General features: G+C 53.2%; 4 long non-coding RNA genes across 12 annotated transcripts; 3 read left to right on the top strand and 1 right to left on the bottom strand.

Annotated features, from left to right (window-relative positions):
* Positions 1-10,781: 10,781 nt before the first annotated feature.
* Positions 10,782-24,493, top strand: LOC309633874. Of its 5 annotated transcripts, none has more exons than XR_014247735.1 (4): positions 10,782-15,088; positions 16,073-16,220; positions 17,741-17,796; positions 18,109-24,493. It is a non-coding gene; the product is annotated as an uncharacterized lncRNA (long non-coding RNA). The 5 variants fall into 5 exon arrangements; XR_014247736.1 differs by having other exon boundaries at positions 17,741-21,749; positions 23,879-24,493; XR_014247734.1 differs by having other exon boundaries at positions 16,073-16,189; positions 17,741-24,493.
* A 635-nt stretch (positions 24,494-25,128) lies between these two features.
* Positions 25,129-37,436, top strand: LOC309633873. 4 transcript variants are annotated; one of them, XR_014247732.1, is made up of 6 exons: positions 25,129-29,323; positions 30,982-31,087; positions 32,740-32,891; positions 33,771-34,039; positions 34,957-35,365; positions 36,099-37,436. It is a non-coding gene; the product is annotated as an uncharacterized lncRNA (long non-coding RNA). The 4 variants fall into 4 exon arrangements; XR_014247733.1 differs by having other exon boundaries at positions 32,740-34,039; XR_014247730.1 differs by lacking the exons at positions 32,740-32,891; positions 33,771-34,039 and having other exon boundaries at positions 30,982-31,054.
* A 7,830-nt stretch (positions 37,437-45,266) lies between these two features.
* LOC309633876 lies at positions 45,267-60,351 on the bottom strand. Of its 2 annotated transcripts, none has more exons than XR_014247740.1 (3): positions 60,331-60,351; positions 46,511-47,183; positions 45,267-46,223 (listed from the first exon to the last, which is right to left on the bottom strand). It is a non-coding gene; the product is annotated as an uncharacterized lncRNA (long non-coding RNA). The 2 variants fall into 2 exon arrangements; XR_014247741.1 differs by lacking the exon at positions 60,331-60,351 and adding an exon at positions 48,016-49,477.
* Positions 50,420-52,894, top strand: LOC309633875. Its single transcript, XR_014247739.1, has 2 exons — positions 50,420-52,028; positions 52,667-52,894. It is a non-coding gene; the product is annotated as an uncharacterized lncRNA (long non-coding RNA).
* Positions 60,352-68,822: the final 8,471 nt, after the last annotated feature.

Here is a 68,822-nt window from a genome sequence, read left to right as displayed (position 1 = left end):
CTGGGTTGAGTAGCCGGCCTGTGCCAGGTGGCACCCCAGTGTTTGGTCAGGTCACAGGAAGGATGGGCCAAGGTTAGGGTCTGGCTCCTTGGAGAAAACCCGCTAGTTATATAACCAGGGCCTGAGCCCAGACCCAGCTAAGCTTTGACATCCCGCTTAGTTTAACACTCAGAATGTCCTGGAGAGGGAGAGACCCATGCTGTCCCCGTGGGTCAGATTGACTCATTCATTCACCAACATCTACTGAGCACCTTCTCTGGGCTGCCCTGTGCTGGGTGCTGGGGAGATCAAGGCAGGAAAGTGCCTGCCCCACGTGGACAAAGACGTTCTTGGACCTGTGAGCGTGCAAGTAAGGAAGAGAGAAATCAGCGGGGTAGGGGTTGGGAGAGGGCAGTCATGAGGGCCTCTCCCAGGAGATGACATGAACCTAAAACCCGAGTGGTGAGGAACCACCAAAACTCCGAGGCGTGTTCCCCAAGAGGGAAACTGAGGCAGCAAGACCGGCAGCAGCACGACAAGATTCAAACCCAGGCCCAGCGGACACCAATCCCAGCAGGTACCCGGGGCTCTCCTGCGGCTCCTGGGCCAGGGTTAGCAAGGGCTGGGTGGATGGAGGAGGCAGGGAGGCCGAGGGACCCCGGGGCCCAGGAGCTGTGGGAGTGAGAGCCACCCCTCCTTGGTTCCTTAGCAGCATGGGGGCCCGCAGTCCCAGCGCATTGCAACCTGCCGCCTGCAGGGCCATCCCCGTGGCAGTGGGCAGATGTGCCAGCATCTTGGACAGACAGTCAGGCCATGCAGGGCCCGGTGACACTGGGAAAAGCACGTCACATCTCTGAGAAGCAAGGCCTCTTTTCTCTCATTCCCCCGTCTTTTTCATTCTGAGCCAGGAAGCGGCCACGGCCTTGTGGGGGCAGGATAGCCAGGTGGGCTGGGGGCAGATTGAGGTCCTGAGAGCCCCAAGCTGTTCTCCCTGGCCTTGAGAACCTAGGCCCATCCCTTAACCTCTGTGCCTCAGTCTCCTAATCTCTAAAATGGGGCCCCGGTGAGGTCTTGGTGGGATGCCTGGTGCCCAGCCCAGAGCAAACACAGTCAGTGAGCCCCAGCTCAAAAGCCTCCTCCCCAGAGAGGGCCTCCTTGACCACCCTTTCCTGCAGCCTTGTTTCTCCACAGCAGAGACAATCCAGTGAGAGGCCGCTGCTTACACTCCAGCTGCGACGTTTACAAGCAGGGAGCCCTGGGCAGTGACTTAACTGTCTGTGCCTCTATTTCCCCACGCTGTAACGGGGATGGCAGCTGCCTCCGGAGGCTGTTGTATGAGGGGTCAGAAGTAACGCTGCCAGCTGTTGGTACCACGCCCGGCAACAGGGACTCTCCAGCAGGCCTTGGCCCGCGGCCCCCTCTGTCTCTGCAGCTGCCTCGTTCCCTCTGCGTCTCCCGCCCTGGACGGCAAGTCATCTGGAGCAGGGCCTGTCTGACCCGTGCACAGCGCCCCAGGTGCCTGGCCCACGCCAGCTCCTGCTAAGTGCTACGGCTGAAGAAGCTGAGTAAATGGTGACTTCTGGAGCTCCTCCCACTGCTGAGGAATGCCTCTCTTGTTTTTCTTCACATTCTCTTCGCTGACAGAGTACATGGTTCAATACTACACACCAGGGTCAAATAGAAGCATGCCGAGCTCCTCCCTGCCCGTCTTCCTGCCCCTTTCCCATCCGTCGCCCCCTCCTCTGCCACCACATCCCTACCTGAGCACCATGATGCCCTTCCTGGGGGTGGCCTCCCTCTCTCTCGGACCACCCTGGTCCCCACGGGGGACACAGCCTGCAGCTGGGCGCCCTCATGTGCAAAACACAGAGCAGGGGTGTCACCCAAAGAGGGACACAAAGGAGGAGGAGAAGGAGGATTAGAGTGACCTGGAAATGAATCCCAGGAGAATCGGACACTGGACTTTATTTATACGTATCTGGCCTTTCCTTGTATTTCCTTATATTTTTATCCTACAGTCTTGCTAACCATGAATGCAGCCCTTGCTTCATAGGGTTTTCCCACCTTCCCCGTCCCCTTGGCTATCTGGCTCCCTCCCGTAGTTCCTGGTGTGTGGGTATGCGCACGTGTGTGTTTGTGTGTGTGTGTTTACGTGTGTACGTGTGTGTGTGTCTCTAGGGCTGGGGAGTCCAGGGAGCAGGAGTTTCCTCTGGGGCCTCAGAGGGAAATAGGCGTTTTCACTCCAGCTGAGCCGGGCAGGACAAGTGCCTGCAACCTCAGCATCCCGGGCCCAGCCAGATTTTGCCAAAGGTGGCGCAGGCTGGCAGGGCCGTGTGCCTGTTTGTTTGATTAACCCCTACTTCCAAACTAGTTGAAATTACACACCAAGCATCGATTTAATTAAGTTTTCCGGTGTGCGGCATAATTAGTAAGACACGTGACTGGAACAGGGTGGGCGGTCCCATCCCTGCTCTTGCCTGTTAGAATTCTCAGCCCTCGGGCCACAAAATATGGCGAGTTGTGAGATGGGGGATGGAGGAGACGGGGTGGCGGGGGAGCCAGCGGAGCTGCCACCTCACCCCGTGGGCTTCTGTCTCCACGTGATGGGAGATGGGCAGGTGGCCTCGCTTCGCAGGGAATCTACCACACACCTGGTGCCAGACACTGAACCCGGGTGAAGCTCAGGGAGCCCGTCACCCTCACGCGGATGTCGGAACCGGCAGTATGGAGTTAGAGAGGGGTCTCACCGTCTCTGTAGAATCAGTGGTTTATCTATAAGGGCATGTTTCCAGGACAGGGTCACCCGGGGCCTATTTGCCACAGGGTCTTGCCCAGCCTCTGGGCCATGATCTAATCACAGATGGACAGTTCCACAGACACAGAGCCCTGTCGAAGCAGCAGGATGCTCTCCTCCTGTAGATCCTTCCCTAATACTTCCATCTCTCTCACACGTGCGGTCTGGACCTCGGGAGTGCAGGCCTGTGGTCTGGCTGGTGCTTCTCCATCCCTGTCAGGAGGGGCTGTTTCACGTAGTGGTGAGGCTTGTGGGCTACGGCCACATGCGCTGGGATTCAAGCCCCAGCTAGTGCATTTAGGAGGGGCCGGCCACCATGGCCAGCTCGCTCCCAAGGAGGAGCGAGAGGTCCGTGCTACCATCCACCTGGATGAGGCTCAGACTGTCCCCAAATCTGGAAGCACCTTTAGGAATCTTCCAGCCCACGTACACCTGGGGAAACTGAGGTCCAGAGGCGGGGGTGGGCCGGGTCCTGGATACTGACTGAGCGAGGCAGAGACAGCTGGAGTAGCACCCCCCGTTGAAAAGCACCTTGTCTGGCTCCACCTCGTCCAGCCTGCCTCTTCCCTGCGTGAACCACAATCGCCGTCCTCGCCCCTGCTTCTGGCTTCCCTCCCGCCCTGCACTGGCACCTCCAGAGCCAGGCCCTCTTCTCTTTCACCTGAACACTGCCAACGCCCTGACCCTGTCCTGAGACCCCAGGGACACAGATCCCATAACCCTGACCCCTCTCCTCCCCCCTTCCCCTCCTTCTCTCTCCACCCCAAGGGGCCCTGCATCAGGATTGATCACCTCGCCCCCGATGGACTCGAGCCCCCGAGGGCAGCCCCAGCATTTCTTTACTCACCACCACGTCCCCAAGGCTGAGTTCGGGATTCGGGGATGAAATGATAGCGTGAACATTTATTAAGCACTTCCTGTGTGCTTTACATGCATGAGCCCCCAGGTTACTGCTTCTTCCACTGATGCTGCATCCACCCTCCCATCTGGAACACTGAGGCTCAGAGAGATTATGAAAACTTGCCCAAGGTGACAGCACTACTAAATGGACGAGCTGGGGTCTGAATCCCAGCGCGTGTGGCCGTAGCCCACAAGCCTCACCGCTGTGTGAAACAGCCTCCCACCTGCCCTTCCATCCTTCCTCCTGCCCATCATCTATCCAGCTTATCCATCTTCCCAACCATGTCCCATCCAGCTTCCTATCCAACCTCCCATCAGCCTCCCATCCATCTCCGATTCATCCCCATCTAGTCCGCTGTCCAGCCCCCCATCCATTTTCCATCCGTCCTCCCGATAACCTGTGCCCTGAGCCTTCACTGAGGCTTTGTCGCGCACCTCCAAGCCTGTATTTGGCTTTCTTTCCTTCGTTGGCTCGGCCATTCACACCTGTCTGGAGTTTTCCGTCATCCTCTCATGCCCTCTCTCCCTCGGCACCCCACCCTGCCCCTGCAGTGCCAACTCCTCTGCCCTTGGGAGGGCACCTCAGTGCCCACCACCAAGCCAGCCCCAATTAGGAGCCCAGGGGGCATTGCTGGTCTGCTGTTTCTTTGGGCCCTGCCCTCGAGAGCTTGATCTCCGCAGCGGAGGGAGTGGTACCACCTCAGGGGCACACATGGTGGGATGTGCCTTGGGAGACGCAACTAATTTTGACAACAGCCTTAGGAAAAAGACACATTTGTCCCTTTTTTCCCTCCTTGGGGGGGGAAAAGGTGTGTGTGTGCACGCCTGTGTATCTGCACGTGTGATTCAGATCATCGAACGTCAGGAAGCCGTGACTCGGGTGTCGCCCGGCCACATCGGCAGCAGCCCCGCATGCTGACTCCTGGAGCCCAGGGCCCCACGTTTGCTCAGAAACCCAAACTCTTGGCAATGTCCTCACCTGCCTGCCTTGGTGCCCAGCAGCATCTCAGTGACCTCTGACCCCCCATCGGGAGGCAGCTGAGCAGAGAGGCGAGAGCAGAGCCTAGTCGTGACAAGCCGGGCACCCTCGGACCAGCTAATGACCCCTGTGGCCCTCAGCCGCCTCCCCTGACAAGTGGGGAGGTGGACAGGCTGCCAAAAGGAGGAGGCCAGACAAGGCTCGAAAAGCACGGGGCCCACTGCTGGTGCTCTGGGCCTGTGTGTCCCCTCCTCTCCAGAGACAGGCTGACTCGCCCAGTCCAGACCGGCTGACGGGCCAGATAAATGAGGGCGTGCGGCCCAATTCAGTCTCCGTGGACCTACCTTGGGGTTCAGGGCCCTTGCGGGAGTATGAAGCATTTGGAGACTCTTCCCTGTCCCCCCACCATCCTTTTCCCTTCCAAGGCAGGATCCGGCCTCTTGAAATTCTGCACACTAATAAAATTGTAACTAATTTACATCCGAGATGGGGAGTGAGTGGCAGCAGTTGTCATGGAGACCATCTCCAGGGCCCGGGCTGCCTCCGCCTCTTGGTGCAGCCAAGAGATCAAGAGATTCTCGCTCCAGCTCTGCAGCTGGGGCCAGTCCTCATGCCGCCCGGGCACGCTGTCTTCCCCCCGACACTGGGCAGGACCCTAGGAGATGGGATGGGGGCCGGCACCCTGGAACCACACCAGACTACACAGCTGTTCTCCTAAGCTGGGGCTGAGCGTCCGCCCCCATCCCTGCTTCTCTCACCCCATGGGCCCTGCTGGCTTTTCTCACTTCCAATGAATGTCCCTAGAGGGACACGAGGCCCTTTCCCTAAGCACGGTCAAAGATGGCACTCAAAGTGGGGACAGTTTCCAGGGACAGGGCAGAACAGCAGAGCCCTGAGCTACCCAGCAACTTGTCCTCCTGGGGTCTACTCTGGGAGAAGTCCCATCCTGGACTCTCAAGGGTCCAAAGATGAGGAGATGAACCCCCTGGTCTCACAGAACTTGCCCGACATCAGGAAAGACGTCAAAATAACGAAGCAGTAATTCTGTGCCATGCACCGTGCCAAGCCCCACACAAGTGTGATCTTATTTAAACATCAAAGCAACACAATGCAGAGGGTAATATTTTAATCCCCATTTTATCAGTAATGAAAAGGTCTCAGAGAGGTGGGTAGACAACATCCAAGTTCAGAGCCCTGGTAAGTGTCAGGGCCAGAGGCAAAACCAAGTCTCCCAAATCTAAAACCATTATGGCAAAGATGATAAACTGCCTCCAGGAAAGGAACCGAACAAAATAGTTATAGCAAAGCAGGGTATGTGCAACCAGAGAAGGGGGTGAGGGCACAGAGGGGCCCTCAGGAATCATGGAATCTAAATTGGGTTTTGAGGGATGAATAGGAGTTCTCCAATGGGACAAGTGGGAGAAGAGCGTTCCAGACAGTGGGACCATGTACAAAGGCACAGAGGTGATAAGCTGCCTGGTGCTTTCAAAGACCATAAGCTAGATGCTGGAGGGTAATGTGGAGAAGGGAGGGGGTCAGAGCTGAGCCAAGCTGAGCCCCCTGGAGCTTATCCTGCAGATGAGGCAATAAAGAGCTGAGAGCCAAGCAGAACTACTCCTCAAATTTGTGGGACCCAAGGCCAAATGGAGGTCCATGTACCAACTGTCTAGACATTGACAAGTTAGTAACCTGGCTAGAAAACTGCTCTGTGCAAACCTGTTCTAGCCGCCTTCCTTGAAGACACACCTTCACAGTGCTCCGGAAGGCCAGGTTCACATTTATATCCTTGTGGCCTCAGGGTTTTGAGCCAGAATGTGAGAGTATGAGTAGAGCCATGCCCTGGGCTCCTGTCCCCAGCCCTAGAGGGGGACTTGTGAAATGCAGGTTCCTGGGCCCTGCTCCAGACCCAGGAAGTCATACTCTTGGGGGATGGGTCCCAATACCTCTACATTTTAACAGGATCACCAGGTGATAATTGTGAATAAAAAGATGGAGAGGCCCCTGTTGAAGGGAGTGGGAGTCTGGGGGTGGGGGGAGGGGGGAGGGGGGAGGGGAACATGATCTGATTTGCGTTCTAGAAAGATATCCCCAGCATTGACCAAGAGTGGGCGAGACAGGAGAGGCGGCAGGAGCAGCGCCCAGGTGGGAGAGGTCGGAGGCCAGGGACAGTGGCAGGTTGCCAGCAGGAGCTGTGTTTGAGATGCAGGGCCTGGAGTGGACAAGGCCGGGTGCTGATGAGGTTTGGAGGTGAGCAAGGATCCAGGGTGCCTCCTTCAGGATCATAAAATCTAATTAGGCTGCAGGAGGTCTGGCCTCTGGGCAGACTTCATTAGGCAAGAGGCTGCTCCCCTCTGCCTGACCCCAGCCTCCCTGGGGCCCCTTCAGTGTCACTCCGAGGGTCAACTCCAGGCTATGAAGGGGGAAAAGAATTAAAAGCTGGTCCCTCTCCCCGCCCCCACCCTGCCCCTAGGAGCCTGCAGCCCTGGCTGGAGGGAGCTGCGTGGAGCCCGCAGGGTGTGGTGGGCTTGTTCCAGGCCGGGGTTCGGGGGTGGGGCTGGGGAGGAGGGAAGGTTTCCTGCTGCAGTAGGACTTTGCTTCCCTCCGAGAGCAGCGGACCCTCTCACCGTCCATACCTGGCTACACCACCGCTCCAGGAGGCATCCTGGGAATAAAAATAACAGCCCCCAAAGCAACAGCAGCAACTCTTCCCGTCAATGGAGCGTTTATGGCATGCCAGACACTGAGTCACACAGCAAGGAGGTGGCAGAGATGGGTCTGATGGACCCTGAGCCATGGGCTGGGAGCCAGTCTCCTCTGGGCCCAGCAGAGGGGATTAAGACTCAGCCCCCAGGGAGTTCCCCGGTGGTCTAGTGGTTAGGATTCCGGGCTTTCACTGCCGTGTGGCCTGGCTTCAATCCCTGGTCGGGGAACTGAGATCCCACAAGCTGCGTGGCATGGCCAAAAAAAAAAAAAAAAGACTCAGTCCCTGCCCTCACAATCTATTTGGGGCTGAGACTGCTCCTAGATGCATCTCTAGGTGCATCTAGAAGGCTCTAGAGAGGCCCATGCATCTCTAGAAGGCTATGTTGCCAAATGCCAGCTTTTCAGACCATATGGGACTAGACTGTATTTATCAGCAGCAGGAAGAGGGAGAGCTCGGAAGAGCTGCTGGGGAAGGCATCACTTGAGCTGAATGCTGAAACAGCAGTCATGTTTAAACAAGTGAGAAGAAGTGGAGCGGGCCCCCTAAGTAGGGGGTTACAGGCTGGGCAAGGGGTGGGGGTGGGGATGCACTAGGAACGAGGGAAAGGCCGATGGGCTGGAATGACCAGTCACAGGAGGCAGGGAGCCCTAGCGCAGGGAAGAAGATGCTATCAGCCCAGGACTGGCATATGCCGTCACGCGAATGCGCTGCCTGGAGGCATCTGCCATCATCAGGCCTGCAACGGTTCCGTCTGTTGGGGATGGGTTTGGTGAGTGCCCCCAAACAAAAGCCATCCAGGAGGAGGCATCAGCATGAAGGGGACTCAGCTAAGGCTCTCCAGAGAATGGGGGCCTCTAATCTCCCCAGAATCCTGGGAGAAAAGCATACCTGCCCCCCGCACCCACCCCAACCAAGGCTCCATAACCACGTGATAGATCAGCAATGTAACTCTACATTAGCCTGGCCCAACTGTGCCCTGCCTGCCTCTAGCAGAGGTGGACACCTGGGTTAAAACCTGGCTCCCCCATTTACTTTGTGACTTTAGGCAAGTTTCTTAACCTCTCTGAGCTCAATTTCCTTATCCATAGAGTGGGCACAAAAACACCAACCTCTAAACGTTTATTGATTTGTTTTAGGATTAAATGAGAGGATGCAAAGAAAGCATTCAGTGGAACACTTGGTGCAGGGTTCACGTTTGATAAATGTTGGTTCTCTCAAACCCTGGACAGGTCAGGGGTGGCCATAGAAGGTTCTCACTTGACTTACCCTATATGCTCGTATAATTCTCACCACTCCTATGTCATCTGACAGCAGAGCTGGGCTGGGAATCTCCTACGACATAAATGGGTTTGCTGGAGTCCTTTACCTTTTACATTTAAATCTATGATCCACGGAGAGTCGTTTTTTTGTATAAGGTATGAGGTTTAGGTTGAGGTTCATTTTTTTTAAAAAAATGAATGTCCAATGGTTTTAACATCATTTGCTGAAAAAAAATCCTTTATCCATTGACTAGTACACAATCTTGATCTCCCCCATTTTGCTAGCCTTGCTACCTGATCCTTTGTGCCTTTCATTCATTAATTTAATAAATACTGTGGGGCACATGCAAAAAAAAAAAAAAAAGGAATCTTGACCCTTACCTCACCCCATATTAAAAAAAAAAAAAGAAAAAAATCAACTCACAATGGATCATAGACCTAAATCTCTAACATAAAACTTTCAAAACATAGGAGGAAAATCTCTGGGACTTGGGATTAGGCAGAGTTCTCAGACATAATAATAAAATACAATCCACAAAAGAAAAAAATGGATAAATCATCAAAATTTAACACTTTTGTTTTGTAAAAGAAACTGTTAAGGGAATGAAAAGACAAGCCACAGATTGTGAGAAAATATTTGCAAATCACATATTTGACAAAGGACTTGTATCCAGAATATATAAAGAACCATCAAAACTCAATAGTTTCACAATAGTCCAATTGAAAAATAGGCAAAAGACTTGTATAGACACTTCATCAGAGATCTACCAGATGACAAATAAATGCATGAAAAAATACTCAATACTGTTAACCATCAGGGACACATGAAAATTAAAAGTGTAATGCGGTACTGCTTCACACCCACTGGGATGGCTAAAATAAAAAAACTGACAATATCAAGTGCTGACGAGTCCAGAGCAACTGGAACTCTCATACATTATAGATACAGATGCACAAAGGTGTAGACACTCTGGAAAACAGTCTGGCAGGTTCTTAAAAAGTTAATCATATTCTTGCCCTATGATGCAGCTGTACTACTCCTAGACATTTATCCCAGAGAAGTGAAAACTTAGGTCCATGCAGAGACAGGCATGTTCATAGTCACAGAGGCATGGATGTTCATAGCAGCTTTATTTGTAAAAGCCCCAAAGTGGAAACAACCCAAATTCCTTTGGTGGGTGAATGGATAAAATGGTACATCCCAACCATGGACTATTATTCAGCAATGAAAAGGAACAAACTATTGATACACGCATCACCTTGCATGGATCTCAAGGCCACTATGCTGAGCGCAAAAGGCCAATCTCAAAATATCACATACTGCACGATTCCATTCTCTAAGAGACGAATGATGGAGAACAGATCTGTGGTTGCCAGGGATTAGGAGCCAGGGATTAGGAGCAAGGGGAGGACGTGACTACGAAAGGAGAGCACAAGGGAGTTTTTTGGGGTGATAGAACTGTTTTGTATCCTACTTGTGATGGTGGTTATACAAAGTCATACACATGATAAAATTCATAGAACTGTACTCTAAAAAGATGTCCCTAAAAATGCAATTTAAAAAAAAGACTACATAAGGCCTCAAGTTCTCAGATAGCTTCTTTCTGCAGCCCACGCAGGCCACGGCTCTCCCCTAAGGCTCCTTTGAACGGATTAGAAAAGGGCACCACCTCCTGTGTGGAATGCAGCCTGAGCCAGGTCCCACAGCCTGGGAAGCGGAGGGCTGGCTGAATTGCAGCTCCACTTGCCCCCTGAGCAGCACCTTTGTGCAGTGAACAACCTACACAAATGTCCACGTGGGCCCTAGAAGCCCCATGTTTTCTTCTCAGCCTCTGTTCTCCCCTCCAAGGATGGAGCTTTAACAGGCAACCCCCAGGGAGCGGAGGCAAGGGGTGGGCTGAGGATTCGCCCTGACTGGCCAGGCTGGGGCCTCTTGCTAATGGCTGCGAATACACTTAATGCTGAGACTGCAGGCCAGTGCTTTCGGGGCCTGGTGCTTAATGGCTCACCTGCCAGGGAGAGACACACAGCCGGTCAACCAGACACATAGCCAGGCTCTGACGGATAGAGGGAGTGGGGCAACCCCTCCCAGCCCAGAAACCCCCCTAAGACTGGTGTGGGCGGGTTGTGAGCAGGTGTAGGAAGGAACTTGCTGGAGAGACCGGCTCCCCATGAGCTTGGGCCCGGGCTGGGCCTGTCCCACCACTCACCTTCTTAGCTCCTTGACGGTGATGGTGTCACTCTGCTGGGCAAGTGGGCTTTGGGTGGGCCCAGCCACATCTGCTCTGCCCCAGGGAGCTGGGGATAATGATCAGGGTCCCAGCTATTATTTCCTGGGCACCTGCTGGGTACCTGGCACTGTGCTAAGGAGCCTCTATCAAAGTGGCCATAATAACAAAGGCACCAATAACAACAATATGAATAGCAAGTCATGTTTCCTGAGTGCATATGAGGGATGGGCCTTAACCCTCCTAATAACCCCGAAGGCTGGTCTGTTGCTGCCTTCATTTCACAGTGAGTAAGCAAGCTGAGGTTCAGGGAGATGAGGCCGGCTTGCCTGAGGCCACACAACCTGAGGCTCCGGCCCAGATCTGTCTGCAAAATGGGAGCTTGACCTGTTGACCTGCTTCATGCGGTCCCTCTGGACCACTTCAGCCTCTTCAGTCCCACGACTTAACTTTTCTGAGCCTCAAGTTTCAATAGAGGTGAAAGGGCACTTTGCTTTCTCATACATAAAAGGGGTCCCAACTCTCCTGACAGATGGTTCTTCAACATGAGTTCAGGCCCCACCTCCTCCAGGAAGTCTCCTTTAACCCCCCTCCAGGCTGGGTCAGAACACCTTTGAGAAACAGGATTCCTCACTCTTACTTGGGAACCAAGAATGAGCTGGTCTTGCCTCCTCTGATGGTGCAGTGTGAGTATAACATCTGGGACCCCAGCAGCCACTTCTACCACCCTAACTGGACCAGCTGACACCATGAGGAGGGCAGAGGGAAAAGAACTGCAGAGAAGTCAAGCCAGAGCCTCAATAACATCATGAACCTCTGGATCAAACCATGCCTGAAACCCACAGCCACCTCTGCATTGTTCTATTACATGGACCCGTAATTCCTATTTTGATTGGATTTTCTGCCTGTTATAACTGAGAGAGTCTAAACAGATACCAGAATTCACCAAATGTGGGCAGTAGCTATTTTTGGAGGGCAAATAATGAGGGAACTTCCATTCTTCAATGTACGTGTTTTATATCGTTTGCAGTTTTACAATGAATATGCAGCAAAATCAATGCTGGTGTTTCCATCTGGAGCAAACAAGTTGGCCATGGGCGTGTGGCTTGAAGAATCGGTGGCGATTCCCAGCATGTGATGATCTCAGTAATAAAGGAGGAGTGAACCGGGGGGGAAAGATGGCAGTTTTAACCCGGGGCACGGGAGGCTTCTATGGAACCCACGTGGGGACTTCCAGGGGCTGGCACTTAGGAGGAAGAAACTGAGGCAAAGGAGAGTCAAGGTGGGGGCCAAGTGGCAGGGCTGAGGAAGGTCACGGACCCTAGCCCATGGTCAAGGCCTTACTCATCAGCGAAGTACATGATGCTTCTCCCCGCAGTATACTCCCTTCGGGGGCTGTTACAGTGCCTCAAGCACCCCCATTGTTGGAACTGATGACTAAGGCCAGCTGTGAGTGGCAGAACCCATCAATCTGTACATTTCTTGGAAGCGGCCTTCCAGCCACCTTCCATTAGCACAGGTGGCAGGGACCCCTCAGATCCAGCTGCCAAGTTGATTCCTCAAGGCTGAGCTGATGCACTGAGGATGGGTATAAATTACAGCAGCAACATGCTTCCATCTGAGGCTTTTCGCTTCTTGGAATGACATCCCACCCACAGCCTACTTTGTCTACCAAGGGTCCTGAGATGTAGGCCAGGCAGCCTTCTGCCTCAGTTTCACACAGAAATTTAGGCACAGAGATGCCAAGCAACTTGCTCACAATCACACAGTGAGGCAGAATTTGCTAGAATTTGAACCCAGTTCTCCTGCCTCCTGACCTGGTCCCCTTTCTATTGCCTCCTGCTGGTCCTCACAGCAGGAGTTGGGGCAGAGGGAATTGTTTTGGGTGAAGGTCAGCCAGTGAGGCCTTGAGAAGACCTGGCAGGGACTGGGGAGATGGGTGGTAAAGAGGTTCCCTGAAGGAGTGAGGGGAGGTATCCCAGCCAAGGGACTGGGCTTCTGCCCGATCCCCACATCTGCCCTGGGCCCACCAAATGTCCTTCCCTGTGCCCTAACTGCTCAGTCCTTGGTCATCACTTTGAACCTTCAAACATCCTATTATGAGCCCATTTTACAGGCAAGGAAATGAAGGTTCAGAGAGGTTAGGTCATTTGCCTAAAGTCACACAGCTAGTGAGGAATGGAGGTCTCTGGCCCGTTGGAGCCCAGAGCCTGTGCAAAGGCCCTGAGGTGGGACACCCCCCCCTCCCCCGCACAAGATGCACTAAAAGAACAGTAAGGAGGCCAGCAGGCTGGGCCCAGAAAGGAAGCCGAAGAGGCCCTTCTCAGCCCCATCCAAATCCTACTTTCTCAAGCAAAAGGCTCTGGCCTCCACAGGATGCGGCTTCCTGCTCAGTTAAGCAAGGCTGCATCCATCCTGGCCTTGGTTTCCTGTTTGGAGTGGAGAGGCCCGGAGAGATGCCTCTGGAGTCGGGAGAAGTAGCAGCAGCTTCAGGGGCGAACTGTTACTGTTTTTTAAAGACCCAGAAAGTGAGAGAAGTCGGTGAGGGCAGAGGGGGGACGCAGCGATGAGGCCAGGCCTTTTCTCTGGCCTGCTCCACCTGGGACCCCCATCTTCCAGGGCAGCGCAGGGTGGTTAGGCCTTTGGGGGCTGTCGGAACCGGTTCTCACGCTCCCGTAGGGGGCTAGGCGGCTGGGCCACGTCGCGCCTGACGCCAGGCGGCGGGAACCCGGCGATCCCCGAGCGCCCTGCCCGCGGACGGGGTGAGCGTCCGCTGGGAGCGCGCGGACAGGCGCGCGCGCGCCCCCCACACACGCACACGCGCTCACGGAGCTGGCGGAGGAGCGGAAAGGAAGCAAGAAGTGAAAGTGAGCAACCTCTAGTGAAAGAAAAAGACATGCACAGACATCTCGGGAATTGATGCCGGTGGCGGCGAGGTGGGCGCACGCACGCGGCGCGTTCCCGGCAGCTGGGCGCGTGCTTGGCGGCCCCGCGGAGGAATCGCCACTCTGGGTCAGGCGGTCGCTGGGATCGCTCGCGTCCCCGAGGCCCAGCGGCGGCCAGGCCCCCTCCCCTTTCCCTGGTTCGGGCCGCCTCCGCCTCTTCTCGCCCCGGCCGGCACAGTGCTGGGCAGGCACCCAGCGGTGCTCGGATGCGTGCCGGCCGAACCCCGCGGCCCCGGGCGCTGGCCAAGTCCTGCTGCTAGGCCCGGGCTTTAGCCCAGAGCCCGAAGGACCCTTAGCGTTTGAGCCCTTTCGCCCCCTCCCCTTCCCCACCATCTGCACGGACTGCCCTTCCCGGCGGCTCCCTGGAACGCCAAAGACCCAGCAGTGGTCGTTGCTCAGGTGGCCTTGGCCAGAGCCCGTCTCCCAGAGAGAGAACCTCCAAGTGACCGTCCTGGGAGGCCAAGGGCCACTTGACTGGTGAGAACAGCTCCCAGACAGCGGCCCTGGGGCCTCGGAAGCCCCCTTCCCCCATTCTTCCCTTCCAGAACCAGCTTTTCCAGCTCGGCAGCAGCGGAGTCAGGTTTCTGGCGAGTGTGGATTGTTTTCCACCCCTGGGGCTTGGGTGGGAAGAGTGAAGACAGGGAAGCTGGTTGCCCACGTAGTGTTCTGCCATTCCCGCACCGCCTCCTGCAGAGGCGCCCCAGGGACCCTCGCAGCTGAAACAAACTCAGAAACCAGGCCCCGTCTCAACAAAAAAGGCACAGATGCTGGGGTGCTCATCGAGTCGGGCCTTTTGGACAGACATCAGGTAGAAGCTGTGAATAGTATTGCAAGGGCTGCAAAGTCTGGAGCTCTTGGTGGGCAGTAAATAGCACCAATGTTTCTAAAGACACAGAGAAGGGCGTGGCTTCTGCCCAGGGGTGAGCAAATTGGTGGCAGAGTTGGATGACCCATCCCAGACCTTGTCTCAGCTGGGTAAGTTTCCGGGGTCCTGCAGGGCGTCCCCTTCTGAGCTAGGATGCTGAAAGAAAACACCTGTCCCAGGCCTCCCAGAACTCATAGCCTAATGGGAGCCAGAGAAGTAAACAATCAAAATACGGTGTGCTGAGACCTCCGGAGAGGCCTGAGGCAGGGCGGCATCCCAGAGGAGGTGAAGTCGGACTGAAAAGGTGATCCCTGCAAAGACAGAGTTGCGGGAGAGCAGGGCAGGCTCAGGAGGCTGCGGACCCCAGAGGCCTCACATTCCCAGGCTCTGCAGACTGCCAGGTTGCAGAGAGCTGGAGACACCATCAAAATGGAGGTGAGCATCCCTCAAGAGACGTGGGGCTGCCTTTCACTCTAAAGATGGAGAAACTGAGGCCTGAGAAGTAGGGCAGGCTGCCCCGGGTCACCCAGCTGGCTAGACTTTGGGCTGCACCCTGGCGCATAGTAAGTGCCAAATAAATGGAACTATGAGGATTGGATCCCGGGAGCCAGGCCCCTCCCTCTCTCCCTCCCTACAAATCTTTGTTGAGTACCTTCCAGGTGGTGATTAAGACATAAACAATAGCCTGATAAATGAACGTTTTAAGAGAATGTTAGCTGTTGATAAGTGGTGTGATGGTGCGTGACTGGGGGTACTGAGGAGGGGGCCTCCGAGCTGAAGGATGAGCGGGGGCCAGCCCTAAGACCATGTGGAGACCCGGTACACCAGACAGAGGGAATGGCAGATGCAAAGGCCCTGAGGCAGGAACATGTGTAAGAAGAGCAGAAAGACAGTTGTGTGGCTGGAGCACAGGGAAGGAGGGGCATGCAGGCCACGAAGAGGAGCTGGGGTTTGAGTTCAAGTACATACCTCACGTGTGATTGGTGTGGAGCCAGCCGGAAGAGCCGCTGTGGGAGAACCCACGCGCCCTGACCGCAGCGGGCCAGGGAAGCAGCTCCGGGATGAGCACTTGGGCTGCACATCTGCTCTTCATTCTCCTGATTCCTTCCACCGCAGCATTTTCTGGGAGCCCATGGCCAGGAGGGCGGGATGTAGTCATCCGCCCCGGACAGGGCGCTGCTTTGGCTTACCTTCCCCGCGTCTTCTGGATCACCCTGGTTTACAGCCACCAGAGGAAGGTCACCACCACCATCACCGTCAGAAGCAACGTGGTGGGAAACATGTGTCGAACGCTCACTATATACCAGGTCCTGGGCCATGCCTTTTACGCGTGTCTGTGAGCTTGGTGTCCACTTTACAGATGAGAAGACGAAAGAGGCAAAGGCATCCAGCCGAGATTACATTCTTGTTGTGTCCCAGGGAACGTCTGGGACTTGAGTGCTGGAATGGGCTGGAATGTTAGAGCTGAAGCCCCGCTGGAGCCAGAGTCTTTGCTGGGGCTGGGATTGGAGGCTGCAAAGAGCAAAAAGCAGCAAGGTCGGCTGCAGGTCATGGAGAGAGAACAAACGTGAGAGAAGGATGACTACGTTCCTCCAACCTTGAGCAAGAAGTAGCATAAACAGACACAGGTGTAAACACACACCTGCACACGCTGGCATATAGAAACGCGTGGACCCCAGTACATGCACACACATGCATGACACACACACGCAAGAACTGGGTGCCTTGTGCACACGTGCACGCCCCCATGCCTGCACACATACTTGTGCACGTGTACGCGAATGCACCGTACCCACACGTGAGCACACCTCAGCGCACGTGCACGCGGACACAAACCCAATCCATGCTCACAGAACTTCATAATAGACCATCTGCATGCTTCTTTTCTTAGCAATTATCATGGTTCATTCATTCATGCAACAAACATATGTTGAGCCATTTTCGGTGCCTGGTCAGGGGGTGGGCACAGCACACCCAGCCAAGAGGACCCACAGTTTCAGCCTGACTTTCTCGGAGCTCACAGTCTAGGCTGGGAGAAGACAGACGGGAAACAGTGGACTAAAATCTTCAAGGATGTTTGTCACCGGGGCCCTGGAGGAGGAGTACAGGGAGCTGCGGGGCTGGGGGTGGTCTATGGGGACTTCCGAGAGGAGGTGTGTTTGCATGAGTGAGGGGACCGGGCTCTGGTCAAGTGACAAGTCAGGAGAGGGTTTGACCAGAAGGAAGAGGCTAGCATGATGGTTGGGAGAAGCTCGGACAGGCCTGAAGAGCATGGCGGCGGCGGGGTGGGGAGGGGGGTCTGCTGTCTCATACTGGCCAGCTCTGGCCCAAGAGTGCTCACATACCGACTCCCTCCCCTCACTGGGAACCCCCAAGGGCGGGGCCAAGGCGGGTGTCTCCTGTCTGTGCCCCCACTCCCAGCACCCAACACAGGTGAGTGCTGGTGCCTTAAACAGGAGTCTGGTCGGCAGTCTGGGAGCTGCCACAAGTGAGACCCTCTCTCTCCCCTCTCCCTCCCCCTTTCCCTGTCTCTGCCTCCCCTCCCTGTCTCTCCCTCCCCTCCCTGTCTCTCCTTTTCTCACCACACACAGCCCTCAGTTTCTCTACCTGGGCAGTGAGTGGCTACCAGCACCTTCCTCACTGAGCCGTGAGGGTGAGTTGATGGGAGCCTGCCAGAGGGGGCTTGGGCCGCTCCCCATTTCTCTAGGCAAAGATCAGCCCTGGCAGCTGGCAGGGGGCAAAACCACACCCCACCCTACCCCGGACCCTACTGTACCCCCATCTCATACACACACACACACACACACACACACACAACTCCCCCGCATACAGCCCCACACCCCATTACACATCTCACACATCCCCCCGCCACCATGCCTATCCTACACGCGCGCGCGCACACACACAGTGCGCTCACGGGGCCACTGGAGAAGCCCAGCCAGGCTCACTCTCCCCCACCAGCCAACCTCCCCCTTGAGTCCTGGGCAGGGCAGTGACAGACAGCCCGCAGACCACCCCGACACACCACCCGACCCTGGCTGCAGGGCTCTGCTCATTGATCCAGAGATGCTCTTTCCTTTTCCTGAGGCGCTTCTCTGAAGGATGGAAAAATCGATGCCCACGGAAGAGCAGATGCAGGGAAGGTGTGGACAGCAGCGGAGGGGAGAAGACCAAGGGCGGGGGGAGTCAGGTTTCTGGGGTCCCTCCGCTGCAGCACTGGCTGTTCCCCATCTCCCAGAGCAAAGTCAGAGGCCAGTGTGGTCAGCACAGGCCCGGTGGTGTGGTTTTGGTTTTTCATTATTTTGTTCTGATTACCAAAGCTGTGCATGTTCGTATAGAAAATCAAAATCACCAAATCCATCCCCAGAGGTAACCTCCCCGTTAACGTGCATAGTAAATCCTTCCAGCCTTTTTTCTCTGCACATTGAATGCACTTTTTATTCTTGCAAAAATAGGACGTGCTCAACTGCTGTTTTTCATCTGACATTCTGCCACCAAGATCCTTCTGTGCCGTTACCTGGTGATCTGATGGCTGCACCATGAGTCATCTTGTTGCATGGTGGACATGTGCACAGTACAGGGCTTGGGGTCAGGAACTTGGCCCCTTGGCTACGTTACGTCGGGCAGGTGGCCACCACCCTCTGACCTTGCCATCCTCCTCTGTGTGGTGGGGCTACTGCTGACTGCCTTACAGCCTTGTGGTGAGAATTACATGAGGCAAGAGGCAGAAAGTACTCATTCCTTGCAGAGCACATCAAAAATATTCCATCCACTGCGGGTATTATTATTTTTTATCCTTATAGTTATACGGCTAAACCATCATTTACTTAGCCAACCTTCTGTCATTGAACATTTAGGCTGTTTATTCAAATTCCCTTAAGAAGGCTTTAGTGAATATCCTTGCCGAGAAATCTTTAACAAATGCTCAATTATTAATTTTGAGTGATTTCTAGGAGAAAAGTTTTCCATGTTAGGAAAGGTATGCACATTTTAGGACCAGTCTGTCTGCATACTGCCACATTGCCCTCCTGAAAATGTTCTGATGACACTGTGTGAGTGTCCTAGGACTGCCATGACAAATTATCACAAATTTGGTGGCTTAAAATAACAGAAATTTATTCCCTCACAGTTCTGGAGGCTAGAAGTCCAAAATCAAGGTGTCAGGTTTGGTTTTGTTTTGTCTTTTTGGGGTTTTTTTTTGTTTTTTTGTGTGGGGGGGGGGCCCGCACCGCGTGGCTTGTGGGATCTTAGTTTAGTTCTAGGGATCGAACCCACACCCTTGGCAGTGAAAGTGTGGAGTCCTAACCACTGGACCGCCAGGGAATTCCCTCTCTTAGCTTCTGTCAGTTGACTCGTAGCCCCCTCACCCCAGTCTCTGCCTCTGTGGTCACATCACCTCTTCCTCTGTCTATTTTTTCCCCATATGCCTCTTACAAGGACATTGTCCTATAATCCAGGATGATCTCTTCATCTCAAGATCCTTAATTTAATTATATCGGCGAAGACCCTTTTTTTCAAATGAGGTAACATTCATGGGTTGTGGGGTTAGGACATGCTCATGGCTTCAGGGGGCTACCATTCAACCCACACACACTCCTACCAAGGAAAGAGCGTCATGTAAAATTCCTTTTTCCCCTCACCACACAGGATATTCTAATCTTTTTGAAATGTTTGGCCAATTTGATAAGGTAAAAAGGATCTCTTGCTTCAAAGTGCATTCTGTTCTTTTCTTTTCTTTTCTTTTACTATCAGTGAAGAGAAACGTATTTTCATCTGCTCGCTGGTCATTTGTTTTTCTTATTTTGCAATTCTTATTTCACATGCTTGTTGGTCATTTTTCTTATTGTTTTACTGATTCATGTCCTTTGCTCAATTCCTTATTACGTATTAATTTTCTTCTTCTGCATGTGTGAGAGCTCTTTGTACATTAAGGATATTGAACCTTTATTGTATCTTGTAAATATCTTCCTAATTGGTCACTTGCTTTGGGGATTTTTTCATGGTTCTTCAACGTACATAACTTTTAAATTTTTTTGTAGTCAAAGCTTCAAGAGCATTTTACCATCAGGCTTTTCCCACTGACATTATTTTCATCTAGGGCTTTTACAGTTTCACTTTTATATTTAATTTTTTGTTATCTCTGCAATTTATTTTAGCGATGGTGTATGTTAAGGTGAATTGCTTTCCCCCCTCATTATTGAACAGTTGTCTTAATACCACTTAATAAATAGTTCATATTTTCCCTATTGATTTTAAATGATACCTTTATAATATATTCAATTTGACTTCTGGTTCCAGTGACCTAACAGACTGAGCTAATGGTGACACTCCCCTCACTCCTTATGCTAAGGAACATCAACGAAATTTAGCACAGCAACAGAAATAATTAATCTTGAAAAAAAGAATGGGAAACTCCCAGGTCCTGGAAGTTGGGAGGGGAAAACCAGAGCCAGGAACTATTCCGTAACATACAACCCCAAAAAGGGGCAAGATCCTCAGTGAAGAGGTGCTGACAGCTAAAAATAGAAACAACAGGATGAAATGATCTACCACATAGGAGAATTAGCACAGTGTGAAACTGAGATCATAGCACAGCCTGAAAGAGACTATAAACCAAGTGTGCGTTAAATTATTAAAAGAAAAAAAGACAAGAAAATAGAAAGATACCTTTAAAAAGAGGCAGATTTGAAGGAAAACAAATATCTAAGAATGAAAAACAGCCACTGAAACTAAAATTTCAATGGCTGTGTTAAATAGCAGATTAGACACAGCTGAACAAATGTTCATGAACTTAAAGATAGAACTGAGAAAATTACGCAGAATGCAGCCTACAAAGATAAAAAGATAGAAAGACCAAAAATAGAAGCAAATAGGATAGCGTGAGGAGGTCTGACATATGTCTTAGAGAAGACCTAGAAGAAGGGAGATTATGAGGAGAGTGGAGGAGAGATCGTATTCAACATGATAGTGTCTGAGAATATTCCAATAGTGATGAAAGACACAACTCCTCAGATTTAAGAGGTGTATTAATTCCAAGAAGGATAAATAACAGTTAATCTACACCTAGATATAGATACTAAATATGTAATACTAAAGACAAAGAAAATTACTTAAAGCAACCAGAAGGAAAAAAAGTGCTCTTAGCACTTTGCACATTAGCTCTTTAAGTCTTCAAAATAACACTCTTAAACCTTTTAAGGATGGAAAATTGAGGCACAGAAAGTTTAGCTAATCTTTATTACTTCATGTTACTTTAGTAATTTTTGTTACAATAATGGCCCCTGAAGAATCACACTTCCCCTTGACAGTACCCTTTTGTGATGTGACTTTGCTGCTCCTGCCTTCAAGAGGACACACTTGTCACGAGGGAGAATGTTAGTCTATTTCCCCACCCTTGAGCCTGGTCTGGCCTTGAGACTTGCTTTGACCAATAGAATGCAGCCAAGATGATGTTGTGTGATTTCCAAAACCAGACCTTAAGGAGCCTTGTAGCTTTTACTTTTGCTGTCTTAGATTGCTTCTGCCATCTTGTCAAGAAACCCAGTGTAGAATACTGGTGGAAGAGAAAGGACGTGACCTACCTGACAGCCAGCACCAACTGCCAGGCTTTTGAGTGAGGCCATCTGAACCCTTTACCCCATTCAAGCCCCAGATGAGAACAGCCACATGAGTGACTCTAGGGAAGATTAGCAGAAGAACTTCCCAACTGATCCCAGCCCAAATAGCAGAATTGTGAGCAGTAGATACCTGGGCACAAAATTACACAATTATTAATGGCAGGGCCAGGATGTGGACCTAGGCAGCCCAGAACTCCAGGTCATACGCTTTGACCACAATCCCACACAGCCTGCAAAGAAACAACAAAAAATATCAACAACAATAAAGGCCAAAAGAAAATGCAGTAATAATATATCCAAGATGATGAAAGAAAATATTTGTCAACTGAAAATGTCTTTCAGCTAAACTATCTTTAAAGAGTGAAAGTAAAATAAAGACATTTTGGACAAAGACTGAGAAACTTTACCACTCACAGAGCTTTGCTGAAAGAACTAATAACGGATTATCTAAGGAGGAAGGAGATCAAACCCTGTATCAGGTATGTGATGAGCAATGAGCAAAGATATTAAAATGTAGGTAAAAGCTAAAGAAGAGTTGGCTGTAAAAATTCATAATAATAATAATAATAACAAATGTAGGCTCAAAACAAGATGGAACCAAAATACTAGGAAATCATACATGGTGATTGGAAGCTATAATTGGAGTTAAATCACTATAAGACTTTGTACTATCTAGGAGGAGGGTGGAGAATTTTGATTTAGATTATATTAAGTCAATTATGCCTGATAAAAATTTAAAGATAACGTCTAAAATGCAGAAATGGAATGTATAACTTTTATACTGACAGAGTGAAAAGGGAAGTAAAGAAAACACAATCAGTCCAATAGAGAGCAAAAAAGAGGAGGGAGGGAAGAAAGCTACTGATTTTTTGTACGCTTATTTTACAACTGACTACTTTCATAGAACTCTCCTAATATCTACTACGTTTTCACTTGCTTCCTTTGGGCTTTCAAGTAGACAATCATCCACAAAAAAGAATAATTTTGTCTTCTTTTTAGTGGTTGTCCTTTTGTATATGTTTCTCATCTTATTGCATTGTCTAGAACTTTCAGAGCCATGTAAAATTATAGAGGCATTATTAAGCATCCTTGCCTTATTCTGGACATGGCTCAGAATGCTTCCAGTATTTTACCATTAAATATGATATTGGCTTTTGGCTTGAGATAGATATTCTTTGTCATTGAATTAGTCAGGATAAGTAGATTATGCTGCAGTAACAAATAATGTCAAAATATCATGGCTTGAGAGAAGTTTATTTCTTGTTCATATTAAGTTGGCTGTGGGTTCAGACAGTTCTCTAGGACAGCTGTGACTGGCTCAGCTTTGTGCCTCCACATCACCAAATGCTCCTGTGCTTACTGAAGCAAGGGATATGGAATAGGAGAGTCTTGTACCAGCAATTAAGTGCTTCTACCCAGAAGTGGCACACAGTAGCTCACATGGCCCTGCTTAACCCCAGTGGAAAGTGCAATCCCAGCCTGGAAGGAGGACTGGAAAGACTGGGAAACATTGCAGATGTCACCAGAACCATGTTAAGGAAGCATCCTTTCATTGCTAAGTTTAGACTTGGGACCCTGAAAGACCCTAATAGTCAACTGGAAAAGTCATTTGGCATTGGCTGTCTGATCAGTAGCAGAGGATACTAGTGTAAAGAAAAAGGTGAAATCAGGCATTCATAGGCCCTGATGGCTTCTGTCTCCATTGGAGCTCAGCTATACATGTCTCCCTCTTTAATTCCATGAGGGCTCTGAATCTTTATAAGGAATCTTCCCCTTTTTTGAGCTCATTTGAGCAGATTTCTGTTTCTTCTGCCACAAAGAGTCCCAACCAGGATAATTTGCTGGTGCTTTATTTAGGATTTTTGTCATATTCGTAAGCAGGACTGGTCTATAGTTTTGTGCTATCTGCCAACTCTTCGTTTTAAGGTTATGCTACATTTTTAAGATAGCTGGGGAAGTTCTCTATCTTTCCTGTATCCTGAAACAGAATGTTTGAAATATTTGAATATTTGCCAGTAAAAGTGTCAGCACCAACACTTCTCTAGGAAGTAGCTCTTTACCTACCTTTTCAATTTGCTCTGTAGTAATAAGTTTTTTTGGTTTTCTTCTACTTGTTGAATTGGTTTTAGTAATATGTATTTTCCTACAAAAATATCTGCCTATTCATATTTGCAAATTCATTTTCATAAGGTTTTACTTAATATAATTTAATTTAAAAAATTTTTGTTCCTATTGTGCATTCATTTCTCTCTGCTTACTATCATTGGATCTGCTAGAAGTATTCCTAATTTATTAGACTGTCCAAAAAAACAAGTCATCGATTTATCTTTTATTTCTATTTTTCTCTTCTCTAATTTCTTAAATTCTGCTTTTTATCTTTTTTGCTTTCCACCCTTTCTTATTTAAAAAATTCACATCTGTGAGCTATGAATTTTCCTCCCTGTTACATTTTAACCACCCTTCCCATGTGTTCAGATATGTGGCATTTGCAGCATTTTTATTTTAAAATAGCTTGTCGTGTAGGTTTTATTTAGAGTTATTTACAAAAATGGTTATTAGTTTTCAAATGGTTGGCTTTTTAATTTAAATTTTTGTTAATAATTCCTAGCTTAATTGCACTGTGGTCAAAGAATGAGGCTTTCGGGGACTTCCCTGGTGGCGCAGTGGTTAAGAATCTGCCTGCCAATGCAGGGGACACGGGTTCAAGCCCTGGTCCGGGAAGATCCCACATGCCGTGGAGCAACTAAGTCTATGAGCCACAGCTACTGAGCCTGCGCTCTAGAGCCCGCGAGCCACAACTACTGAGCTCATGTGCCGCAACTACTGAAGCCCACGCACCTAGAGCCCGTGCTCCGCAACAAGAGAAGCCACCGCTATGAGAAGCCTGCGCACCACAACAAAGAGTAGCCCCTGCTCACCGCAACCAGAGAAATCCCGTGCACAGCAACAAAGACCCAATGCAGCCAAAAATAAATACACAAAATAAATTAATTAATTTAAAAAAAAAAGAATGGGGCTTTCACTATATGTGCTTTGGGGATTATATTGAATTTTTTTCTTTATGGCCTAATATATGATCAATTTTCATAAATGTTTGATGGGTTCTGGCAAAGAAATGAGTATCTTTTATTTGTCAGGTACAAAGTTCAATTATTAAATCAACCTTATTAATTATATTTTTCCAGTCCTATACAAACATGGGAGGGGGAGAACATTATGTAAATATGTCAAAGACAGAAGTATGTTAAGTCTCCTCCAGTGGTTTTTGTTGTTGTTGTTGTTACCTTTCTATGTATCTAAGTTATCACTTCCTCTGGTCAGGTCTAATGCAATGTAGGACATAAAAGATTGTGACAATCAGATCTTTATTGTGACTTGTACTCTTTATCAATTCAGAGGACCTCTGTCCTATCTCATGCTTTTTGCCTGTGATTCTTGGTCTGATATGAATACTACTACCTTTGCTTTCCTTTGACTTGAACTTGTCTCATGTAACTTTGCTCAATCTTTTATTTTTAACTGTTTCATGTCCTTTGGTTTTAAGTGTATTTCTTACAAGCACTGTATAGTTAGGTTTCCGTCTTAGTTTTTGTTTTATCCAATCTGAGAGTCTTTGGTATTTTACTAGGAAAACATCATGCATTTACATTCATTGTTAACATTGACCCTGCACATCTCACTTCTATGGAAAAGCTGGTGTCCGCCTTTTTCTCTTCCTTTTGTTCCTGCATTTTGTTTTATGGACTTTGAATTTTTGCTTTAGTCTTTTGCAGACTTAGGTTAGTAGCTATTTCATTTCTAATTGTACTCGAAGTTATCATACATTGAAAAAATTCTTTCATTTGTAGCTGCCTGATCATTCAAGGAGAAACAGTGCGTCCTGAATCCCTCTTATTTAAGAGGTCTCTCAGGTCCCTTTTGATCTACATTGATGTGACTTAAAGCTCTAGATTCAGATGGTCAGATTATTTTTCCATTCTATGATTTGTCATTTAAGAACAATTTTTGACATTTGTATTTAGGCTGGAAGTGATACTGACAATAAATCTGTAGACTTGCTGCTTTTTAGCTGGTTTCAGTGCTAATGCCCAGACTTCTTAAGACACAGGGGTTATCATTCTTAGACTCCCTGCTGATGGGAGCATATCTTTCAGTAACAAGTGCTCAGTATTTCCCCCAAACCTCATAAACATGGCTCCCTCATCACTTAGCATGTCACAATCTAAACCAGCCTGGGTTTGTTCTTTTATAAGTAAATCACTTTCCTTCCTGGAGGCATATACAAGTTGTCATTATTTGTATAAATCACATTGTTTTCCAGAATGTCTCGGTAGAGGCCTCTATTTATTTCCCCCAGAATGCAGTGAACCTTTGCAATCTGCATATTCAGATCTTTCTGTTTGGTTTTAAGGCACAGGTGAGTTTTCCTCATTATATTCTAAGTTATCTCTTATTCTAGCCTTTTTTTCAAGAATCCCAGTTATGTGTTTGCTGTCTGCTAATCCTCATCACTTTCTCATGCTTTGTTTTCATCTCTCGATTTCCGCCACACTTTTTAGAAAATGTCCAAGGTTGGCCTCTCCCCATCACTGATTGCATTTTCTGCATTACAATTTCCGCTTTTCACTGTCTCTAGTATGGACTTGAACCCTGCTACTATGTTTTTTCTTTCCTTGCGGTCTTTCCTAACCCCATCTGTCTTAGTTTCCTAGGGCAGCTATATGAAATGACAACTGGGTGGCTTAACACAACAGAAATGTGTTCTCTCACAGTTCTGGAGGCCAGAAGTCTGAAATCCAGGTGTTGGCAGGGTTGGTTCCTTCTGGAGGCTCTGAGGGTGAATCTGCTCCATGCCCCTCTCCTGGCTTATGGCATTTCTTGGCTTGTAGCTGTATCACTCCAATCTCTGCCGCTACCTTCACACGGCCTCCTCCTGTTTCTCTCCTGTCTGTGTTTCTCTTCTAATATGGACACTTATCATTGGATTTAGGGCCCACCCAGTTCATCCAGGATGATCCCATCTTGAGATTCTTAATTATATCTGCAAAGACCCTTTTCCCAAGTAAGGTTACATTCGCAATTACCAAGGGGTAGGACTTGGACGTATCTTTTTGGAGACCACAGTTCAAGGCACTATACAATCCACGTCCGCGTCCCTTTTTTTAATATCCTCATGCTGCCTTTTCCCATCTGTCGGGGCTGCCCTGTGCTTTCCTGCTCCTGTTTTGCAGAGCTCGTCTTTCCGTGAAGGTTGCCACACCGTTTCCTGACGTCTTCTGGTTCCTTTAGGAAACTGCTGTCAACCGCCTGCTCTCAAGTGTTGCAGAATGCTGATTCCCTTTCCATGTTCAGGAGTGTTCTTTCACAGTCCTTTGTGGTTGATGCTTTTGCCTCTGTATTGTCCGTCAAACACAGAAACATTAACCCACACTCCACGATTATAAGTAGACAGGATGTGTAGATTGCCTCTGGTCCTGTCCTCTTATTACTTGTTTGGTGGCTCCATCCCATTCTCAGGGTTTGGTCTGGGCAACAGAATCAAGTGGGCTTTGTGCAATCCATGTCCCAGTTTCCAGCAGGTTCTGCCAACTGCAGCCCTGCTGAACGAGGGTGGCATCCGCTCTGGCCCAGCTAAATGGTTCTTGGATTTTCTGAACAGATGAAATAAGCAAAAGTCCCAGCATGCACTGCTACTGGGGAGTTTCCTAGTGTTCTCCCCCCCCTCACTCCCCCTACAATGATCATCTTTGCTTCCCAGAATCCCATGCACCATGAAAGCCCCCTGCTTGCCCACTTTCTCTGAATGACTAGGGGACATTACTCCAATAGCATCTGTGGGAGAGGGACAGTTATCCAGTTTTCAGACTGGCACAGATTCCAGGTCTCTGACTGGGGGCAAATGATGGAGGAGGTTCTGAGCCCCATCCTACCTTTTTTTTTTTTTTTTTTTTTTTGCACACTTAATCTTATCTTGGTGTCTGTTTCTTTCTTTCTTTTTTTTTAAATTTTTATTTATTTATTTATTTATTTATTATTTTTGGCTGTGTTGGGTCTTCGTTTCTGTGCAAGGGCTTTCTCTAGTTGCGGCAAGGGGGGGCCACTCTTCATCGCGGTGCGCGGGCCTCTCACTGTCGCGGCCTCTTGTTGCGGAGCACAGGCTCCAGACGCGCAGGCTCAGTAGTTGTGGCTCACGGGCCTAGTTGCTCCGCGGCATGTGGGATCTTCCCAGACCAGGGCTCGAACCCGTGTCCCCCGCATTGGCAGGCAGACTCTCAGCCACTGAGCCACCAGGGAAGCCCCCCCTTCCTACCTTTTTCCCCCGGTCTCTCTGAGCTTTCTCTCCAACACCGGCTCCCACCCCCACTATTATCAGCATGGGCTCCTCCCAGATTCTGGCATGGGGTAGGCAGCTGTTTCCCACAATGAGTCAGGTTTCATATTTCTCACTACCTTCATGGGTATTTAGTGGAAAACTAAGAATGGCTCTATCAGGGTTTCTAGTTACATGTCATCTTATATAGAAGTCCACAGGTTTTTAGTGCTTTTTTTTTAAAGCTCAGACTCATTCATGCACATTTATTTATTCAAAAAAAGTAGCGTGTTCACGGCTTGGCTTCATAGTGGATGTTAGGATAAATCAGCTAATAATACAGGAGAGTTCTGCAAAGATGGAGGAATAGGGAAAAGGCCCAGGCCCCCACCTCTTCCTCCCTCCGCTCTGCAAACCTGACTTCTCCAGAGATCTCTCCCATCTTGAAGACCTTGTTCTTATGCTCCCAAATTAGCAGTCTGTGAAATCAGACACATTTATTGAGAACTTTCTTTTGCTCCAGGCAAAAGTAAGGGGAAAGGAAGTAGTCTAGGGGAGAGGAAGATAAAATCATTAGGATTCCTGCCCTCATGGTGCACAGTTTCCACTTCCCTGCTGTAGAGCATGGTGCCTGTTTGTCATCATGGTTTGTGATGATTATCTGAATAATCACCTCACTAGACTCCTGTCAGACTGGCAGCCCCATGAGTGCAGGAACGGTGTCTGTATCCTTGTTTGTTAGCACAGCTGGGACTGGGTAGGGCCGCCTGAAGGACAGGCCATCTGAGCTGGGCTCTGAAGGGTGGATAGGAGTTCTGTGTAGATAAGGAGGTTGGGAGCAAGATAGAGGGGTGAAGTCTCTCTCTCTGGGGTCTCCTCAGCCCAAACTTGACTCTCCTTCCTGGCCTAGTTCTCACTGTGGTTTCTGCTGCGACATGGAGAAAGTTCCTCTCTGGATCTCTTTAGAGGCTGAACAGCCCCATGTCTGGCCGTGCTCAGAGAAGAATGAGGTCTGCAGGAATTGATGGCCAGGTCGTCTAGGCCTAAGAGCTCAGCTGGGGAGAATGGGCAGAGGTCCATGTTTGCCTCCTCTGGGCTCCCTTTCTTTATCTTTTCAAAGCAGATATAAGTGGTGCCCGTCCCACCGTGGCAGCCGTGGGTTGTCATTACTTTCCAACAGGCACGTTCATGGCTGGGTCTCCTGGATGGGACCCAAAAGCCATTTGCCCGGGAGGCAAAATTTGAGTCAGGCCCAGCTGGGTCTTCCCATCCTTTATTTGCCCAATCCTATTAATAATTAACGGTACAGTAATGAGAATTGCTTTTAATAGAATCTGCTGCCATCACGGCATTCTGTTCCCCGCCAAGGGTTTCCCCCAAAAGGATTCACGGTCACATGGCTGTGCCTCCTGCCACCTCACTGGAAGGTCCCCTGCCGTTGTCCTTCCCTCCTCTCTTCTGGGCCTGAGCCCCCTCCCTGCTGACCTGGAAGCCCCTCTTTCTCCTCTATCATTTCCTGTCCCCTCCCTGAAGCACCGCCCACCAGCCCCTCCAGGTTCCCGCTGTGGAGTGAGGCCCCCCCTTCCACCCAGCCAAGCCTCGTCTGTCACCAGGGCAAACTGGTCCCACTGGGCAGGGACACGGACGTCCGGAAGCAGCTGTGTGCCCAGCCTGGGTCGCGCGTGAGACCCACACCGTGCATACAGAGGCTGACACTGGACCAAAAACTCACTTCCAGCAAAGGTCAGTAGGATGGGTGTGGAGGAAAGGAAACCTGGCCAGGACGGCTTAAGTCCTGGCTTGGCCACTGTTTATGGGACCGTGGCGAGTGTTGTCACCCCTGCCTCCAGCCTCAGTTTATTCACCTGCAGAATGGGGATGAAGATGGTCCCTACCCCACCAGAATGTTCTGGGGAGAAGGGGAACGAAGCAGATTTCAGGGGAGCTCCTTAATACTCACTCCCGGAAAATACCCATGGCGTGCCCAGGGTTTAGCTATCGTTATGCTATTCTCTGTGGCCTTATTTATATCACAACTTGGAAACCACCTCCGTGTTCAATAATAGGGGATTGGCGCAAATAAGTGTGAGCGTATCCACACTGTGGGCACTCAGCTGCTGTTGGAAAGGGGGCTTTGGGCCTGCTTCTGTGCCTGAGAATCTCCTGGGACTCCTGGGGAAATGCAGGTTCTGGGGGCCCGGGGCTGAGATCCTGCACTTCTTTTTTGTTTGTTTGTTTGTTTGCCCTGCAGCACAGCTTGCAGGGTCTCAGTTACCTGACCAGGGATTGGACCTGGGCAGTGAAAGCCTGGAATCCTAACCACGAGGCCACCAAGGAACTACCCCCACCCCTGCCCCCAAGATCCTGCACTTCTAACAGCTGCTGCTTGGGGAGCATTCTCTGGGTACCAGTGGGTAGAGGCCTTGGGTGGCGGAGAAGTTTGAGTTCTGCTGGTGAAAGGAAGAACCAGGTTGCAAACCAGAATGTTCTGTGATCCCCTTGCTGGGCTCAAAGCAGAGTTCATGCTGCATACCCAGTACAAAGTCTGGAGGCTAGAGGCTCAGGCACTCAAAGTGCTATGGATGGGTGATGAATTAATAGATGATTTAAATTTTTCTCTTTGGTTTATCTTAATTTCAAAATTATCCACAGTTAACATGTATTACTTTCGTAAATGGAGAAAAATGTTATTTTCTTTAAAAAAAGAACAAATGTTCTCTTCCTTTCCCTACAACACAGTCAGGGTAATATTCAATGTGGAAAGGTGGGAACTCTGTGGAGACGAGGATCAGTGTGGATTCCGGCCTCGCTCCAGAGCCTGTGTGCCGGGCTGTGGGCTGGCCTGAGCCAGCCACGAGGCCCTGGTGCTCAGCACGTCCCTACGCCAGGCTAAGCCCTCTGCCCGCAGCGTCCCCGTCCCCCATACCCCCGGGAGGGGACCAGGACAAGGCACTGGTACTAGCTCCACTTCGCAGCTGAGGGAGCCAGCTGGGAAGTGAAGGACCCATCCAGGGTCCCCCAGCTCCCTGGGGGTGGGGGGTGGGGAGGGGCCTGCCAGGAGGAAGCCCCTTCCTCCTTGAAGATCTTCTTTTCGCCACTAGTCAGGGCAGCCTCACCGGAAAAACAGGTGATGAAGAGCTTTGAAAATTAGCTGGAGTTTTTATGTCCTGGGGGAGGCAATGGGGAGCCATTGAGTGTTCTAAGTGAAGACGAAATGATTCAAGTTGTGAGCAGCTTGGAGCAGAGAGCTGTGGCGACAGGAGACCCAGACCCAGGCCAGGAGGTGATTACAACAGGCTGGGCTGGATAATACAGAACAAGGACGATATTAGTTAACATTTACTGAACTCCTATGATGTCCAAGGACATGATAAACACGCTTCACTTAATCTTTCCAACAGCCTTAGGACGGTGCTGTGGTTCTCCCCATTCTGCAGATGAAGAACTGAGGCTCAGCGCCTCGAGGAGGTGCAGGTGGGATGAAGACCCAGGTCGTGTGACTTCAAAGTGGGTACCCTTAGCACAATGCTACCCCACAGAGAGAACAGAGGGGAAGGGAGATGGGTCCCAGGGAAGGAGTGGGGTGTGAGGATGGAGCTGGAGTGGGATGGGGTGGGATGGAGCCATCCTTTGACCAGCACTAGTGACCCCATCTCCCAGGCAGGCCTTGAACCAAGCTAGAGGACTAGAGATAAACAAGATGCAGCCCCTCCTGGACAGTCTAGTGGAGGTGAGAGACAAGTAGACAGACCATGGCACAGGAGGGTCAGGGGCACCTCCCCGGAGGAGACAAAGCCCTGGCTGAGTCCTAAAGAATGAACAGCTGATCCGATGACACAGGAGAGAATTCCAGTCCCCCGAACAGCATGTGCATGGGCACAGAGGCCGGAAAGTAGCTGGTCTGGCTGGAGCACAGGTGCGGTGGGGAGCGGGGAGGCTGCAGGGGTGGGCAGGAACCAGGTCCCCAGAGCCCTCAAAGCCAAGGGAAGGAGCCGATTTCAGGCATTTGAGCTACTGGGTCATCGTGGGCTGGGGTGACGCTTCACCAGAACTGCAGGGCCCTTTGTGGAGTGTGGGTCATTGGGGGCCGTCCCGGAAGGGGTCCTGGAAGAGGCTGGTGTGGCGTTCCAGGCGGGAGATGGAGGAGCAGTAGAGGGGGGCACGGTGGCTGGAGGGGGGGGCAGATGTGCAATTCCCTAGGGAGGCAGAGTGACTGCACACTGTGGGAGGCGTGAGGAGGAGAGGAAGCAGGATGGCTGGGTGCCACCCGTGGGCGGTGGTTCCCCGAGAGGGGGGGATGAAGTCTGGGGGACTCACTCGCTCTGTGGGCAGCGGAGAGGTGCAGGTGTAGAGGACTGCTCTCCAGGGTGCCCTGGATATCCCACACCCTAGCTGTGGTCCTCCCATGGGGCTGCTGGGAAATTCTGGCCCCTGTTGCTGCGGCTGCAGGGCTCTGGCTGGAATCCCTGATGGGGTAGAAGGCGCCAGCCCAAATGATGCTGGAGCTGCCTCGAGCTGAGGTAGGGGCGGCATCTCATCAAATCCTCCCTCCAGCCTCTCTCAGCAGGAACATACTTGCGGTAATTTGCAGAGGGGGGAAACTGAGGGCTGGTGTCCTGTGCCCAAGGACACACATCTGGAGGGTGATGGGATCCATCGGAGAGGCTCCGAGACTGTCCCTGGGCACCTTGCTTGTCCAGGCCAGAGGAGGTGGGGGAGAGTGCATTGTGACCCCTGCTCTCTGGGAGCTAGCCCTCCCCTGCCAGCCCCTGCCCAGGGACATCAAGTGGTGGGGCATGGTGTCCTGGAGCCGTGGCGGGAGCTGGCCCTGGATCAGGAACGGGAGAGCGAGGGGGAAGCAGCCTGCAGAGGGGAGAGGGGAGACAACCCGAGCTGCAGCCTTCCTTAACAGCACTCCCCTGCTTCCTGGGAAGCAGACAGCCCACTCTGCACAGTGTCACACAGGCACTGCACCCAGCAGATGCAGCCAGAAACTGGCACTGCCCACTGGCCCGGCTCAGCCAGCAGCCAGGACCACAGAGGTTGAGACCTTTGGGCTGGGAGCGCTTGGGTCTCCATCTCTTAATTCCATGGCTGTTACCCAGTTAATACTCACTGAACCTTATGGGGTGGGTACTATTACCATCCCCATTTTACAGACGAGGACATTGAGGCCCAGAGAGAATGACATGAGCTGGAACCTGAAACTTGCAAGGTGGAGGGCCTGCCTTCCCAGTAGACATCCAGTGAAGCCCAGCTCCTTGGGTGGTGTCCTCACGCACAGCTGGTGAGGAGGCCTTCATCACCCCACGTGAGTAGCTGGAAACTGAGGCTCGGCCTGGGTGGAGGCTGGGGCAAGGTCACACAGTCAGGCTGCAAGGCCCCTTCCCTTGCCCCATGCCACCCATCGGCCTCCCTGCTGACCCCGACAGAGGGGGGTGCCAGGAGGTCCACGGGAGGAAGCCCCTTTCTCAGGGCCAGAAGGGAAGAAGAAGAGACAGGGGCGGGTGATCCAAGGTTCTGGTCACCTGAGCTGGTGAGACCTGGCTCAGCTTGCCCAAGGAGGTGGCCCTGGCCAGCAGACCTGGGCAGCTCGCCGCACACCCAGATACCCCAGGAGTGTAGGATCAGTCAGAGACAGAGCCAGCTTCATCTCATCACATCCATGCATCGTACTGTGGAAGCCCAGATCTGGAGGCTCTAGAGCAATGTTCTGGGAGCTCAAAAGGAGCCTCAGTCCCCCAGCCTCCCAGGCCAGGTACCCCCGCCCCAAGATGGGACCCCCTTGGCAGGCAAACCAAAATCATTTGGGAAATTCTACAAGCTCTGTCCTTGTGTTGGAAACAAACCATCCACATCAGCACATGAAGGCACTGAGAAGTCCCGCAAGAAAGAACCCTACTCAATTTTGCTTAATCCAGCCTTGCCCACAATTTACTGAACCATGAACTCCACTTTTTCCATGAAGTATGTATTAGCATCTGTGGCAGATTAAACATGGCCACAGAGTCTTTGGCACTCCCGTCATCGAGAGGTAGGGTCTATTCTCCCTTCCCTTCAATCTGGGTGGGCCACGTGACTGCTGTGACCAGTGAGGATGACAGAAGTGACACTGGAACAGTTCCAGAACTGGCCTGGCAGCTTGACCTCTTGCCTCTTGGAGCCTTGAGTTTTGACACAAGAAATCCAGTCTAGGTTGCTGGAAAGGGCACAGGATGCGGCAGCAAGATGAGGCCATCCTGGGCACCCAGCCCAGTGGAGCCTTCAGATGACCCCGGCCTCAGCTGCTATCTGCCTGCAACTGCATGAGAGACTCCAAGCAAGAACCTGCCCAGCTAAGCCCCATCAACCCCAGCATCACCAGGAAGACTAATAAACTAATGCTTGAAGCCACTGCACTGGGGGTGGTTTATCACACAGCAGCGGATAACTGGAACAGCGTCCTACAGACCCCCTCAGGTGATGACAGGCCTCCACCCCATCCTCCTTGTGCACCACACCATGCCATACGCCTCAGTCCTTGCACCATGCCTTTGTTCAGGGCACGCCCTCTGCCTCCTTTCCTATTTGGGAAGATCTTTCTAGACTGAGCTCTTAGAAAGCCTCCACTTTGAAGACTTTTCTAACAACCATCAAGGCAGCTGCCGCAACCCAAGGCTGGGATCTGCCTGGGCTCGCACTTCCACCTGTATGAACTGGGACAGGTTTGGGCCTCAGTTTCCTCAACTGTAAAATGGGGATAATAATGGTAATTACTGCATGAGGCTGTTGTGTAGATTTAACAAGGCAACAGGGGTAAAGCTGATGGTAGGTGCTGTATAAATGTGGCCATTACTAGCTGCTCAGTTCCTCCATTGGCATTTGGCCTAACACTGGGAGAGGGGCATTTGCACTCTGGCTCCCCGGGACCAGGCATTCACCTCCGCAGGTTGGGTCTCCTGTAGCTCAGCCAAGCACGGCCTCGTGAAGTTGCTGGCGCTCAAGGGAGGTTTGGTGGAGGATGAAAGGCTCAGAGACTCCTCGACCTGTCCTCCTGGGAGGATCCTTGGAGATTAGGGAGCACAGCTCCCTTGTTTTTACTGAGGCCCAGAGAGATAGCAGGCCTGACCCAAGGTCACACAGCTGGTTCTGGAACTGGACCCCAGGCCTCAGCATCCCATCCCATGCCTTGTCTGACACGGGGGCCCCAAGTCTCAGGGACCGGTCCCCTTTGACTCCCCTAGTCCCTCTCATGTCCTCCCTGCCCCTGGAGCCTCCTGAGGTGCAAGTTACCCCACAGCCTGATCGCTGGCTCCATGGTGAGACCCACTGGCTGCGGAGGGCACAGCCTGACCGAGGGTCCTCCTCGCTCTCCCTTTTCTCTGTTCTCTCCATAGATGCGATCAGCCAGGGAATGTGAACTGGGCACCCATAACGTGCCAGGCGGAGATGCAAGCTGTCCTGCCAACCACAGATGGCCGTGGGGAAACCCCAAACCTGCATTCGGGGAAACATGTGGGGATGCTATCAATTGCCCCGGCCTGCAAGTGCAGAAGTGTGTGGGAGCCTGACACGTGGCCCAAATCCCAGCCGCTCCTCTCACTAGCTGGGGGATCTTGGGTGTGTTACTGCTCCCAGCCTCACCTTCCCCATCTGTAAACTGGGGGAATAAGAACCCTTCCACCAGGGATGAGCTCCACTTTGGAGAGCCAGGGGCCATGTTGGGCATCTGGACCAATGCCCCTCCTTCAAGATCTGACAGCCCCTCCCACCGCCTCTCCGCCCTTTCTTCCTGTCAGTTCCTAGGTGGGTTCCGGTTCTAAACCCACATGGGGTGTCCTGGGGCTCAAGGAGAGTAGAGTCTAGAACCTTTGGGGAGGATCATAGGGTCCTAGAGAAATCCTTCCTGCAGAGGAAAGGTGGCTGGCATGGGCAGGGCAGGCCTCGGGCTAGGGGCCCACAGGCCTCAGACACCAATGCCGGTCCGCGTGGGAGCCATGGGATTCTCTCCCCCAGGGTTTGTGAGGATGAGTTTGTGTGTTTGTTTCATAGAGAGGGGTGTGTGTGTGTGTGTGTGTGTGTGTGTGTGTGTGTGTGTGTGGCGTTTGCCCGGTGGGGGGAGCTGGGGATGGGGAGGGGGTGGTCCTGCAGCTGCCTTCAGTCGCAGGAGAGCTCCACAAGCCAGGCCTGTCCCTGCCTCTGGGGCAACCCCAGGACCCTGATTTGGGAGCATTGCTACTGCCGACTGCTGCAGCCGGATTAGAGCTGAGAGCTTCAAACAGAGCCCGCCTGGCAACAGGCCTGGAGCCCGGGCTTAAAGGGGCCGCTAAAATTATAAATAGCCACCTTCCCAGTGACTCCCCAGCCCTTCCCGGGGAGGGGGGGGGGGAATGTTCCACCAGCCCCTTCACCATCTTCCAGCGCAGCCACCAGCCAGCTTCAGGGGGGAGGGGTGGGGCAAGGAGGAGCTGGCGCCTGTCAGAAGGGTTGTGCTCAAACAAACAAGAGTTCGTATAGTAAATGACACACTGGTTTTAAGTTGCAGGGAGCAGGGAGTGTCTGCCAAGAGACCCAGCTGGTGACCCTGAGGATGCTGCCCGAGGATTCCTCCATTATTAACGAATATGCTCCGTCTCCCCAGCTCTTTTGCGCTTCTGTGTCAGGCTCAGAAATGGCTTAAGGGGAGGGGCTGGCATTCAACTCCGGGGTCTAGGCAACCATGCCAGCCATCTGGCCTCGCTGGAACTCAGTTTCCCCACTCCTGGAGGAGAGGAGACAGGCAGGGGAGAGAGACAGAGGGAGCAGGCCGTGCAAACGGAGGACCCGTTCTGGGTCAGGCACCGAGGCAAGTGCTGTGAAGGGTGGGATCACCTCTGAGCCTAGGTCCCAGCTCACAAAAAGCGAGTCCGCGGAAGTCAGTTTTGTTGAGCTTGTTAAATGGCTGGTAACCCGCCCCCAGGTCCCTTCCATGACCACCAGGCACTTCCCCGCTCAGGGCCTCCCTTTTCCATCTGTGAAGTAAAGGATAGACAAGGGCAACGATGACCCGCATTGGAGCGTCTGCCCTGCTGGCAGGGGCTGCTGTGGCCCCGTTGCACAGGTGGGAGACCGAGGCCGGCCAGGTGTGCAGGGACTTAGAGCTCTCGGGACCACACTGCCAGGACAAAGCCCAGGAGGGATTAGAACTCAGCTCCGTCTCATTCCACACCCGAGCTCTTAAACTCTCCCTTTGTGCGTGCCTGTAACTGATTGCCCCACCAATTGATTAACTGATTGATTAACTGATTGACGGATTACCTGCCACGGCCCCTCCTCCCGACGGGCCTTCCAGGGAGCCCCCTCCGGCCCCCACTGCCCAGCTCACGTTCCTCCGACCACCCACCCCAGGTGCGTCCCCAACAAGCAGCGTGGAAGGGGGCGGGGCCGGGGCGGGGCTCCCGCGGCTTCCCGCCCCGGCCCGCCAGCAGCCGGCTTCTTAATCTGCAGCCCTTGTGGCTCTGCCTGTCGCCCGCCGGTTGTCAGGGAAACGACCTCTCCCCTCTGAACCTTCAAAGGGCTCCTCCCACTCCTGCGGGCGGGAGCTGGGGTCCTTGGATAAGAGACTGGGGAGACAGAGACGGGGGAGGGACACCCAGAGATGGAGAGACAGCGCAGCGAGAGGGAGAGACAGGGAGACAGAGACAGAGACGCACCCTGGCAGGGAGAGACACAGGCCGCAGAGAGAATGGAGGTGGAGTAAAAAGAGACAGAGAAAAGAAAAGGCACCCCCGCCCCTACCACAGCAACAGAGGCAGAGAGATGGAGAGAGACAGTCACAGCCGTGTACAGAGACAGGGAGAGAGATCGTGGGAGAAGCAGGGTCAGCATAGAGATGGGCGGTGGGGGGAGGTGGACGGGGCCCCCCAAAGAGAAAAGACTAGGGCCAGCCAGGGGGAGAGAGTCGGGAGGGGGCGAACTTGTGAAAATAAATATTTATAAAATGAGAGTTTCTAAATTCTTTTTGCATTTCCGTAGTAAATTATTCATCTGTGTATCTCCCTCTCTCCTAACTGCTTAGGGAGCTGTCAAGGGGGGTGTGGCTTTCTGTGCCCCCCCCCCCCCCCCCCGTCTTCCTCCCCCACCCTCTTCCTCACCCCTCCTCCACCTCTCTCCATCTATCCCCTTCCCCCCTCCCTAATCCTCTCCTTCCTGCCCTTTCCTTCCCTCCTCCTCCCTCTTCTCCCCACTCCGTTTCCTATCCCCTCTAACCCCTCTCCCGCCTCCTCCTCCCCACTTCCCTCCTCCTGCTTCCCATCTCCCCCTCCCCTTCCTGCTCCGGTTGGAGCTGAGCACCGGAGGCTGGCGGGGAGGGGCCGCCGCCCGGAGGTGACCGGCTGCCACGCTCTCGAGTTTCCTCCCCGCCTTAAATAAGAATAATCGTCTAAGTCAGCGGGGCTGGGATTAAAAAAACACTCGTCGCTGGCAGTCTGGCACCCCCAACCGGGACCACGGAAATCTTCCTCCAGAGGACTGGGGACGCTGGAGTTGGGGGGAAGGTGGGAGCTGGGCCAGGAGGGGGCTGCCGTCCCAGGAGGGCCCCGGCTGGAGCCAGAGGCCACACTGCTTCCAGGGGACCTTGCTGAGCCTCAGTTTTCTGCTCTGTGGGATGGGGCCAAAGACTAACTTCCTGTTCTCTAGGGCCAAACCAGCTCTCAAATCCGTCTGTGAGTCTAGAAGTTTTTAAGGCCCCTCTGATCAATCCCCACAGCTGATCAGGCAAAAAGGAGGAACAGGGGAAAGAGTCTTCAAGGTATGATGGTGAGTTCCTAAAATCAGGCAAGGAGTGGGGAAAAGCATGCCCAGCCCGCAGTCACAGTGGGCCGCACCACTCTCAGTCTGTGGCCTTGAGCACAGCCTCCGTTTCCTCACCTGCAAACTGAGCCAGTGACGCTTCCCTCCCCTTGACCGAGGACAAGGGCCCTCCCCCTGCGAACTGCTACACGCTGCACACATGTCAGCAGCTAAGTGGCAGTTGTTCCCTGCTCCATGTCACCTGTGCCCAGCCATCCCCCTCCCCGCCAGCCTCCAGGTCACCTGCACTAAACAGCAACAGGAAAGAGGGCAGGAACCTCTTCTCTCCCAGCAAGGAGCCGTCAGCACCAGAGAAACCAAGGTAGGTGGCAGATCAGAGCCTTCCCTGCTACCGACACCAGCCCAGAAGTCAGGAGCAAACCTTTGGGGATTCTTCAGAGATCTGCATCCTTTTTCTCCATGTCATGCTGCAGGTGGAAGGCAGCCTTCCCTTTCTGGGCCAGGAGGCCCGGGGGTCAGGTCCTGAGTTTGATTCGTGACCCTGCTGTTTGACCTTAGCCTTTGACCTTTCCCTCTGTGGCAAAGAGTTCCAAGGTTCCTTCAAACCCCTGCCTGTTTAGAATTCTTATTACCGCTGTTGACAGTGATGAGCGCTACTGGTCCATGACTCTCTAGGTGCCAGGAGCAGTGCTCAGAGCCTCTTTCAGCCTCCCCCCACCCTTCTCATCTAGGGCCCAGTGACTACTGCCCCATTTTACAGATGAGGACGCTGAAGCTCAGAGTGGGGACTTGCCTCAGATCAAGATGCTGGACAGCGGCTGACGGGTGTTCTTGCTTTGGCGACACAGAAGGGTGTCCTCACCCAGCTCCCTGTGCTGCCCACAGGGACATCTTAGGTCAGGTCAGTGCTGCCCGGAGGGAAGGTGGCCCTTGGGATCAGAATTGTCCAGCCTGCCCCAGCCTAGTGACCTCAGGCCCGACAGGACCCTCAGAAACACCGGTCTCTGATCTGAAGACTTCTCTTCGTCTTTTCCGTAAGCACAGTGAGAAATGCATTGGGAAAATGACCCCCCTCTGGCTAATTATCCCACATCCTGTGACCGGTGACACCTTTGCTGGCCTAAAACAGTGGCTTTCAAGCCTTTGATAGACCCTAAGGGGCACTGGGAAAAGGGGGGGGCAAAGAGGGCCAGGGTGGGCTCCTGCTTCGTTCAGTATGGAGCACTCGGGCAAGATCTATCTTGAGAAGGAATAAGGCACAAGGTTGAGGTGGGAAGGTGCATGTGAAGAACCAGTTTGAAACCCACTGTTGTAAATAATTAGGAGCCGTTTGGGATGGAGAATTGTGGCTTCCTGAAGTCCCCACTTAGGTAACTTGGCTCTCCCCCGGCTGCCACCCCAAGGGTGAGCAGACAAACAAAACTGCAACTCAAGAGGCTTCTCCCAGGACTCTCTGGCCCAGAATCCTTTACGAGGTCGTTGCATTCAGTCACTCAAACAGGCCCACCAAGTGGGTGCCGTCATACCCACAGTGTGAACGAGCAAACTGGGGCTCAGAGACCTTCAGTAATCTGCCCAAGGTCACACAGCCAGTATGAGGCTCAACTGGGACACTCGGGCTTCTGACACTGACCGCCCTCCCCTGAAGAAGCAGCACGGTCACCCAGCGCGTGTCATCGGCTCTTGACCCCGGTCCTGCTCCAGTCAGTGTCAAGCCATCCCCAGGGGTTTCTTTGGGCACCAGGAGGACTCACAGCTTCTCACGAACAGATCTGAGGAGCCGTTCAAATATATTCAGGAAAAAAACCAGCCTCGGCCCCGGACAGAGCCGGTCCTGCTGTGGCACTGCCATGCCCTCCACGTACCCACCCCTCAGCCAGGGCGCCTCTATCCCCGCTGCAGGCGACAGCCATGTTTGCCACTCCCCGATGGAGTTGTCCCTAAAGTTCCAGAGCCCTTGTGCCTCCAAGAGGCCCCAAAGCAGGGCTGCGAGTCTTCCAGGAGCCTCTCTCTCCCTCTCGTCTGTGTTGGACCAGGTTCTGGGGCTGCCACCACGCTGCCCCCAATCAGGCCAGGCCCTGGTTAGTTCTGAGTGGCATCCCCTTCTTCCCTAGAGATGGAGGTCCCCTCAGGAGGGAGGTGAGACAGAAACAGCCTGGGGTTGGCCTACTTTCCACCTTGCCCGAGAGACCCCGACAGGTAGAACCCCCCGGGCCCAAGGTGGGGCCTGCTCTGAGCTTAGGAAGAGTCAGTGTTGCCGATGGTGGGTGGGGGATGGGAGACAGAACAACGGAGCAGAGAGGCAAACTCACTTTTCCACCAGCTGAAGGCACAACAGGGCAAACTGGGCCGGCTCTCAGCCTCTGGGTGTCTGGGAAGCGAAGGAATGAAATCCCGGCTCCCGTGTGTGGAGTGAATGGAACTCTCTTTGGAGGTGGGGAAGTCATCAGCCCCTGCTCAGTTGGTACCAAACCCTGTGGGATCTGCTCCCTGGAGCTGGACTGGCAGCTTCCAAACTGGAAGCAGACTGGGGAGGAGAGGCCCAGGCATGGCTCTGGGTGAAGGATGGGGGAACTGGGAGGGGAAACTAATACCGACTTTCAGTCCCACTCCAGTGACTCATACACCCCACCTTTAGCGAGAAAGGCAGAGATTTTCATCATCATTATCATTAAAGGGGGTGGTTAGAAACGCTTAGCATCTATGGAAGAGGGAGATCGTTCATGCACACATGTTAACCATAGTTAGTCATCTCTGGGTGAGGAGTATTGATGATTTTTACCTTCTTGCTTGTCGCTTTCGGTGTTGCTTGAATTTATTTATTTTACAAGAAGGGTGTTTTGGTTTTCTCCAGAAACAACAGTGAGGTTACCCCAAAAAAGAAAAAAATTTTTCAAGTCAACAAGACTAAACTCTGTAAATACCAAGACACTCTTCCAAAGAGATGCAGCAGATAGGAAAAAAACGAAGGGAAAAAGTAAGATTGTTCTGCAACCCGAGGAACCAAAGAACCAGACCCAGTGAGTCCCGAAGAAGAGAAGATGAGTTTCAGAAACTCGCTGAAAGAAAGCTCTTGGGGGAACACGAGTGCCTTTGAGAGGGGCCAGTAAGGAGAGGATCCGCGAGGTCTCCAGCGAAGAGCTGGAACCCAAGAGGACTCAGCTCAGGCTGGGACCGGGACTCAAAGGCTGCTCTCTGGGCACCACGGGCAGGGTTTGCTTTCTGTAAGATGGGCATGGCAAGAGCACCGGTATTAGGGCTGGCATCGCAGAGTCGAGATGGGAAGGGCACCCCCTCTTCCTGCTTCCCCTCCTCAGTGTCCTCTTTGGAAAACCCCCTGGGATGGAAAACTCGGCTCCATTGGCAACTGTTCTTACAAGCCCCTCCTGACCCTGGAGGCAGCACCTGCTGCCAGAGAGCTGTCAGATGGTTCCATGCACCTGCCCTTTGACCAACAGATTCCATTTTTAGGAATTTAGACCACAGAAAGCCTCACACGGGAGACAAGGGAAAATGCACAGGAAATTCATTGCATCACTGTTTATAACAGGAGAACTTTGGAAAACGCCTAGACACCCATCCAGGGGGACTGATTACATAATGGGAAGGCACTGCCCAGCGGAAGAGCAAAAAGCTGTGACAAATACCTGCCTGCTCCTTCAAGGAGTGAAAAAGAGCAATAAGCCTTCGTTGGTATTTCAAGAAGGACACCTGGTACACACCTTGCTTGTCAACGTGCAGAATAGTCCTGGTAGCTGTGGTTGCCCTGGGAAGGGAGCTGGGGGCTTGGGTAGGAAGGAGAATAATTCTACCCTTAAACCCTTTTCTCTTTGATTCACTTCACCGTGAGCACGTACTCCCTAGGAAAGCCATCCGCTGGCCTTCCTCCCACTAGGATGCTGAGTAGAAACTTTTGGTGCTCACCCACCCTCAGTTCTCCTCTCCTTCTCAGGACCCATCACCTTGCCGCGGGGTGATGCGACCAGTGCTGGCCAGTGGATTGTGGGAAGAAGTGATGTGTTGTTCTTTTCCCTGTCTCAGTGACCCAGAGATGGAGGTGACACAGGACGGAGGCAGCGTGGACCCCTGAGCTTTCACACGGAGGGCAGTTGCCCTGGAGAATCACTTGGACTCACAGCAGACTTTTGTTGTGTTGAGACAGTTCAATGTGGGGCTTATTTGTTACTGCAGAACAACCTAACCTTGCTAAATGATACACATTTGGAAAACCACATTCTGGTTCAAGGGATACGAGAGAGCTTGGACAGGTCCCTTGACTCCTCCAGGCCTCAGTTTCCCCATGTGTGTGGTGAGGCAAGGGGGCTTTTCTCCTCTGACTAGGGCCTGTGCTGCTCATGATCCCAAACCCTAAAGGCCTGAGGAATATCTGCCAATACTAAGGGCTGCTGGTGTGGCGTGCTCACTGGACCCTGGCCACTGGGTGGGCCACCGTGGGGATATCATGGAATCCTCACAGTGGCCCCAGGAGGGAGGCACTATCATTATCCCCATTTCCCCAGCAGGAAACTGAGGCTCAAGGAGGTAAGGTCACTGGCCCGGAAACCCCAGCATCTGGGATTCTTAACTGCTCTAGTGACAACTGCCCCCTGGTATTTTAATTTATCTCTTACAAACACAACTTAAAAGAAAGCCCACTGTTGACAACTTGGGAGAGCTTACAATAAGGTTTTTTTTTTTTTTTAATTTACCAACTTAACCATTTGTAAGTGTACAGTTCAGTGGCATTAAGTCCATTAACATTCTTGTGCAACCACCACCACCATCCATCTCCAGAACTCTTTCTTTTTGGCCGCACCTTGCGGCATGCAGGATCTTACTTCCCCCATCAGGGATCGAACCCTATCCCCTGAAGCGGAAGCATGGAGTCTTAACCACTGGACCACCAGGGAAGACCCAGAACCCTTTTTATCCTGCGAAACTTTGTGCCTATTAAACGCTAACTCCTTATTTACCCCTCCCCCCAGGCCTTGGCACCCACCATTCTCTATGAATTTACCCATTCTAGATACCTAATATAAGTGTAATCATACAATATTTGTCCTCTTGTGTCTGGCTTATCTCAGTTAGCACAATGTCCTCCAGGTTCATCCAAATTGAAGCACGTGTCAGAATGCCCTTCCTTTTTAAGGCTGAATGATATTCCATTATATGTATGTACCACATTTTGTTTATCCATTCATCTGTTGATGGACACTTGGGTTGTTCCCGCCTTTTGGCTACTGTGAATAACGCTGCAATGAGCGTGGGTGTACATATATCTGTTGGAGACCCTGCTTCCAATTCTTTGAGGTATATATCTCAAAGTGGAATTGCTAGATCATATGGTAATTCTATTTTTAATTTTTTGAGGACCCGCCATACTGTTTTCCACGGCGGCTGGACCATTTTACATTCCCACCAATAGTGCACAAGCTTCCAATTTCTCCACATCCTCACCAACACTTGTTATTTTCTGAGTTTTGGTAGTAGCCATCCTAACAGGTCTTAGGTGGTATCTTATTGCGGTTTTGATTTGCACTTCCCTGATGGTCACTGAGGGAATGGGATTTTTTTTTAATGCCACTGGTGCGGTCCCCTGGACCTGCTTCCAGAGGAGGAAGCAGGGGGCCGGGGTGCTGCTCCAGTCCTGGGGATATCGTAGCCACAACTCAAAATCCTCGAATCCCAAACAGGTGAGTGGGGCTGTGCTCCTGGGGCACAGTGTGACTGTGTGCCCCAATGACCTGTGCCCACCCCAGCTGGGGTCCCAACTTCTCCAGAACCTCAGCCTCTGATGTTGCAACCCCCTACTACCCCTACTGGGCCTGAGCAGGGACTGAGCTCGGTCTTTCCAGCCCCACCTGATCCTGTGACCCACTCGAGTCCCACCCAGGCCTGGGACACAGAGCACACAGGAGGCAGCGTCACAGGGAGGTGGGGGCGGGGAGAGGGGGCGGTCATCTGCATGTCCCTTGTCCTTCCACGTCTAGTCTAGTGCAGCTTTGTGTGTGGGACAAGGGCAGGGACTTTGGAGCCAGACAGCCTCAGTCTGAGTTCCATCTCTGCCATTTGCCAGCCGTGTGACCTTGGATAAGCCACTTCCCTTCCCAGCCCTCACTTTTCTCATCTGTAAAATGGCTGAAATGGTGCTTGGCACATAGTAAGCACTCACTAACCACCTCGCTTAATTACCAGCATTATCATCATCCTCATTGTCATCCACATCCAGAAGTACGATCGGGTTCCACCTGTGTCAAACAGTCCATGGCTCCCTATTGCCGGCAGGAGAAAATCCAGCACACTCTCACGGACTGGTGGGCCCTGCCCGGACTGGTCCCTGCTGACGTCTCCAAACTCCTCTTCCCCTCACGCATCACACTGCAGTCACCTGGGCTGCCTCCTGTCCCTCAAACACCCAGCACTCCTTTCTGCCACTGGCCCTTTGCATATGCTTTTCCTCCTGCCTGAAATGTGCTTTCTTCACTCCACTCCACTCCCATCCCTCCCACAGTTAACTCCTAAAAGGCTCTGTCTCACTTCAAACATTACTTCTTCCAAGAAGCCTTCCTGGACATCCCCACCCCTTGTCCACATGGGAACCCTTGGCCTTCACAGCTCTGTACCCACCCCCACCCCCCGCATAGTGCTTCTCCCAGCGCTCACAGTACTGAAATGTGAAATTATTTGAGGAATGTCAGCCTCCCCAGGTGAGCTCAGTGAGGCCAGAATCACGACCGTTTTGCTCCCCATTATCGTGCAAGCACCAAGGACAGGGTTGACCCAGGGGCCCCCCAAATATTCATCAAATTGAATTATTAATTTCCAGAACCTCCTTGATTTGGGAAACTCAAATTCTTTTCAACACAGACAATCCATTACCTACATAACGAAATAGGCTTTCACTTTCATACCTTTGTAAGACTTTTCCACTCATGACACGAACAAATCTGAGAAAACCCTCAGCTTCATCCTGCGTCCTGATTTTTCAGCTCGTGGTCACTGAACTCAGAGCAGCAGCTGTTCCTGCCGTGCCCCCTCGCAGCCCAGCCTCCGGCCACCCTTCCTCAGAACACGCAGGAGGCTGCGGGCTGCTCCAAGTGTCACCCCTTGCCTGGGGATAAATGCCAACCATGAGCAATGGCGGGTGGCTGAGGGAGATGGAGACACATATTCAGCCCAGTCAGCAAGATCAGCGAAAGCCAATGTGGCCCCTTGCCCGGGGTTAGGGCCTGACTCAGCCGGTCCACACACAGCAGCCCCCCCAACCAGCTGGGGAGTGAAGGTGCGGACCCCCAGGGGAACACGGGACAGGACGCCCAGCGAGACGTGTTGCCAAATCCCGTGCATTCATTGGTTCCTGCATCTTCTCCCTTGTCTATTTCAACAGCCCAGCGACTAGTGTCTGCTCCAACCGGTTTAGGGGAGGCCCTAGTGAGGCCCAGGGCTCACCCTCTCCCCAGGCTATGGGATGCTCTACAAGATGCTTCAGAGGGCCCCAGGGGAGGAGGTATTCAGAGAGGGGCAGTGTTGAGGTCCATTCCAATGGTTCCCCATGAAAGAACTTTCTTGATGCGGTGATGCAAATAGGCTACAGGAAACAATCACCGTTAGTACCACTGGTGCTGTGATTGTGGTTGGGGCCAGCTCAGGGAAGGTGACACCTTGAGGACTGGAAGAAGGGTGGACTGTCCCAAAACATAGACGAGTTGGGGGAGGACTTAGGACGTGGGGTCACCGTCTGGTTGGGCTCCACAGGCACGGAGGGTGAGGGTGAGCCTCAGGGGGAATGAGACCGGTTGAGAGGGAGGATCTGTGCCTGGAAAAAGGAGCCTGGCCTGGGTGGGGGTCCTAGGTTCCGCCAGGGCTCACATTCCTGTGGGATAGATGATATAGACAAATTGAAACAAACAAGCAACTAGATGGGATGTGGGAGGTAGCAAGGGCAAGGGGCGGAAGTGGGTGGTCAGGGAGAACTCCTGGCGGGGAGAGGGTGGGCCCTGGGGATATCTGGGGGGAAACTGCAGGAGAGATGGCCCAAGGGACTCCAGGGTACCGTGAACTTGAGAGAGTGGAAGAGAGTGGGGGTGGGGTGGGGGAAGGAGAGGGAAGTAGGGGAGGGGTGGGAGAGGGAGAAGGGGTTGGGGGGGGTGTCACACTCACCCACATACACACAGGGAGAGCTTCTCCAGACAGCTGTGCGTGCCCCTTGTTTCCTTCCCAGAATTCCCAGGCTCACCCATCAGGCAACAGGCTACACCCCATCCCCCAATAATCAAAGTCCTCCTCATCTATGCAGAGCTTTAGGGGGTCTCAGCCTTTTTGGATCCTCACAGCTGCCTGTGAGGTGTCCTAACCCCCATTCTGCCGCTGAAACAGCAGAGGCTTTCGCTGGAAAGGGGAGCAGATTTGGGATGGGGATGGGGGAGGCAAGAGGCCTGGAAACCCTCAGGGAAATTCACATTCCAGCTGCTTGCCAGCCCAAGGACAAGCGTTCTCAGCTGCTGTCACATCAACACACACACATGCACACTGACACGCACGTGTGTACCCGGACACACTCACAATCCCACCCTCACACTGTCATGCGCACACACTGGCAAACAGATAAACACAATGACACACAAGCATAGCCCAACACACTACCACACGGCACAAACACACAAACACACACACACACACACACACACACACACACACACAACGGCCTCTCTAGTTGGTCTGAGCTATCTGCTCCAGAATGGCCATCTCTTTAGGCTGGAGCCTCCTCTGGGAAATGTTTCCATCTTCATATGATCCTCCAGGCTGCCCCCCAGCTGCCGGGTCGCCTAAAATCCTGAGAAATAAGGAAAGATTCCTTTAAAACGCACACTTCAAATTTTAGGCTGAAACAGTATTTTGGAAATTTGGAGCTCAGTCTTCAGGCTCAGTCGGATGTGGGCTTGTGTTACCAGGCAGGTGGGGACAGGTAGGATGCTGAGGGCCCGCGAGGGGGGCTCGGGTTGCAGAGCAGGGGGTGTTGGCGGGTGGTTAGTCTGGGCAGATTCCACACCTGCCCCAGCCCCCATGGCTGGGAGCAAACTCCACAAAGCAAGAGCTGGCCGGGGGCCGAGGGGGTCAAGGATACCGCTCTGGGAGTCCCACCCCACCTCCCACTCACTCTGCAACCCTCCCCAAAGGACTTCGCTCCTGTGAGCCTCAGTTTCCCCATCTGTACAATGGGTGCGATCCACCTCTTAGGGCTAGTGTGAGTTAAATGACATACATCATACCTACAAAGTTACAAGCCTTGGAAGCCCAAGAAAAGAAAGTGGGGCGGGGGATGGGAAAAACTCGAGGCAGTGGCCTCTCGGGCGTAACCGGGCTGAAAATAACCAGCATTTTCCTTTTCTCTGCGGCTGAAGCAGCGCTTCCCATAGGACCGCGCCTGCTTATCAGGAGCAAAGCCGCTCTCTCTGCCAGAAGGTGACTGTGGGGGCTTGGCTCCCCACTCCAGCCTCCAGCCCGACTCCCACGGAGGAAAACACTGAATTCCCCCCTCCCAGTTCAGGTTTCTACACCCCCGCCCAAGCCCCCCAAGCAATTTTGCATATATTTAAATCTCTGCTGTTTCCAGGTTTGAACCGCGCCCCCCGCCCCCGCCCCCGAAAAACGGAGAAAGAAATTACAAAAGCCCGTCATTTGTCTCCGTCCCCGCACCCCATCTATCAGGGCCGCCGAGCCCGTCGCCTCGAATGATGCGCGCGCCCGGACGGCGCTTTAATGGGGCGCCGCGTGTGACTGTGCAGCCGCGGCGCAGCCGGCCGGCATTTGCATACATATTAAACGTAGCAGTAAAAAATGCAGACATGCAAACCATTTGGATGCGCTCCTCGGCAAGCCTGCCAGGAAATCAATCTTCTGGTTTCTTAAAGGAAACCTGCTCGGGAGGAGGTGGCAAAGCCTCGCAGCCCACTGGCCCTGGGAGGGGGGCGGCCGGCATCTGTCCATCTGTCCGCGGAACCCAGTCGGCTCTGGGGGTCCTTCCCGGCCACCGCCTCGGTGGACTCGCGGACAGAGAGCCAGGGGACCAGGGGACTGGAAGGCATCATCAGTCCCTCTGGGAGTGGGTCCTGGCTGGACGGGCTGTGTGCCCTGGAGTAAGAGGCTTGGCCCCTCTGAGCTCTGCTCACCCAGTGGTAGTGATAACTTAGCACAGCGCCTCCCCCATCCCCAGTGGGTGCTGGAGCTTCTTCTCTCACTTGGTGGCTCTGGGGCTTAATGACTAACCCAAGGTGGCCCATCTCCTCTGTGAAGAGCCCGGATCCCAAGCCAGGTGTGGAAGAGATCAGCTAAGAGCACAGGTTCTGGAGGGCAGAGGCCTGAGTGCCAAGTCAGGCTCCACTCCTTACAAGCTGTGTGACCTTGAGCAAGTGCATCAACCTCTCTGTTTCCTGATAAAAAAGGGAGATCAATATTCTTCCTTCTTAGGCATGTTGTTGGAATAAAGTAGGTGTCATTGCCTGGCTCACAGTAAGGACTTAGCTGCAGAGCAGAGTGTAAGAGGGTTCTTGGTATTACTGGTGTGTTTTTTGGGGTCAAAATTCCTCGCTATGTCTAGATGGCTTGGCAAGCCACTCCTCCTGCAAGCCTCTTCACCTATAAACGTGGTGTTTGATTCTCACAGGAACTTCTAGCTCACATGGATCACCTACCCCGCCCTCTGGAGATGTGGGTCCCAGGAGATCCACTGTCGATTCTAGCCAGATGTGGCCAAGGTGGCACCTCTGAGGGCTCTGACACCGTCATCCCCTGGCAGCTTAGGCAAAGCCCAGGGCCCCAGTGGGGCACACCCATACAAACCCCAAACAGACTGAACATCTATGGGACCAGGAAAAGCAAGTGGCCCAGAGTCTCTGCAGAACCAGAGGGGTCCTGCTGCTCCGCCCACCCTCTCTCTGAATTCCACTTTACAGATAAGGAAACTGAGGCTCAGAGGTGCACAGCCACAAAGCTTGAAGGTGACGGAACCGGGATTCGAATTGGGTCTGAATGACTGCAGAGGCCACCTCCCCAGAGGCCACTTGTAAATACTGTCCACAGAAGAAGCTCATTCTGCAGTGTCAGGGAATGCTGCTTCCCCCCAAAGAAGGTGTGTGCTTGTGAAGAAAGAAATCAGTTTTGTGCCTGGGCTCAACATGCTATTCAGAATTCACGAAGGTTCTTCCTTGAAAGGAACTGGAAGGAAGGAGGAGGGGGGCTTTTGAGAACCAGTTTGGCTTTCATCCACTTCCTCCACACTCCAGGAGGGAAGGAATGGAGGTGACCGGTGTCCCCAGGACAGGCTGGGCAGTGGATGGCTCTGGGGAGGTGATGCGGGGCGGGGGGTGGGTGCACCCAGCCCAATGAGAGCCATCATCCTCTCTGAGACCCTAGCCCTGAGTGAAGAGCCAGGCCAGGGCCGGGGGGGTCTTTGCCTTCAGCTGGGAGGGGGTCCCTGGGATTCAGAGCTGCCCATCTGAGTGGCAAAGTGCCCTCCACGCTGTGTCAAGTTGTAGCCTGGTGCCATGGGAACCAAAATGTCTGAATCCAGGGTGTGGCCCAGTTCGGTGGTGGCGCCTCCCTGAGGGACCTTGGGCAAAAGCCCTACGCTCTCTGGGCCAAGGTGGCTAAGCTGACTGCACTCCTTCTCTCTCTCCTTGGAAGCCCCTCCCTTTCACCCCAGCCTCCAGGCTCTCTGGGCCTCTGTCCCTCCACCTCTCACTGCAGGCCCCAGAGTACAGGCCGTCCCCCGCTGCCCAGCAGGCAGCGGGTGGAGGTAGCTGGCAGGGCGGGGCAAGGCAGGAGGGGCAGGAGTTACAGGAACCGGCTGGGCCTGGGCGATTGCTCAACTGGGGAGCCTGGCCGGCTGGCCTCCACAGGCCCCCACTTCCACCAGCCGCCCTCCCTCCTAGCTCTGCATTGCAAACATTCCTCGCCAACCTCGGTTGCTGCAGCCCCGGAAGGGGGAACTGCCACAGACCCAGCACGGGGCCGCCAGAAACACTTAACCCCTTCCTTCCTTCCAGGCAGAGCCTGCAGGCCAGAGGATGGGGCTGGGCCTGGGTTCCCAGACTGTGTGACCCGGTCAGGCGCATTGATGGCAGCCCTGGCTGGCCCCAGGTTAGCAACCTGGATCAACAGGCTGCATGTCGGCTCATACAGTTGCCAATCAAGGATTCACTCAGCAGGCATTCCCAGAGCTCTCCCTGGGTGCCCAGCACTGGGCCTGGCACAGGCAGGGAAATCCAAAAGGGGGGCGCTCAGAGAGCCCACATTCTAGTGGCAGGGAGGGGTGCGGATCAGATAAACAGACGTCTTTTTAGCTCACTACAATGATGAGTGCTACAAAGGAGAAGGACAGGGTGAGCCTGAGTGTGAACTAAAGTCGCTCAATTAGGCAGGGAGGGCTTCCTGGAGGAAGTGACATTTAGCAAGCAAAAAGAAGAGGAGAGGGAGAGTGTGTCAAGCAGAGGATGTGAGGCTCTAGAGAGGAGAGAGAGGTTTCACGGTCCAGTCTGTGTGTCTGGAGGAGGGGGGGAGGGTAGAGAGCCCCCAGGTGGGAGAGCTTGGACTGTCTTGAGGGCAGTGAGAAGCCATGGAAGGGTTTTACCTGGGGAAAGACATGGTCAGCTTCAGCCTCAGGCACTAAGATTCCCATAACGAAGAAAGGGAGCTAGCTAACTAAGGTTTCAGGTACAAATCAAATACACACAAAGACCAGGAGACCTGAAACTCACCAAAGTGCCACCAACAGGAGACACTTCAAATGGCAGCCTGGCAGCTGGGCCTGGCACCTGGTCCTCCTGGGGCCCAGGGTGCACTCTGAGCCCTGCCATCCCCAGGCCAGCCAGAGGCAGCAGGCTGAGGTGGTTCCTCCTCCCAGGATGGGATCCACCCCTCCCCTGGCCCAGACACCAGTCTGCAGACAGCTGGAGCTCCATAAATGCAGCAATTAGAGTGTTGAAGCTGGAAGGGGCTGAGAGACCCTTCAGGCCCACAGTCTCCTCACTTCAGATGAAGAAACTGAGACCCAGAGGCAGCAAGGGCTGGTCCCCCCGCTTCCACTGAGGGCAGGTGTGCAGCTGGGCTGGCTAACGTGGAGATGCTCTGGCACAGGGGGGCCGAGGGGCATGCATCTGAGATGCCCACAGTACACGTCCAGAGAGAAAGCCAGCACACCCAGCCTGCTCGTGACCTTGGCACCCCAAGACCTCTGTGGACCCCCCAATCAAAGCCCCTTCCTCTCCCCACCTTTCACGGGACCTCACAGAGGCCGAATGGAAACAGAGATTCAAATCCAGAAAACCGGGAACCATTTGGAAATGGGCAGTCACTAAACCCAGCTGGTGGAGGCCGTCTATTCCTCTGTTCCCTTAGAGCTTGAAGGAATGAGCCAGGGGACAAAGTAAGTTGGTGGGAAACTTCTTGATTGTATTGTTTTCGCTGTAGACATGTTTCCTTTTGTTTTTTTCTTTTTCTTTTTCTTCTTCTTTTTAAATGAGGTGCTGCTTAGAACACCAACATACCGAAGAGATGAAAACGGAGCTCCCCTGATTGGAGAAGAAGGGGGTGGTCTGGGACCCGCCCCATGCACACCCACGTGGGCTCTGTGTCCCCCTGGGCAACCCCAGGCTCCTCGGAACCCACTGAAGGCCAGCAGGTAAGCCCAACCTGAGATTTTAGGGATGGGGAAACTGAGGGCCAGGGAGGTGGAGACACTTGTCCAGAGTCACACAGCCCTGAGGGATGGAGCCAAGCGCTGTCAGGCCAGCCTGACCCAAAAACCCTCCGTCAAGCCAGGCCCAGGCTGTGGGATCAGGAACTAGTGCCTACATTGTGTTTTCTGAGAGTCTCTATGCCTGGTCTGTTTGTTGGGACAGCAAATTTAGCCAGACCTCCCCAAACCCTGCTCAGCGAGTTGAGACTTCTGAGGGGAAAACATGCCCAGGACGCTCCCTCTGTTGAAATCATGCTGGGACAGGACAGGAAAGGGCTGGGCCGGCTCCAGGCCCACACATGCCCCCAGCAGAAGCAGGAGCTGAGTTCCTTCCAGCCCCCCTGGGGTGGCCCATACAGGGGGCCCGAGCAGCAGCGACTGTCTGCTTTGTGGCTCGGGGTCCACTCTCGGTAACAGAGCAAAGATCTTTCCAGGCAATGGCACTTCTACAAAGGTTCTTTGAACCTGGGGTGCCACCACCTTGGTGACCCGCCATCAGCTTTGCCAAGATAGAGCATTCCAGCACCTTCTGAAGCCTCATCACAACCAGAAGAGTCGGCCATTATTACCCCATTTTACAGGAAACAGGACCATGAAGTCACTTGCCTGGGTCACAGAGCTAATAACGGACATGGCAGGCCTGGGATACACGTGTCTTGAGCACCCAGGTGTCTGCTCCTTACCACTAGGCCACCACCGGAGATGTGACCCCTTCTCCTAGCAGGAGGCTGGGGCGAAACCAAAGAATTCCTGGCTCACCCTGACTCTTCACACACTGTTAATGCACAGGAAATAAATATTTTATCTCACCTATTTATTATGTATTTATTTATTTATTCATTTTTGGGGCCGCACCACGTGGCATGTGGGATCTTAGTTCCGCGATCAGGGATCGAACCCACGCCCCCTACAGTGGGGGGTGTGGAGTCTTAACCACTGGACCACCGGGGAAGTCCCTATGATGTGTTTCTCTTTGGCATTTATCCATCCTGAGTTTACACCCCACTCCAGTCTTATCCACGTGGGTTCACACGGGTCTTAGATTTTGTCTCTGCATTTTCAGGGGGCAAAGCTGCTTGTGTCCCTGTAGCCATTACTGCCAAAAAAAAAATCTCATTTTATACATTTCATAAAAATGAGTGGCCTAACTTGGAAATATTGTGGAACTTGCTGCTTGGGGACAAGGAATGCATGTCTCCACAATGCTGTTGAGGCACTTGGCATAGGGTGAGGGCTCAACGAACGGGCGTGGATGATTATTATTGCTGCTGTTCATGGGGTGTTGGCGGGGCTGATAAATTCCTGGTCTCCTCCTCCTTCATATCACAGATTAGCAGGGTCACTTCTCAAAGTTACTAATTGGCACTAAATGGTAAGAAACCAGCTGTGAGAATGAGAGATGTTTTGTCCTTGTGCTGGAGAGATGTTTACCATGGCAGTTGGCCTGCAAGATGGTCTCCAAACGATTTCGACCTCCTTCAGCCCTTCCCACAATGAATAGGGCTGCCCTGTGGGACCAATAGGACAGTGTGGAAAGGATCACATGTGCATTCCAAGGCCAGGTCATGAGAGGCTTCAGTCTTGCTCTCTTGCATTCATCTGGGGGAAGCCAGCCGCCACATTGTGAGGAAACTCCAGCAGCTCTGTGGAGGAGTCTGTGTGGCAAGGAACCAAGGCCTCCTGCCAACAGCCAGCACCGCCCTGCCAGCCGGTGAGTGTGCCACCTTGGAAGCTGATCCTCCAGCCCCAGTCAAGCTGTCAGGTGACGGCGGCCCCAGCTGACACCTGGAGTGCAACTTCGGTGAAGACCACAAGCCAGTTACGCCAGTTCTGAATTCCTGACCCACAGACACTTTGAGATAATAAATGCCTATTGTTTTAAGCCACTAAGTTCGAGGTGATTTGTTATGCAGCAGTAGATAACTAATACAGAAACAGAGAGACCTTTTAGTTATGAGGGCCTTTCATTGACTGGGTTCCCAAAGTGTGTTCCTTGTAATACTGACCCCAGGCTATGCTCTGAAAACCACAGTCTGTCCAGTATTGGCAGATTGCGGACTTTCGTCTCTTATTCAAGATGCCCAGTGCACCTTGGCATATTCAACCAGACCCCTCTGGGCAAGGAAGCCGTTTCTCAGGAGTCTTTGTGGCACTCTGGCATCATAGTTTCAGAGCTTCTTTGGGAAGCACAGCCAAACTGCCATGGCAGCAGGCTCCTATAGCACATTAGACAATTGTGTCCAACATAAAAACAAAAACACTCTTAGCCTGATATTCAGACTGTGGCTGACGGTGTTATATACAAAGACAAGAGGGCCAGTCTCTCTGAGCTCTTCTTCCATCTGAAGGGCTGGTTTGCCCTGGGTCACCTCTGGTCCCACCAGTCATACAATCAGTGGTATTTATTGGTCAGGGTTCTGAGCCAGTGTTTGGCCGTGGACCTCAGTGCATTTGGGGATCACTGGGGATTCAGATTTTGGTTCCAGACCTCTGTAGCTCCAGCTCTCATCAGCTCCAAGGCCCACTGACACGCAGGCCATGCTGTGGCCTTGAACTCCCCGCCCCTCGTGTTTGCCACGTCTTCAACAACAATGCCTCAGAGCTGGATACTTCTCAGTGGGAATGCAACCGTGGTCTTAAAACACGCACCACTGGAAAACAGCATTTGATATAGAAAAAAATCATTTTACAGGCAACTTTTTAAGAGCGAATCCACCCCCTTCAGCGAAGGAAGGCTGTGCTCAGAAAACCACATTCTTTCAAACCCCTGGGGCTGCATGGGGGGTGGGAACGCTAGCAGGCAGAGGCCTTTTCTGTTGAAAACATAATTTTACCCTCATGTTGCTTCATCTTTCCCTGCATGGACATTCTGGCGGCTCTCAGGCCTTTCCGGAGCCATCGCTTCCAGACACCAAGTGGTCTGCCCTCCTCCCTGGGCCGGAGGCCCCAGTGGGGGCACCTTGTTACTCAGAGTGTGGCCCTGGCTGCCTCAGCACCTGCTCACCTGGGAGCCCTGCCCAGGCCTGCTCCATCAGAGTCTGTACTGGAACAAGATTCCCAGGTGACTCTAGGCACATTAAAGATGGGGAGTGCTCGGCGGCACCCCAGAACTGCCGTCTCAAGGTGCCGGCAGCCTGCCCGCTAACGGGCCGCCACGCCTGCCTTCCTCACCCACCTTCCAGGCTCCCGTCACAGACAGCTTCTCAGAAGCTGCATCTCCCGAGTCCCATTTCCACGCGCACTCTGCCCGCCCCTGCATCCCTCTTTCATCACGGAAATCCAGTGAGAGGATCACACACGACAGGGTGGGAAGTCAGGACACCTGAACAAGAGGTAATGGCAACAATAAAGACACCCAGCCCTTACAGAGCGCTTCCAACCCAGAGGGAAGCAATAGGACCCAGGGGTTCAGAGAGGGAAAGCCATCTACCCAAGATCACACAGCTGGTAAATGGCAGAGTCAGGATGACCTCACAGCCACCAAGCTCTCCCTGGACACCCCGCGGCAGGAAGGAGGACATCCTTGATGGGGAAGTGGGAGAGGCTGCAGGGATTGTCAGAGAGTTGCACCCTCATCCCAACTGGCTTATTAGCCCAGTGGTTCCCAATCTGGGGTTCCCTGGGGGAGCCCTCCAAGGATTTCTGGCAGCGGGGGTTGGTGGGGGGGGGGGAGACTCCATGCTATTTACAGCCTCTTGAAATCCCTGATGGTCACTGCACCTTGACTGAGGGCCAGGCCACCACAGGCTCCAAACGACATCACCCTTCTTTGCTTTGGATGGGATTAGATCAACCCACTGTGCTCCTTCAGACTCTCCAATGGGAGTTGCACAGCATCATGGATGCCCTTGATTAACCCAAATTGAGAAAGCTTCTATTACTTACACAGAGGCAGTTTTCTTGTTGGGCCAGCATGGGCCTGGGAGAGGAATGAGCTTCTGTTTTCTTTAAAGTGAATCGAGTGCTGGAGGCAGCCCCAGCGGGCAGGGCTGAGCCACCCGGTCTCACAGGTCTTCACGAGATGCTCTCGTGCCACGCTTTCCACGGAAGCAGACCATGACGTGTGGGCTCCTGTTCGCAGGAAGCCAGCCACTGACAACCTTGCATTTCTTGTAGAGACCGGCAACAAGACCTCTCGGTGGGCCTTGCCCGCGGCTTCCACTCCGCTCTGCACCTTTCTTCCCATCTCGGCTTGTCCGAGTGCACGTTTGGGGCTGGAATGGTGCTTCCCTTGCTCCTTCTAGGCAGACCCTTCCCCTCCATCCCTCCCACCTCCACCCCACACCCACAGGAGGTGTAAGGCCTTGGAGGTTCTGGTCAGGAGCACTCAGAGGTTAACCGCCGGGGCTCTGAGGTCCAGTGGATACAGGGGGCTTGCGATCAACTGACAACTTCAGCTCACGCCCCTGCCACACACACTTCCTCCATCTGGAGACACCTTGTCGGTGTGGGGACCCCAGATTCTTGACCACTGGAAGGTGTCCTTCCACGAGGGACTTGAAGTCACCTTTGGACTCGGGATTGGGGGGGGAGGGGCACAGTCACTTCTTAAAAAATGATCCTCTTGCATCTGCGTAGCAGGAGCTGGAGACCCTGGTCCCGAGGCCCCGTGATCGTGGACTAAACAGCACAGTGAAGGACAAGCCAGCTGGGTTTCAAATACAACTCGAGCGGAGCCCGTTTTGAGGTATAAAAAAAAAAATGTACCATCCATCAGCACATCGAAGGGCCTAGAACTCTTACGTTGATGCACCAACCAGGGGACTTTTTATAAAGCAAGTTCCCTCGGGGGTCTTTCTGGTGATTCTTTATGAGGTGGATCAGCCTCGGGTGCCCCCTGTTACACCACGTTTCACTGGTTTTTCAATGTGTCCCCCTCTCCTAGGGGACGTAGCTCCTCCAGGGCAGGGGCACCCCTGGTTCGTCTTTGTGCCCTGAAAGCTCACTTAGGGCCCTGCAGCCAGGACTCACAGGTCTGTTCATCAGTAGAACAGAGCGTCCAGGTCCAATGCCAGACTCATCAGATTCTCAGTGTGGAACGTAAAGCCAGTCACGTCTCCTCTCTGTGCCTGTTTCCTCCCCTGGGAAATGGCAATCTCAGTCCCTTGAACCTCGTGGGGTCGCTATGACGTCGGCCTGAGCAGGTGAACACACATATCACAGGCCACACCCACGAGCGGGGTACCTCTATCCAGCCCCAACTCCGATGCAAGGCTGGGCACATGGCAGGTGCTCAGGTACTGTTTGGTGTTCAGATTTTTTTTAAATTAACATTTCTTAAAGTACAGGGATAAAAATTGTATATTATTTGTGAAAGTGTGATTTTTTTAAAAAGAGAAAACTTGACCTCTTTCTTCCCACCTACAGCCAGCATTCAAGATAGATACTCCCCATGCATGTCCCCCTTTTACGAATGAGTAAGTCAAGGCTCAGAGAGGTCAGATGAGGTTCCCAAGGTCACTCAGTGACAGAGTCAAGCTCTTAACCATGAGCGTCCTGGGTTTATTACCCCTGGCCTCCATGAGACCCTTGATTAGACTCCCCCAGAACCAAGGGCCCCATCCCAGAGAGAAGCAGCAATGATCAACTGCACATATGAATTAACCGGGCCAGTAACCACATAATAAGGTCATCTCTACTTCAAAGATTTCTCTGAGTGGGAACCAATGTGACAGGGAAGGAAATTTTGAATCAGGTCACACCAAAAACACAACTCTGGAAGAGTACAACTTCCCCAAGCCTGAGCTAACTCTGGCCAACTTCCACCTGATTCCCTGGCAATCAGGCAAAAGGTGGGGCGGGGGCAGATTCAGATTAGAAGCCTCTTGGGCTTTAGTACCAGGCCTGAGAACAGTGGGCAGGGGGTAAGGGTGGGGGGACTTATGCTCTGTGGCTGTCTTGAGGCGGGTCTCCGAGAGGGTCTTTCAAGCTGCTGTATGAGTTGGTGATTAGAATCTGGGCTCTCGAGCCACAGAAACCTGGGATTCCCTCTTGGCAAGCTGTGTGACCTCTCTGACCCTCAGTCTCTTCATCTGAAATGTGTCCACCAAAGCTTTATTGTCCAGCTGCTCCTTGAGGAGCTGATGCTGGGTGCCGGGGACTCAGCAATGAATGGGAGCGACAAGATTGGGGCCTTCACCAAGCTCCCCTGCCTAGCAGGGGAGACAGTGAGTGTGGAGACAAACACGCTCAGGTATCAGCTATAAGGAAATAACCCGAGGATGAGAATAATCTCTATCTCAAGCTGGTGGTGAGGACGCAGATTGTGCATCCAAGTCAAGGCTGAGCCCAGCATTCAGCACGTGGTGAGTGCTCAGCCCGTGAAAACTGCTTTAGTTGCTGCTGTGGCGATGATTATTACCGTAACCTGAAGGAAACTGGGCTGCCTTGGGGCCCAGTCTCATCACCATGTCCCGTTCAAAAGCAATACCAGTCTGACATCCCCAAATCATCGAAAAGCAGTTTAAATCGTCCTGATCTCTCAGAGACACCAAAGGGGATTTCCTTTGCACACCACACACAAAAGCATTCTCAAGACTCTCTGTGACAATCTGTCTGCCTAGAAGGTCTCAGGGCAGCTGCTCCAGAAGCATCGCCCCTCCCTGCATCTCCCTTTAGTCCTTCCCAGAGAGGCAGGGGCTGCTGGGCCTGGCCTCGGGGGAAGGTGACTGGGTGCATCCAGGCTCTGCTCTCACTAGCCACGTTGCTTAACTACTCAGTTTCCTCATCTGCAAAATGTGAATAACAATAGCATTGCCTCCAAGGAGTTATTGTGGGGAGTCAATGAGATAAAGGCTGGAAGGTGTCTAAGATGGGCAGGCACAGCTGGGCTACCCCAGTGTGAACTCATGGTTTCCTTCTACTGCCTCCCCCACCTGCCCTTTGCCCCAGTTGGGAGCTCTGGGCAGGGTCTCCTGTAGTCAGTCTGGGCTCTCTAGGTCCTAGCACCCAGTGGCAGCTCCACCGGCCGCCCTGCTGAGCACAGGGAAAGGGCCACTGCCACGCAGGTACTTGGGACCTGCTGATCACTGGGGAAAGACGGTTCCCCACCAACAGAGGCCACTGCTTGCCCGAAGCCTGGGCAGTGTGGCCCAAGATCTCCTCCTGCATCAGAGATCTGGTGTCTCTCTTCCCAAGGGGCTCTGGACCAGGCCCTCGTCAGGCATGTGGTTCCTGCCCCCAGAGGGCTCACAGACCCGTGTGGGAGGCAGATAATCGGGGCCTGAGCTTGAGGTGAGACACCCAGGGTAGCAGGAGGAGAGGACCTGCTGGGGCATCAGGGAGGGCTTCCCAGAGGAGGAGACACTGAAGGGAAGGCCACACCTATAGGCAAAAGCCTGGAAGGGAGAAAGTGGTGGTTCTAGAAGATACAAGAAGTTCTTCCCACCTGCCCCGACAGGTACAGTTTGCCGAGCTCCGTCACCTATGCCATCTCACTTGGCACCCCCCCCTACCCCACCCCAGAGGACAGAGGGCAGGAGCTCTTACTCCCAATTTACAGATGGGGAGACCAGTGCCAAGAAAGAAAGAGACAATTTCTGGCTAAGACTAGAGCCCGTATCTCCTGACTCCTGGCTCAGGTGAGAGAATCAAGATGCAAGATGGGGCCCAAAGCACCCCTGGCATCTGCCTATTATCATCACCCCTATTTTACAGATGAAGAAACTGAGGCTTAGTGAGACCACAACATCCCTCCAGTCCTGCTATTTCTGTCTATCTCCGGGGACCTAGGACAAGCCTGAGGTACCCAGCTGCCCTCCCCAGGTGGGGCAGGAAACAGCCAGGAGCACCGGTGACTCTGGGTTGGAGGAAGGAGCAGAGCCGGGGTGGAGGAAGGACGGGAGCCGGCATGGGTTTCACAAATGAACACCAGGCTGGGAAAAGCGGAAGAATGTGGGTGGGGATAGGGGTGGACCTCAACAGGAGGCCAGGCTGGGCGGGGCCCAGAGCCCTAGGCAGCCCCCTCACTCACGCCAGGGTGAGACCCTGATTTCCCGTAAGACACCACCCCCCCGCTGGGCGGGGAGAAGGACCAATGCCTCCTGGCCGCCCAATCAAACGCACTCCCGGTCTGATGGGGGAGGTGGCCAGGGAGAAGGGCTCCCAGGGCCTTCCACGATGAGGCCCCCGGGACCTGCCCAGGACTCAGCCGCCCACCGCCCACCCCCAGCCTCATTAGCACCGACGCCCGGCGTCCTCCCCTCGGCTTTCGGGTGGCTCCAGAATTTAAAGGTTAAATCCTAACCTCGTCTCAGCAGTTTCTCCCGCCTTTGCCTACCCAGCGCCAGTTGCTGGTAATTATATGCATCTCCGAGCAGCCAATCAGCTGTCAGACTGACAGATACTGATCTTTTCGTTTTATTTTTAGCTCTGTGCTTCCCCCTCTAGTTGCAAAAAAAAATTCTGTTTGTTCTGTGTGCTGCTTGGCTCCCAGCTCTGCAACCGGCTCTCATCTCCGCCAGCCAGGTCCGGGAGCAGGAAGCCGGAGGGGCTGGAGCCTCCTGCCCCTCCAGACGGGGGGGGGAGGGGGGGGCCACAGTGCACCCGCTGCCCCCCAGCTGCAGACCCTGGGCTGCGATGGGGAAGGGAGGAGGCTGGTGCTGCCCAGAGGCGCCTTTGGACGCCAAGGGAGCAGGAGAGGAGACGTACTTGGCACGGGAGGGGAGCAAGTCCTCACCTGCGGGCTGGAGGCTGGGAGAGAGACAGAGAGACAGCCGAGAAACAGAGACATGCAGAGGCTGAGATAAAGCTAGACTGAGAACAAGAAAGAGTAGGGAGTGGAAGGGAAAAGACAAGCTCTCGCCCCCTGGAAATATTCTCCCCCCAGAACTGAACAGAAGGGGGCAGGGATGGCTGTCAGCCCAGCGAGCACTGGAGTGGCAGTCAGGAGGGGGCTTCCCAGCCAGGCCTGCAGGGCTCAGGCCTGGGACCTGGCGGCCCCTCCCAGGCCTGTGTGCCTCCCCTACCCTGTGAAGGGCAAGTGAAGGGCTCTTCAGAATCCTTCTCTGGGGAACGTTCTGGAAGGTTCTGGGACCTCCCTGGAGGCACCAGGAGGCAGGCAGGTGCGGGGCCTGGCTGGAAGGAGACCCCTGTTCACACGAGGTCTTTGGAAGGAGAGGAGGAATCTGAGGACCAGGCAGGCTTTCAGGGCCCAGAGAGTCTCCCAGTCAAGGACCCTGGTCCAGGAGAGGGGTCAGCAAATGATGGTGATGCTTCTTCCTTCCATCATCACGGCTCTCTACAGTTTGCAGAGCCTCTCCCCTCGCCCCGAGGGCCTCCGTTCCTTCCCCATAGCCTCAGGAGCGAGGATCACCTCTGTTCTGATCGGCCCTGGGGGAGGGGGCTGCAGTGTACCTTAATGGTCTGGAATTTGGGGCACAATGGACTGGAATTCAAGCCCCTGGGCTGCTGTTCAAGCTCTGTGAGGCCTAGCGGAACACCCCAAGCTCTCTGGGTCCCAGTGTCCCCATCTGGAAGGTGGGCCCCATGCCACCCCCTCCTCAGAAAACTGTCTGGGGAGTGGCGTCACCCTGCGTGGGTGCTCCCCGTGCCCCAGCATCCGCGGGGCCCCGCCCCCCTGTGAGCGGGTATTATTAGCGGCACCGTTTTGCGGATGGGGAAACTGAGGTTCATGTGACTTGTACTTGGCAGAATTGGGACCAGAACCTCCCTCTTCTTGGCTTCCTTTTCTCTGACACCACAGATGGCGCGCTGAGAAAAAAGAGAGAGGAGAGCAGGGAGAAGGGAATTAGGAGACAGAGCAAGGTGGAGAGAGGCAGCAGCACAGTGATCAATTACTTGGGCTGTAAATTTCTGCTGTTTTGCAAAGTGAGCACACAACCTTGGAGAGGCATCGCTCGCCAGGCTGCTGGGGAGAAACCAAACAGCCAAGCCCGCAGCAGACTCTCCGATGGTGGGAGCCAGAGAAGGAGAAGGGAGAGCCCTAGAGTGGGGTCAAAGTGGCTGTCGGCGTGGGCGGAGGGCAAGGGCCCCTGGAAAGGAACGGAGCAGGGCGAGCTTGGGAGCTGCCTGGAGCCCCCTTGGGAGGGGACTCGCCTTCCTCTTCTCTTCCCAGCAGCTTCCTCTCCCACTGTTGGGAGTGGGAAAGGCAGTCCTGGGGAGCCCTATCTGTCACAACACCCCTGCCTGGCCAGACCCTGTCTGCTGCCTCCACAGCTGCTCCTGGGGGCTGCTGGGATGGGGACTCAACTTCCTCACCTGTAAAATGGGAATAATGACAGCGTTCATCCCCAGGAGTTGATCTGATGGGTCAGAAAAATCTAGGATATAAATGGTCTAGCTTGGAGCCTGGCACATACACAGCAAGCAGAGTTAAATGTTGTTGTTGTTATTATTATTATTATGAAGGTAAGCAAGGGCTAAAGGGTTTGTAAAGGGCTAAAGGTAGTTTGGAGACCAATTGAATTATTTTAAAAGTAGGGGCCAGGGGACTTCCCTGGTGGCACAGTGGAGAAGATACTGCCTGCCAATGCAGGGAACACGGGTTCGAACCCTGGTCTGGGAAGATCCCGCATGCCGCGGAGCAACTAAGCCTGTGCGCCACAACTACTGAGCCCGTGTGCCACAACTACTGAGCTTGCGCTCTAGAGCCCGCGAGCCACAACTAGTGAGCCCGCATGCCTAGAGTCCAGTGCTCCTCAACAAGAGAAATCAACACAAGGAGAAGCCCACGCACCGCCACGAAGTGTAACCGCCGCTCCCCCCAAACTAGAGAAAGCCTGCACGCAACAGCGAAGACCCAAAGCAGCCAAAAAAAAAAAAAAATGTAGGGGCCAGGCCTCCCTCTGAGGCACAGTGGTGGAAAGGGTGACCCACAGTGGGGTATATCATGACCTTGACCTGTGTCCTTCTCCCAGCACGTAGGGGCGGGGGCCAGGGGCCAGGGTGCAATTTGTGCTTAGGAAATGGGGCCAGAACAAGGCAGCCCAGGCCCAGACTCCTGGCCTCCACCTTCCTGGAACCTTGCTACGGCCCATTTAGGGAATGAGCCATAGGCAGTCCAGCGTCTCCCTCTGGTATCCAGGTGCTCCAGGAAAATGGGATTCCAGCGACAACCCTCTCAGGGCTTTCCACACGGTGGAATTGCAAAGACCACAGCATTTCAGAAGCACCCTCTGCGTGCTCATCTTCTCTTAGGCACGAGGAAATTCAGCAGGGAACCATCCCCAGGCCCTGCCCTCAAGGAGCTGTGTGGGAGAAAAACAGATACAGCTGACCCTGAACCCTGGTCTTTGGACCCCAGACAACAGCCAAAGTAATGAGAGGCCACGGGATGGAACAGGAAGATCACAGACCATAGATATCGCGAAATGAGGAAAGCCAGGTAGAGGGGCCTGAGGGCAAGGGGTGAGGCCAAGATTGATGGTAAATATGGGTCCTGGAGAAGGTACCTTGAGCTCAGGTGGGTGCCAGGCACAGGGCCCACCGTGCACCCTCTGCAGCCTTGGGGATCCCAGGCTGAAGGTAGTGGAGGAGATTGCTACTTGAAAGGAAACCTAAGATGGATTCCTTTAAAACGAAGAGCAGTTCCCCTGGATGGAGATAATTAAAATGTTGTATTAGTCAGGATGGGCTAAGGGATATAACAAACCACCCCCAAGTAAAGGTTTCTTATTCACATCACAATCTACTGTGGGCTGGTAGAGGGGAGACGTGGAGACCTTGCTCCATGCAGTAACTCAGGGGCCCAGGCTCCTTCATCTTGTGGTTCATCAGCTTCTAGGGACTTCTGCTCCTCTACAATAATCTTGTGGAAGGGTAGAGAAAGAGTGTGGAGGATGGCATAGAAGGAATTTTATGGACCAGGCTAAAAGGGGTGGTGGGGCACATCACTTCGGCTCACATTCCATTGGCCAGAGCTCAGTCATGTGGCCACACCTAACCTCAAGGGAGGCTGGGAAATGTAGTCTTGCTACATGCCCAAGAGGAAAATAATGAACCAGGGTTTGGTGAAAACATAGCAATCTCTACCACAAATGCTGTTCGCTTTAGGTGGATGAGCTGATGCTCACAAAGCACCCGGTGTCGGGCCCAGCCACTGACTTGTGTGCTGAAGCTGGTTATTTGTCTTAGAAAGCCACAGGCTGCTCGCCTGAGGGTTAGGACGGGCATCTGAAGCCTGTGCCTAGTTCTCTTCCTGAAATGGTACGTTAAAGTGTGTGTGTGTGCGCGTGTGTGTGTGTGTGCGCACGCGTGCATGTGAGAGAGGGAGGGAGGGAGAGAGAGATGGATGGAGAGATATTTTTTGGTCTAAGGGGAGCATCCAAAGCTTTCACCAGATTCTCAAAAATATGAGCATAATGGCTTAAAGAGAGGTATACTCTCTTTTATATACTCTCTTATTAAAGCAACACTCTCTTTTATATACTCTCCTATTAAAGCAACAGCTTAGCTGTGCAACACTGACCTATTTGGGGGGCTTAGCAAGGCCTTGGTACCGAGTACATTGATCCTTATGGCCCCACAGTAGGAGGTAGAACCAAGGATTCCGCAGCTACCGTCTTCCCTCCCCCACTAAACACACCCCAGAGATCCCAGGGTCAAGGCAGAGAAGGCCTCAGCTGAGCCATGACAGTGGACATGTCAATTCCAGTCGGCTGCAATGGCCAAAGCAGCCATGGGGGTCATAGATGTCAGCATGGGAGGCCAGCTGAGACGCGCATGTGGAGAAACTGAGGCCAGAAAGGGGCCATCCTGCCCAGGGTCACACAGAGATTCAGGCAGAGCCAGGATTCACATTCAGCTTCAGTCAGGTTTCTGCGGTTGTAAGCAACAGAAACGGGCTCTGTTTGCCTTGATCAGTAAGAGGCTTCATCACCAGACTGAGAGGGAGTTCAGAATGGACGGAGCACAGGAGAAGCAGACAGGCCCCAGTGAGGATGCAACCAGAGCATCTTGGAGAGCAAGGGAGACTCAGTGACACCCTTAGGGCTGGCCGTCATGACAAGGACTGAGTGCCCCATCCTCGGGGAAGGAGGGCCGTTGACCCAGCCAGGGCACGGAAGGACGGAGCATTTGGACGGGCAGCCCCCTCCCCAGGCTGCACACATGGGGGGAATTCCCCATGAGGCAACTGGGGGACTTTTGCCAGAAAGAGGCGGGCCACGGGTGCTGGGCGGCCAAAACAGCAGATGTCCGCTCTGGCCTCTTGCTCCGGGGTTGTGCAATCGAAACAAAACAACCACGGGGCTGGTTTCCTGCAACCCAGAGCTGCAGCCTAATCAGAGAACCCAGCCCAGAGCGTGACCTGGAGGCCCAGAAAACAGAGGCGCTTGGCGGACTGGTGTTCTGGGCTCTGACGGCTCCCCCAAATGACCGGCAGCTCCTTGAGGCTGGCCCCACACCAGGCTGGGCTCCCACAGGGGTTGCCCAGGCTGGTTGAGGGAGATTTCACAAGCAAGGGACGCATGGCTGGAGGAGGAGCCGGGCTGAGCGCTGAGGGTCCAGGTGAATTCATCGCAGGGGAGCTGGGAGCCCTGCCGACCTCACCCTGCCACTGGTGGGGGCCCTCTGAGAGTGGGTGCTCAAGCTGGAAGGAGCTAGAAACCACTGACAGAGGAGGAATGATGTGATGCTTGGTGTCAACTTGGTGAAGCTACAATCCCCAGTTCTTCAATCAAACACTAATCTTAGTGTCACTCTGAAGGTACCCCGTGGATGTCATTACAGTCCATAATTGGTTGACTTGAAGTAAGAGAGATTGTCCTAGATATTCTGGGTGGGCCTGATTCCATCACTTGAAAGGCCTTAAGAGCAGAGCTGAGGCTTCCCTGATGGGGAGGAAATTCCGCCCACAGACAGCAGCACCAGCCCAGGCCCGGAGGTCCAGCCTGCCCTTTGGACTTCAGGCTCGTCTAGCCAGCTCCACAATTGCATAACCAATTCCTTGCAATAAGTTTCTTCACATAGATCTCCTGCTGGTTCTGTTTCTCTGGTTGAAGGCTGAGTGAGGCAGATGGGGAGGGGAGGCTGCAGCGGTGCCCTAGGAGGCCCCCAGTTCTCTCGGAAGGGGCACCCAACATCCCTACAGCGGAGTGCTAACTGGGTCGTGTCCCTTAATGCAGCCGGGGAACAAGGACAGTGGTGCCTGGAGGGGCTGCACGGCCCCTGGGTATCAGTGTTCAGAAAGGTGGCTCAGAGCCCTGGGGCTGGCCTGGCATCCTGTCCCCCCATCCCTTGTGCCCCACCTGCCGCCCCCTTGTGTAGCAGACACATCACTGAGCTGAGTTTTCCCGGACTTTCGGAGCCGCGGGGGCAGGGAGGTTGTGTTAGCCTCTTGGACAAACGAGGAGACTGGGGCCCGGACGCGCTCACCTGTCTGGGGGTTCAGATGGTCCTGCAGCCCCTCCCAGCCCACCACACGGGTGCCATGGCTGTGGACAGAGGCTGAAGTGACTGGCAGCCCCCTCACAGTGGTGCCAGGGGGTCTGAGCTGTCCTGGCAGAAGGAGCGCCGTAGAGGGGCTTCCAGACCCGCATGGGCAGAAACCAGGCTGAGACTGGCTGATGGTACCTGGGGGAGAGCAGGGCCCTGGTGGGGAAGAGGCCACATCACTGTCAGCCCCTCTCCCCCAAACCAGGGGTCTCTGGAGACTTCAGGCCCCTTAAAGGCTCTCCCCAGCCTGTTAGTAGGAGCCCACAGGCAGAGGCTAACAAAGCCCCTATGCTGCCTTTTGAGGGACCTCAGCCATCACCAGAGCGGGGGCAGCTTTTCATCCCCCACCCCCTCAACAAGGAGGGGGCTAGAGGGAGGATAAAGAAAAGGGGAGACTCCCTGACTTGAACTGCAAGCCTGCTCCAACAAGCAGCTGGGCCTGCAGGCATTCTGGGGCATGCCTGTTGGTGGGTGGGGCTTTCACTCTTATTTATCCATAAAACAGGAATACAGAGCCCACCCTGCCAGGCTCAGCTCCAAGCCCCATTGGTTGCTCACTCCTTTCAGCCTCACGACCACCCTGAGAGGTGGAGGGGCCAGTGGTATCTTCATCATCCCCATTTTACAGAGGGGGGAGACTGAGGCAGTTCTTACCCAAGGCCCCACAGCCGGCAAATGGCAGGCGAGCTCTGTTGCCCTGTGGTTCAGCCCTGTCTCATTGATCCCAAGGTCTGACCCACCTCTCCTTCTCCTCAGGCCACCAAGGGACCTCCCCCAGGAGGCCTCCCCTCCCCTGGGGCATCATCTAAAAACCCCCATGTCAAAAGGATTCTCTCTGTCTTCTATTATAGTACATGCCGCAGCCCTGGCCCCATTCTCAATCTCTGCTTCTCTCTCATAATGCTGTTTGTTTGGTCTTTGGGGCTCCCACCCCCATTATCAAAGCAATAAACACCCATGATGGAAAGTTTGGAAGGCACAGAGACCTCACACTGTGGTGTAATTGATCTGGTCCCACAGCCAACGGTTCCCCCCAGACATGCAAAGCCCGGTCACACTGGTGGCTGTTTCTGGGGGGTGGGGGCCCAGTCCAGAGCAGAGACGGGGAGTGTCCCTGCCGCCCAGCACGGCTTTGCGAATCTTGAGTTGGTTTGTTAACCCAGCACCCGGTGACATCCATCAGAGCTGTCATCTAGGGGCATCTGCTGGGTGGCGGCACCAGGCCCTTGTCCTCCCTGTTAGTGACTTATCGCCTGCTTGGTGCAGACGCGTTCTGCCCAAGACCTCACAATGCTAAGACGGAAACAAGAGGCCGCACGGAGCAGCGTCCACTCACTATATAAAACAATGATGGGCAGATGTCACCCCGAGGTTAATGCACCCAGCAGACGCTAAGGCTAACCCGTATTTTTACCTTAACTGGAATCCCAGAGATTCCCATAAACCTGGTTTGCTGGAAGCAAGGGAAGTGGGGATTAACTGAATCTGGGCGGTTTCCATGGAGCCCGGATTGTATAAAACAATATTTAGCCTCTGGCGGGGGTACAAGGACCACAGATTGGGGAGGGAGCCCTCTTACCTGCCAAGAAGGAACCTGAGAGATCACTTCACCGCCAACTGCCAGCATCAGCAAGATGTCTGGGCCCATGGACCATCCCAGCAGGTGACACAGGGGCCATTGTGTACTGGCCATACTTTCTGAGCACTTCCCTGGCCAGGAGAGCATGGTTTTCATTGGCATACTGGCCCCAGCCCTCCCCGGGCCAGGCTGCAGCAGATCTGCCCAGCGTGCTCTTCCCCAAGACCTGTCTAGGGCCAGGAGATGCCAAGGAGACAGAATGTCACTGTCAGGCAAGGAATTCCTCAAGGTCTCCAATGCAATCATTCATTCATCTATTCATTCATTCATTCCATGTATTCATCACAAAGCCTTTAATTGTTAGATCCTTTCTCATCAGTGCCTGAAGGGTTGGGAGCAGTCATCCCCTGCTCCCCAAATCCCCCAACCATCCCTGACCCTCCATACCCCCCAATTCACTGAGGCTGAGCTGTTGGGTGTAGTGAATCGCATGCCTACACAACACCTTCTCTGGGCATCAGATTCGATTGGACAGTATCTTTAGCGATAACAGCAAGAGCTGGCACAGAGCTCTTACCATGGACTCAGTCCGCCATATATTAGCCCGTTTACAATGGCCCGAGATGTAGGTGCTACACTGTATTCATTATCATAAGATAGTGTATTCATTCATTAATTCTTACAACAAATTCTTATTGAGCATGGACTCCACCCCCAACCCCAGGCCTGTGCACGGCCCTGGGGAAACCCAAGGCGAATAAAGC

The sequence above is a fragment of the Balaenoptera borealis genome (assembly GCF_965194805.1).
Source record: "Balaenoptera borealis genome assembly, chromosome: 8".
In the NCBI taxonomy this organism is placed as follows: domain Eukaryota; kingdom Metazoa; phylum Chordata; class Mammalia; order Artiodactyla; family Balaenopteridae; genus Balaenoptera; species Balaenoptera borealis.
The sequence above is the reverse complement of the archived record's forward strand: the minus strand, read 5'-3'. Positions and strand labels throughout refer to the sequence as shown.